General features: G+C 42.3%; 2 protein-coding genes across 2 annotated transcripts in view; both read right to left on the bottom strand.

Annotated features, from left to right (window-relative positions):
• The window catches only part of Hsd17b13 (hydroxysteroid 17-beta dehydrogenase 13), a 12,937-nt gene extending 6,244 nt beyond the window's left edge, over positions 1-6,693 (bottom strand). The window contains exons 1-3 of the mRNA XM_059275285.1: positions 6,338-6,693; positions 3,747-3,854; positions 1,581-1,712 (exon numbers count right to left, since the gene is read on the bottom strand). Of these exons, the coding sequence (XP_059131268.1) occupies positions 1,581-1,712; positions 3,747-3,854; positions 6,338-6,547 (450 nt within the window). The 5' untranslated portion in view covers positions 6,548-6,693. The remainder of the gene's footprint in view (positions 1-1,580; positions 1,713-3,746; positions 3,855-6,337) is intronic.
• Positions 6,694-14,538: 7,845 nt separating this feature from the next.
• Positions 14,539-57,961, bottom strand: Hsd17b11 (hydroxysteroid 17-beta dehydrogenase 11). The gene is made up of 7 exons (XM_059274863.1): positions 57,487-57,961; positions 51,842-51,949; positions 39,141-39,272; positions 37,715-37,821; positions 28,466-28,603; positions 17,582-17,698; positions 14,539-14,708 (listed from the first exon to the last, which is right to left on the bottom strand). The coding sequence occupies exons 1-7, from the start codon at positions 57,694-57,696 to the stop codon at positions 14,624-14,626; spliced, it is 897 nt and encodes a 298-aa protein (XP_059130846.1). The 5' UTR covers positions 57,697-57,961; the 3' UTR covers positions 14,539-14,623.
• Between the last annotated feature and the right edge of the window lie 14,128 nt (positions 57,962-72,089).

Genomic DNA, 72,089 nt, shown 5'->3' on the forward strand with positions numbered 1-72,089 from the left:
TGTGGTCCCTTCCACACAAATGACCGGAAGGAAGGGTAAACCTGCTGGCTTGGGACAGCACCGGGAGCTGGGTCCTTTAGCTCACATGCCGAGGACCTGTGCCAACATGCCCCCTTCTTCTTTTCAGAAGGCGCCAAGTAGCTCCTTCCAGGACATGCCATCTAAGCAACATTATCATCATTTTTTATAGTGCTAGAGATTAACCAGAGGACTTGGTACATGCTAGACAAGCACAGTATTGCTGAGCTCTGGGCAACATCTTCAGGGGATAAATCCACAGATGTCAGACCTCAAGCGTAAGTTGGCATCTACAAGTTCTTGGTTTCAATTAGAAGGATGGGGATCTACTTCTATAAAGGCGACTGAAGAACACAAGCTGAGTTCTGTCCTGGTCCACAGCCACCAGATATAGGTAGCAGACCCAAATCTCTTTCTTGTAACAGTATATATGATACACTATGTTATGGGAAACAAAAGATTTTTTTTTGTTTCCAAAAGAAGCCTCACTATACAGTGAGAAATATAACATCTTATGAGAATTTTATAGACCTACCCTTCAAATTCTATGCATATTCCTGGAGCCCAAACCAAATCCCAAACCAGCTCTTGCCTACAGATCTGTGAGGAGATAATGAACATTCGTGGCTGCTCTAAACCCCTATCTTTTGACATATTTTGTGACATAGCTATGATTTGCTATTAATTATTAGATAACTAATATACGAGGTCTCTGTATAGTGTGAGTGGCATCATGGCCAGATCACATTACCATGCATGAGGGGCTGAGGAAGGATGATCTTCGAATCCATATTTGCTCCAGGAGCTACACTAATATCAAGGCCCCATGCTCTCTCCAAAGGGTTGAGACTCACACTTCATTTTCTAACAAATAACCAATAGTAAGAAATCTCCTGACTCATCTTTCTACACTCCAGCATTCCCTGGACCTAACAGGCTTGTTTGGCCCATTGCCCATAGGCTGCATATGGCTGAGATTAGTTATGAATACAAAATTGTGAACTTATTAAAACATTTTGAGATTTTTTTTTTCTTTTTGGTAACCCAATTGTGAACTCAGCAATGAACTTTATAGATGATAATGTTGTCAAAATGTCAACTTATCTCAGAGCCTCAACCCAAAGTGTCCCCAACTCCTGCACACATCTGTTTAGTTTTTTCCATGTCTTTTCAACTCTAAATTTCTATGAAAGGAGGCCACAAACAGATGTACATGGTATATACTTCCTCTAAAACACTGGAAAGATGTACAGAGACAACTCTTAGCAAACTTTCACAAATATTTTTTTGTTGACCTAGAACATGCCAGGCTCTATGTTGGATTCTGTTTGACAAAACAAACCAGATGGTTTTTACTTGGGTGTACTGTGTCCACGTGAACTCTAAATGCCAGAGACTCTATGGCTCGTCTACTCAAACACATTACACAATTCGTGACTTAAAAAAAACCAAACCAAACAACTTTACATTTTCCCACCCCAAAATACTGTGAACTCAATGAGTTTCCAGGACTGAAGAGGTGCCAGACACACACCAGCCAGAAATGTTTCTGACTTACTCACCCAAAAATGTCCTAGGATGTTGACCTCGAAGGTTTTGGTGATCTCCTCATCCTTGGTGCTAAGAAGGTCAGCTGGATATATCGCCCCGGCATTGTTTACCACGATTTCTACATCACCCACTTCTTTCTTTACCTTATAAGGAAATGCACACACAGGGTGGGTTACTTTCACACGGTCGTGGGATTGATAGTGATAGGGATCGATCGGATGGATAGAGGCATTTTTATGTTCTCTATTATAAGGACATATACTCCACTTTGTAATCAGAACATACACATCATGTATAGCTTGGTAATTGCACACTGTTAATGGGTTGTGTGTTCTGAGCTAACCACTGCACTTCCTACCCCTAGCCCAGAAGCCCCCAAAGGAGTACAAGGTTGATACCAGCAGAAACTAAGTGGATTCAACATTTCAAGAAATGCCTGAGTCCAATAACACACAAAAGGAGGGAATGGGGCAAGGGATGATAAAGAGAGGCACACAGACATCCCAAGTCACAAAACCGTGGCTAATTCTCAAGAGGCGAGACTGAGCTCCAGGGAGACTGCCTTTGTCCACACCCACTGCCCGGATAATCCACGGCTGGGCGTGACAAGGAAGACGGATATCTAGTATCTAGTATCAATCTGCCCCTCTCCTCAGGTTGCCAGCTTTCTGAGTACAGAACAGATTTGAGATGCAATTTCTGTCTGTGCCAAATGGCTTCTGTGACAGCTTGGTCACAGTGCCGTCTAGGGATTAGGGTTTTCTTTTTCTGTTTGTTTGTTTTTTTTATTCCACTGCATGAGGTCTCTCAGAGTTCAGACAGGAAGAAACTGCCTCAAACAGTGACCCGGAAGGAGAACTGTCACTAGGTAGGCTGAATGGGTGAAAACCTGTAACTTTGTGCGCAGCACAGCATGGGTAGCGTGAAAGCTTATGAATTTAAGGTTTTAAGGAAGCAAGCATTAATGTTTGTGCTGGTAAACTAATGCTTAAGTTCTGACAAAATGTTTTATAAGTGTTAAGTAATTAATCTTGGTTCTACTACCCGAGGCCACATGATCTTTGTCTGGGTCAAACCTTTCAAGCATGTGTTTACTTTATCTATAGAGAGGCTGGTGGGGTTTAAAGTTAAATGAGGTTAAAGAAGGTGGTAGCTTTTCAGAGGATTTGGTTCAATGAAGCACCTGACGTTTACTTTTTCTTAAAAAAATGGTTATACTGGGATGGTGAGAGGGCTTAATGGGTCAAGGCATTTTTTCTTATTTTCCAGACCAGACAACCCCAGGACCCACACTGTGGAAGGAGAGAACGCACTTTCAAAAGTTGTCATGTGACTTCCACATACACATTGTGGGGTGTGCACCCCCCCACACACACATGTACATGTATATACACATACACATGTACACACACACACTAAATAAATACAATGTTTAACTTCATTAACTGTATGTTTTCCATAAAAGATTAGATTATACACAAACCAATAAAATCTCAGAGAGGAAATAAGACCTAGTAGAACAAAATGTAATTTTAAAAAATGTTAGAAAGGAAAATTTTCTGTCATAGCTGACTGTGGTGGCACACACCTTTAATCCCAGCACTGGGAGGCAGAGGCAAACAGACCTCTTTGAGTTTGAAGCCAGCCTGGTCTACAGAGTGAGTTCCAGGACAGCCAGGGCTATGCAGAAAATGCCTGTCTTGAAAAATCAACCAACCAACCAAATAAACAAACACATAAATAAACAAACAAAACAGAAAGAAAGGAAGGAAGGAAGGAACGAAGAAACGAAGGGGGGGAGAGAGAGAGAGAGAGAGAGAGAGAGAGAGAGAGAGAGAGAGAGAGAGAGAGAGAGAGAGAGAGAAAGAAAGAAAGAAAGAAAGAAAGAAAGAAAGAAAGAAAGAAAGAAAGAAAGAAAAAAGGGATCTGTCATTTCCTCTGGGCCGTTGCTCAAACTTCTGATGAAAGCAAATTTGATTGATGATATGAAACAGCCACAAAGGCCAGAGCTGAGTAGATTTTAATACCAAGAAAGTCTATGTATGTTCTCCTTCGGTCACACAGCAACTTCACTGAGGGCCTGGTGTCTAGGCAGCCCTAGAAGACCTTTTCATTCCCCAGCCCCGTGTCAGCTGATACATATGGTTATATGCAGACACCTGCACCCTGGTTCTCACCTGATCCACAGAGTTGTAAATCTCCATCCGGTTGCTGCAGTCCACCACAAACACGTGCACAATGGCCCCCAGTTTCCGGCATTCGGCTGCAGTTTCTTCAACACCGCGCTGGGGAGGCCGGAAGGGGGAAATGGAAGGGAGGGAGGGAGGCAAATTCAAGGAAAGATAAGCGCTGGAGGAGAAATACTCTAAAACCCTTGTCCCATAAATCTCCTTAAGCATAAGGGAATTTCATGAACTAATCACAGCGACTTTACCGCCCGACCAGCACCAGCAAGGAAGAGAAGCAAGCCTTTCCATGTAGGGTTTTTGCAGCTTTTCATCCTAGCCTGGGGCTTGTGTGTAGGTGATTCATGTAGAGGGACACCATCATAGCATGGAGGGCATCCTCACAAGGTCAGGGGAGATGTCTGAGCACGGAGGGCAGGAGGAAGGCTGCTCCATCCCTTCAGCTCACACTTGGGGGAGCATCAGCCGTAGCAGGCAGTAAGGTGCTGAGCACGCCGCCCAGCAGTGATTCTAGATGGTACGATTCTGACGGGCCTTGACAACTCGAACTCATCCCCCTGGTGCCAGGAGAGGAGAGACTCTTGTCTGAGAGAAGCTTCCACGGAGGAACTGTTACTACACCAGATAATCTACGGGGTGTTCATCCTTCTGGAGCTTTGAATGGAAAGGGCCAAGAGCCAGTGGTTGAAATTGTGCATGAGTCCAGGACATGAAGGCAGCTTATTTTTAGACTAAATTCAGAGGCCTCTTACCTGAGATGAATTGTCCTAACGATGTGTGTGTGTGTGTGTGTGTGTGTGTGTGTGTGTGTGTGTGTGTTTTCTCTGTTGTTTTAGACCAGTCATCACTATCTGTCACTTGCTTACTATGTGTATGTACCCCAAGCAAGTCTCCCACTCTGGCCAGTCTCCAGCCTCATCCTCCTGAGTGTTGCGATTACAGGTGTGAGTCACCACCCTTGGATGTCTTAATTTTTTTTTTACCTCTATTTCGAGAAAATAGGAATTCTTTCCAAGTTTTGACATCTGTTGATTTTACAGGGAATATTATGAGGTTTAAAATAATTTTTTTTTTTAAATTATACTTTTCCCTCTCTGGGCTATCCCCACTTCTCTGTGATGAAGAGTGAGGATGCCTAAGAAGCCCTCTCCTGGGCACACTGGGACAGAAGTGGTGTCACCATCTTGTGAGTTTGGCTGAGGCTGGGTGCCTCGCTTGGGCCCCCTTTGCATTTCATTATCTTAGGCTCAACCGCAGAGCAGTCTCAGAGAACAGACTTTAACCAGGATTAAGAAGTCACTACAAAACCACTGTCCCTGCGGAGAGTCTTGGGGGCTGCAGCACACAGCAGCGGGCTGGGTGGGAGAGTTTTCCACTGTTGTTAGCGGAAGCCTGCTTACTTCAGCTGCCCCCTCACGCCTCAGACCTCTAGATCTGAGGTCTGTAGAGAGTGGCAGTGACCGGAGCTTCAAGCAGGTGCTTTGAAGAAGAAATGATTTATCACTGTTACCTTCTGTAGCAGCACAGCCACTGGCGAGCTGTTCATGCTCCTGTAATGAACCCTCGTCCCAGCGAGCTCATGGTAGCAATCCTAATTAAGCTCGTTAGCTCACACACACACAAGATGTGAAAGCAGAGGGGAGCAGCTAGAAAGGGGGTCAGCAGGAGTGGGAGGGGGCAGGAGATAATAATGGGGGTGAGGTGTGAATACGATCAAAACACACATGTGTATGATGAAACCCATTGTTATGTATGGCTGGTGTTTGCTGGTAAGAGCTTACAAAACCCCTCCGGTGTTACAGTTGATTTGGAGCATGGCAGAATGTAACTCGTTGTCACTTGTGCACATGAAGCACCTTCTGTAGGGTAAGTCCTCTCTGGCCATGCTTCGCTCATCTCGGTGTTCTGCTTTTATTAGTGTACAAAATAGTAGGGTTTTGCGATGGCATTTCCACAGACACACACGAGACACTCTGACAGTCCCATGATGGCTGTCCTCTCCTAGTCCCTGGCAGACCCCCCTCTCCTGTCTATCTGTAGCCAAGGCTGGCTTCACTTCCTCTTGCTTGGCTCCTCCAGGGCTGGGACCACAGCAGAGAGACCATGCCCGGCAGAGCCTTCCCTTTGTGAGCCCGGCTTGTTGGGACCACAGCAGAGAGACCATGCCCGGCAGAGCCTTCCCTTTGTGAGCCCGGCTTGTTTCACCTGACATCATGACCTCCGGTTTCACCCTCTTTAGTTTTATCCCAATTGTAGAGATTTAAAAAAAAAAAAATATGAAGTTGGGATAAGTTATGTGGCTCGCCTAATTTCAGCAGCTTGGAAGCTTCCTAGCTCCTACAGCTCTTGTTATCAAGTTGTACATCATAGTAGGAACAAACAAAACAAAACAAAACCCCCACGACAGTCCTCCAGCTTATTAGTTCCATCTGGTCAACCTGTCGCACAAATCTAGCAAGGCTCCCGGAGATTTATTAAAACTTCGAAAGAGGAAAACAAACAAGAAAAGCTAAATCAAATAACTAAAGAAATACATGCCTTGTTATTTGGTGACTTTAAAGGTTGGCAGGAACATGCATTACCTTATTGATATCCCACAGGACCAATCTGCTTTTCCGCTTTGCAAATTCATACGCAGTCAGTCTGCCTATTCCGTGTCCAGCCCCAGTGATGAGAACAGTCTGTCCTGCCACAGATTTTCTTCTCCGGGGAATGAAAAACTTTACCAGTGACTCCAAGTAGGAGTAGATGATGATGCCTACCAGCAGGAGAAGTTCTAGGACAATGTGCATGGCTCCACACCACCCTCTTCCTTCGGCTCTGTTCTCAAAACAGACACCTCTGCACAGAGCTCCACAGAGAGTCCTGTCAGGTATTAGCGGGCTGCAGGAGGTGAGGCAAGCTTTGCCTTCTGCCCCTGACAAATCAGATACACCTTTGGGTTTTGAAATGATGCCAGTTTCTAACGAAGGCTCAGCATAGGTCAGGGAACCCAGCAGTATGTGCCCTTTGGACCAGCTTATCGGAGAAGCAGTGTACCCTGTTTCAACACGAAACTTCACCTTTCAGAGTTATTCTGGAAATATTGCATCAGCTAATGGTCTATTATCATGGAAAGAACCGACGGTTTCATATAACCTAAAATTCTCCTCAACCTCAGGGTTGCCATGTAAGCTTCATCACCTGAGTCTGAGCCCCAGAGTCCACAGTGGAGGTGGAGAACCAACTCTACACGCCCCCCCAACACGCCATAAAATAAAAATGAGGAACCTAAAATATGGTTCAACAAAGCTTAGCTGTTCAACTCACATGTTCACAGAAGTTCAGCATTAAAGTTGTAACCGTCCTCTGCAAAGCCCCCCGAGGCTGAGAAGAATGTTAGCTTGTAGGCAACAGTTCTCTCCATGATAACACTGGGAACATCAGGAGACCAGGTGTCACAAATCTCCACGTAAAAGTGCCGGGACCTCTGTCTTGGCCCAGGCCGTGGTAACCAATCCTGTGGGCTAGGTGGCTTATTGCTCCGAGTCCTAGAGGCTGGGTAGGCCAGGGTGTAAGTGTGTTGTGTGTTGAGTGGGAACCGGCTTCTTGGCTTACAGACAGTGTCGCCTCACTGTCAGTACATAACAGAATGAGGAAGGGGTTCTCTGTGGTCACATTTGTAAAGGCCAGAGGTGGTCATCGTGACTTAATCACCTTCCAAAGTCCCTACATCCTAATGCAATCATAGGAGGAACTAGATTTCAGCATATAAAATTAAGGGGGACTCACTCAGGCTAGAGTCATTTCTACTAATCAAAAAAAAAAAATGAAAAGAAACCCTGTCCATCAATGGGTGGGTACATAAATAAAATGTATTGGGCATATATACAATGGAATGATATTCTTCCTTTTAAGGAAGAAATTCAGATATATACTACAACATGATGATCCTCAGTGATAACATACAGAATGAATACACCAGACACAAAAGCACAGATGTTTTATGACTCCTAAGAGAGTCACACATAGAGACAGAAGGCAGGAGGACGGCTGATAGAGACAAGGTGTGAGGGGAATGGGGTGTTACCATTTAATGAGTACCGGTCTCAGCCCCGGCTGATGAGCGTTCTGAAACGGACCGTGATGACGGCTGCAGCAGTGGGAATGCACTGATTGCCCCTTAACTGCACATTATAGTATGGTCAAAGTGGTAAACTTCAGGTCACGCATGTGGGACTCCAGCCATCCCATTTATTTTCTCTGTGTTGCATTTCCCTTTTCTAGACCACACAGGTTAAGAATAAAGCATGCTTTATCAACCATGAACTTTTAGCACATACCATGGACTCAACTGTCTTCCAGCCACCCACACACATCCATACCAGAGCTGTAGGAAGCCGGGTGCATGGCACTTCCTGTAATTCCAGCCTTCAGGATGTAGAGACAGGATTGAAAGTTCTAGACAAGCTGAGGATAACAACGAGATTCTATACCTCGATCCACAAAGCTCCCCAACAGAGCCGAAAAGCAGAAAAGAATGAAATAAAAAGCGAGCACGCAGACATGCAGATGCTCTTATCGTATATAGTTTTTCTTATGTTAGTTATAACCTTTTTATTAAAACAGAAAAGGGGAAATATGGTGGTATTTTATTTGTACTGAAATGTGATTCCATGTAGCATGCAAGGAATTTTACAAGTAGTAAATGGTTATAGAAATCAAATAAATAGTAATGGTTTGAATTTATCAAGCACATTTTTAGGCATTGTCTGCAATATATTTTCATTGCAAGTTTAGTCTGGCCATGGTTTAGATCAATTGTTTGCTTCTGACTTGAATCTGGAAGCTTAAACACTAATTTTCTTCACAGCACATCCCAGGACAAGTTACTCTGTAAAAATTTCCCAACTAAACTGGAACCATTTCTGCTGTGGGATGGTCTGTATGTCAAGTGTGTTGCTGATTGGTCAGTAAATAAATCACTGATTGGCCATTGGCTAGGCAGGAAGTATAGGCAGAACAAGGAAAAGAATTCTGGGAAGTGGAAGGCTGAGAGAGAGACACTGCCAGCCGCCATCAGGACAAGGAAGATGTAAGGTACCAGTAAGCCATGAGCCATGTGGCAAAGTAAAGATTAATAGAAATGGGCTAAATATAAGAGTAAGAGCTAGACAGTGACAGGCCTGAGCTAATGGCCAAGCAGTTTAAATAATGTAAGAGTTTGTGTGTTTATTTTATAAGTGGGCTCTGGGACTGGCGGGACTTGGTGGCGGGAGCTGGAGAGAAATTCTCCAGCTACACATTTCCATTATTTAGAGTTTTATTAAACTGAAATACTTCTAAACTCTGTCATTTTCTTCTCTTGGTTAAAGGTCCCTGTTGGCAGACCTATAGAGACATCAAGAAGTCACTTGGATGTGTCCCTGAAGTTCAGAGGAGGGATCCAGGCTGGAAGCAACCTCGTGGGGATGGTGACTGGCATGGAATGTGTGAAGAGAAACGAAGGAAATTATTCTGTGTTTGGTCTTGGACACATGTCAGAAGTGTCATTCTGGTGGGAAACACCAGTGAGGCTGAGAAAGTGCTACCTCTCGCTTGCTTTGACTCAAAGGCATGTATTTAACAGAGCAAAAGGTCACGGGGAGATTATGTGGGCTGATTTAGTCACTTCATAGACAGGAAATTGAAACTCGTGACCATCTAGCCCAGTGGTTCTCAACCTTCCCAATGCTTTGGCCCTTAAAACAGTTCCTCATGTTGTAGTGACCCTAAACCATACAATTATTTTCATTGTTAGTTCATAACTGTAATTTTGCCACTGTTATGAACTATAATGCAAATATCTGATATGCAGGTGGTCTTAGGTGACCCCTGTGAAACAATTGTTCAATCCCCAAAGGGATCGTGCCCCACAGGTTGAGAATTTCTCAGCTTGTGCTAGATTCTAGCTTGGACTAGGCTGTCCAGTGCTCTCTACACTACCGGGCACCTAGAACTGGACAGAAGACCACGAAGTAAGAGGTTCATCTCCCTCAGTCTTTGACAAAGGATGACGAAGTAAAACAAGCCAAACCCCATTAGTTCTACAGGAAATAAACGCTCTTATCGTATATAGTTTTTCTTATGTTAGTTATAACCTTTTTATTAAAACAGAAAAGGGGAAATATGGTGGTATTTTATTTGTACTGAAATGTGATTTTAATTGTATGTTGATAAATAAAGTTGCCCGGGGGTCAGAGCTACAAAAGCTGGGCGGTGGTGCTGCACACCTTTAATCCCAGCACTTGGTAGGCAGAGCTAGGTAGATCTCTGTGTGGTCAAGGATACAGCCAGCATTGGAGACACACGCCTTTAATCTCAATACCATAGAAGACCTGGAGGGCTGTACAACAGACAGTGACGAGGCAGTCATGTGGTTGGTTTTTACAACCAATGAGAAGGCAGAACAGAAAGTCTATATAAAGACAAACAGACAGGAAGTAGCTCTCTTTCGGAGAGGTCTCTTGGCTTAAGAGGCTAGCTGCAGCAGGTGGGTAAGGCTCTTAGCTCTGACCTCTTGGCTTTCCTCTTTGCATTGGTTCTGTGTTTCCTATTTAATAAGAAGGTTGGTTACATCCACACCTGAGAGGCGTTAGACCACACTCCACTGCTGACCTGTTTGTTTCAGTTTCAGGATAACTTACACTGTGGCGTGCAGAGATGGTCCAGGTCCCACACTTCCAAGTGAAGGAACTCGGTGTCTAAACTGTAGTCTTTGTTCTAGGTTAAGCAGTTTCCCTCCCATCCTGGACATCTATATGCCGATTTTTCAAATATATTTTGAATTCTGAAGAAAGTGTGGGTAAATGGAAGTGGAAGCAGAGGACCTTTAGGGCAATAATCTATTCTTGGGACTTACACTGAGGTTATACGGTCAAAGATCAGCAAACTTGGGCCAAAGAAAAGGGCCTGACTTCCCACCATTTCTGGTCTTTGTTTCCAATAAAATGTTAGATTCTGGCAAGCCAGCAGGGCAGCTGGGATGAGGCAGACACTTAAGTAAGCAACTCAAGGGAGGAAGAAGTGACTTTTACTCATGAGGTTGCAATCCAAGACCAGCTCACCTGGTGATTCTGACCTGTGAGAGAGAGAGAGCAGGCAGAAGAGCTGGTGGGCAGGGCTGGTGGACTGTGGTAGTCAGGGCACAGGGTGCACCTGGGCTCTGGGGTGCCCCTCATTACCCCTCTGTCCCACCCAAAGTCCCAGGCTATAGGACAGTGCTGCCATATCAGGGAGGCATTCCTTTCTTAGTTACTGTCTCTGGAAAGGACCTCCCTGGCACACCCAGTAGTGAGTGTTGCTAATTCCCTAGGCATTCCTTAATCCAAATAAACTGACAATCAGGATTAATCATCACATGAAAAGTGGCCCCAGTGCAGGAACACAATCCTGACAGCTGGCAATCAGCCTCTCAGTTCTTGGATTTGGGTGTGATCCTCAGAGGCAACCCTACTGATGAACAAGGTGGATTTTCTCATCAAACTAGTAAGAGGCAGATTTCAAGTGAGGATTAACTTCAAACAACATTGAATAAGCCTCAGACTCTGAGTCAAGGGAGCCACTGCCTAACGTTGGTGATTTAGAACAAGCTTTTTAAGAAACACAGAGAGGAAAAACTAAGTCAGAAGTCCTTCTCCATCCTGTACACATTTACCATCCCTGCAGAGTGGAGCTTTAGACTCAGAGTTACTCTTCTGGGTTCCTGTGGCTCCTGCTCTGTCCACAGCCAGTTTGGGTCCTAAAGGTCCCATTGCACAGGACTGCTGCGAGATCATATGTAGTTTGACTTTCTTTTGGGACCACCAGCTCACGAATAATGACACGGAGACTTACTAATTATGAAAGCTTGGCCTTTAGCTTAGGCTCATCCTCAATTAGCTCTTATAACTTAATTAATCCATATTTTTAATCTATGTTCTGCCACATGGCTTGGTTACCTCTCCTCTATACAGCACGTCCAACTTGCTCCAAGTCTGCTAGTGAAATTCCTGTGCCTAGATTCCTCCTTCCCCTTTCCTCTCTCTGCCTGGAAGTCCTGCCTATCCTCTCCTGCCTAGCTATTGGTCATTTAGCTCTTTATTAAACCAATCAGAAGGTGCCTTGGCAAAGACATATCTTCACAGTGTACACAAATATTTTACAACAATCATGTGGCAATCTCTGCCTGGTGTGTGTCTTAACATTAAAGAAATGAGTTTCTACAACCTAGATGCCCCTCAACAGAAGAATGAATTAAGAAAATGTGGTACATATACACAATGGAGTACTACTCAGTAGTAAAAAACAATGACATCATGAAATTTGCAGGCAAATGGATGGAACTAGAAAAATATCCTGAGTGAGGTAACCCAGACAGAGAAGGACAAATATGGTATGTACTCACTTATAAGTGGATACTAGATGTAAAGCAAAAAATAACCAGACTGCAACCCACAGCTCCAGAGAAGCTAGCTAACAAGGAGGACCCAAAGAGGGACGCATGGATTGCCCTGAGAAAGGGAAATAGATGAGACCTTTATGGGTAAACTGGGGATGAGGAGGGGAATGGAGAGTAGGGCATGGGGGATGAGAACATAAGTGAACAGGATGGTCGAGCTGGAACAGGGATGGAATGGGAGAGCAAGGAAAGAGATATCATGATAGAGGGAAACATCATGGGGATAGGGAGAAACTGGGTGCTAGGGAAGTTCCCAGGAATCCACAAGGATGACCCCAGCTTAGACGACTAGCAATAGTGGAGAGGGTGCCTGAGCTGGCTTACCCCAGTAATCAGATCAGTGAATACCCTAACTGTTATCATAGAGCCTTTCTCCAGTAACTGATGGAAGCAGATGCAGAGATCCACATCCAAACACCATGCTGAGCTCCAGGAGTCCAGTCAAAGAGAGAGAAGAGGGATTCTATGAGCAAGGGGCATCAAGATCATGATGGGGAAACCTACAGAGACAACCAAACCAAACTAGTGGGAACTCATGAAATTTAGGCTAACACCTGAGGAGCCTCCACAGGACTGGACTAGGCCCTCTGCATAAGCCAGACAGTTGTGTAGCTTGATCTGCTTAAGCCCCCCGCCCCGCTCCGCAGTAGGATCGGGATCCATCCCTGGTGCATGAGCAGGCTTTTTGGAGCCCAGTGCCTATGGTGGAACATCTTACACAGCCTTGATGCAGGGAGAGGGGCTTGGACCTGCCTCCCATAAATGTACCAGGCTCTGCTGACTCACCATGGGAGGCCTTGCCTTGGACGAGGAGGGAATGGGGGGGGGATTTGGGGAGGGGAGGCTGGAGGAGCAGGAGGAGGGTAAAAGGGATCTGTGATTGGTATGTAAGTGAATAAAAACATTTTTCTTAATAAAAAAAATGAAAGTCTACCAAAAGAAATGAGTTTCTATTTTGCCAGCTTCATAGGTAAAGAAGCAGGGTACATGCTGGTCACTGCTAAAATTCATCTTTGTGTTAATTTCTGATGAAAGTTTTGGAAGCTAAAATGTGTTTAGTGGAAATCCTGAAATTCACAGTGAGTTCTCTTACTAAAGTTTCTGGAGGCTTCCACCATGCCCGCTCCACTGGCAGGTAAGGTGGGCAAGCCTATGGTACATGGATATTAGCCCAATGAATAAAGCCATTTCTAAGGGAGGTGGGGGCTACCATACCGTATCAGGTGCTTTCCCTTCAAGTGCCATTCTTTTTAAAACAGGGTCTCAGGTATCCTGACTCCAACTCACAGCATAGCCGAGTGTGACCTTGAACCTCCTCCTGCCTCCGGCTCTAGAACCCCGGGATAAGTGTGTGTGCTACCAGGCCAGATTTGCAGAGTGCTAGGGGTGGAACCCAGTAGTTTGTGCACGTCAGGTTTGTACTCTACCAATAGAGCCACATGCCCAGCCCCACCTGAAGCCTGATCATACAGTTCCACCTCACCGAACTTCACATTCAAGAAATTTCTGGAGACAAAAAGCAAAACAAAACCAAGAGAGAGAGAGAAAGAGAGAGAGAGACTTTATTGCATCATTGATTTTCCTTTAAAGTTCAAGTCATGTTCTATGTGTAGCAGATGGAGACACTGAGAACTGAAATCTGGTCCATTTATTATTAGCATCTGTAAGTGTATTCCCCTGTACTTCAGCCTGAAATCCTACAGATGCTTTTATCCCTGTTACAGCATCTACCTCCAGCTTCCTTGGACTGGTATTTCAGGAAACGGTATTTGATAAATGGGATGGAATGTCCCAGAGCACATGAAAACATTGTGAAATGACACTGGACGCAGTCCTTTATTCAGTCTAGAGACAAAGGTTTCTAATTGTATATGGAATAGAAGAGGAAATGTGAATTATATAAACTGAGAGTGCAATTACAAATATTGTAAATAAAAATTGATAGTACAAGCTCTGAAAACTTGGTGATGAGCTACAAAATCTGGGAAAAGTATTATCATGAAATAGATTGTGGTGCCCCCCCCCATCCCTTTTCAGTAAGAGCAACTCTTTTTTTGTTGTTTTTGTTTTGTTTTTTGTTTTTTTGGTTTTTGAGACAGGGTTTCTCTGTGTAGTTTTGGTGCCTCTCCTGGATCTCGCTCTGTAGACCAGGCTGGCCTCGAACTCACAGAGATCCATCTGGATCTGCCTCCTGAGTGCTGGGATTAAAGGCGTGTGCCACCACCACCTGGCAAGAGCAACTCTTGATGTGAAACTGGCTTTCATGAGCATGGTCACACTTCAAGAGGAGACAGTGAAGAAGCAAGATATCGAGACAAACAAAAGTTAAAAACATTAAAATATTGATTAATATGGGAAGAAATCAACTTGAGATGGTAAATCAGCTTTCAAGAAGACCAGGCAGTCTTCATCATTTATCTTTGTATCCAATAACTGCATCAAACTTAATATTGATCCTGTGTTTTAAAACTGCCAGGAATCGCTCAGGAAGGATCCTAGAAGAGATGTGTAAACACAATTAGGAATGTGATACTAAGTACATTTGTAAAACATAGTCATTCAAAACACTTAATATTTAATTTATGATGTAGTGTGTCAGATTCATTATAGACATGATGAAGAATCTTAACTTGAACTTAGATTTTCCATTTCAATTCACTTCCTTCTTAAATGAGGAACAAGGGTTAACTTTCTCTAGGGCAGGAGTGTCCCAAATATCTTTTGAAATTTACACATATATGTATTTATTTACTTTTGAAATCAACATATTCTTCCCTTTTTGAAAAAAGATCTCAGAGAGGAGGTATACAAAGCTGAATAGTTGAGACACTAAAGGGTTAAAAAGAACCCTGAAGCTGGAAAGTAGGTAAAATCCAGCGCTAATATGATGCTTTCTAATTGAAGACATCACTGAAATGTTGCACTAAAGCCTCGAGAAGGGGACGGCTAAATGAAAATGCGGGCAGTGCCCTGGATTTTGAGCATAATGTTGAGCAAATTTAATTGACTTTTGAGTTTAAATTTCCCATGTGTATATGAAAAAAATTATGCCTAATTGTTCTTGTGAACAATCTCTATGTTAGTATTCAAGGCTACAAATAGTGACAGACATGAAGCTCATCTCATTTTTTTTTTCCTCCCCATAGTGCGCACTAAAGAATATTTTAAAACTTGTCACACAGTCCAGCGGGTCTGAGAGAAAGTAAATGGAATATATAAGTCAGTGTAATGACATACAGTGACCTGCTGGGCAGCATTCAGTGTTTGGAAACCGCACACCCTATACAGTCAATAGCAGTAACAGTAGTAAACAGTGGCTCACAGTGAACTTTAGATTGTTTTAGTAAAAAGATTTCTTTTTTTTTTTTTTTTGGTTTTTCGAGACAGGGTTTCTCTGTGTAGCTTTGCGCCTTTCCTGGAACTCACTTTGTAGACCAGGCTGGCCTCGAACTCACAGAGATCCGCCTGGCTCTGCCTCCTGAGTGCTGGGATTAAAGATGTGCACCACCACCGCCCGGCTTGTCTGTATGTTTCTAAGTGCATGGTGTGTGCCTGGGGTCCTCTCAGGCCAGAAGAGGGCACCAGATCCCCTGGAATGGGAGTTATGGACGGTTGGGAGTCACCATGCTGGGAACTGAACCCTCGTCCCCCTGTAAGGGCAGCAAGTGCTCTTAACTAACAAACCATTTCTTTAGCCCTTCCCATGAGCTTTTCACCTAAACTCGAGGGCATGTTCAACTGGGTTCTGAGTAGAAGGGGATAGAATGCTTGTCATACTTAGTATCTTAAGTTTTTTGTTTTTTTTTTAAATCTTTAGTTCAGTAATCCTTAAAATACTATTTTTTTGGACCAGCTGCTCATAGCAGTTACCTATTAAAATACAGATTTCTGAGTCCAGATTCAAATACCCTATATTAAAATACCTAGAAGGTGGCGGGATCTACTTGTTAAGTAGATTTCTCAAGCAACTCCATGCAGTTGTAGAAGCCTCTATCAGAGGGTAAGGGCGGTTGTTTCTCCCAGCTCTCCTGAGGCTCACTGTTACAGCCTCAAAGGCCACACAGATTTCTCAGGTAGGGAATGAGGGTGTGTGTTTTACAGGCATTCTTAATACAACTACTTTCTAAATTCTGCTGTGCCTCAGGGTCACGGGAAGAGCTGGAGGAGCGGGTCTCAGACATCAGCACTTTCCTTAGCCTCTCTGTGGGATTCCAGGGTGCAAAGAATGCTGCAGACACTTTACCACACATCTTCTGGGGAGTCGGAGGGAATACAAATTCTCATTTTGTGTTCCTAACTCTCAGGGACATGGATGCTCATAATCTAAGGACCACACTGCAAGCAAGGCCAAGATCTCTAAAATTATAGATTATTTAGTGGCTCCTATGCTTCAAAATGACTTTTCTATAGCATGAAAACTCCCATGAGATCTGTGAATGAGTATCTAAAATGTAACTTTGTTACCAACTGAACAGACACAATGACAAATAAGTGAACTGCTTCATTCAAAACTTTTCAAGGCCTCTTGCTAGTATTTCTTCCTGCATTACAGATGCTGAGTTTGTTTGTTTGTTTTTTTAATTTGTCTCTTCTAAACTATCTTTTGTCTATGGTTCTATATGTCACTAAAGGTCTGCAAATCAAAAGGGCATTCGAGATTGCTGGAAGGTAAGCTTTGTGGAGAGAGGACAACCATCCGTTTAGCTGACGCAGGTTACAGCAGACAGAGCAGAACTGCTTCTTGAACAAGAATCAGGAGTGAGACATCCTGGACTCCACAGATGGGTCCCCAAATGGGAAGCTTCTTCATTTGGCATTGTCTCCATTTGGAAGCCAGAGACAATGAGAGCTGGTACTTCCGGGTGGGTCCAGTGACGTCTTTCTCACACCACAGTCTTTATGCTGTCAGTTACAGAATTTAAAACCCAAACCAGTTGTCACTGGTAATGTGAGACCATGTCTCTCAGATTTCCTTGAAATTACAAATTGGGCTAGAACCAAGTATTGATGATAATAAGCATTTTGCTTTACAAATGACAATAAGATTTTTAACAAAATCTAACCTTGGTCTCCTTTCATCCTACTTAATTATTGGACAGTAAACATGCTTTAAACACCCTTGCTCATTGATAAGAGACATAAACTTCTTAAAAAGAACTCTAACAAACCTTAAAAACACATGAAAATGTCTCAGTGACCATTCCAGTCTTCCCTCAGTGATTAGTACCCTCAGTTTTAAAAACCCAGAATCTCTTCACCTGTTATGCGCTCGTCACCTTACTCCCATATAACTGCATTGCATCAACTGATTTTAAATCTAGTAGGAACATGTTGACTTCCAATGCCGACCAACCCAGCTGTCACTCACCTTTCCAATACCATCAAAAACGCTATAGCACCTGGAACAAATATCATTTTCTTCTCAGTGAGGATCCCATACATGAGATGTTCTACCACCTCTTCAGGTTCCAGGGTGGGTCCTAAACTAAAACAGAGGCAGGCTTCAGAAAAAAGACATCTTACTGAAGCTGAAGGTGTTGAACAAGTGGAATTCTACATTCTGGGAAAGGCCATTCTGGAACCCAGAGTTCATAAACACCTGTGTAAATGGCATAGCACATTGGAGGGCTACATTGTGGCCTGGTACCTACCATAGGAAGTTCACACTGTGGCCTATAGACGAATCTTAAAAAGTCTTATTAGTAAAAAACAAACCCAGGAGCCAGGTATTGGGGTGAACACTGAAAGATCAGAGAGACAGAACCAGCTTCAGCTGACCTTACCTTGCCAACTTCTCAGCTGATTCTGTTTCCTCAGACTGGAAGCCTCGAGTCCTCATCCAGAATGAATCTCAGCTGAACTGCTGCCCAAAAGCCTAAAAGCTTAACCAGCTCTAGTTCCTGGTCCTCACGCCTTATATACCTTTCTGCTTCCTGCCATCACTTCCTGGGATTAAAGGTTTGAGTCACCATGCCCGGCTGTTTCCAGTGTGGCTTTAAACTCACAGAGATCCAGAAGGATTTCTGCCTCTGGAATGCTAGGATTAAAGGCGTGTGCTACCACTGCCTAACCTCTATGTTTAATATTATGGCTGTTCTGTTCTCTGACCCCCAGATAAGTTTATTGGGGTGCACAATTTATCAACCACAGTAGCCTGGTACCCACCATCAGGAAGTCCATACTGTGGCCTGGTACCCACCATCAGGAAGTGCTGCCGTGATGGACTGAATGTTGTTTGATGTACCTGCACTACCCAAGGTCAGACAACTTCTGAATGAAGTGCAGTAACTGTCAAGTGTGGTTTTAAAAGGTCAAAAGAAATGATTTTCAGAAAAAAGCTCAATTTCTTCCAACATCCCCGTGTTGATAGGAAATTCAGTCATATTAAATAAATGCTCACAATGGCTTTTTTAGAAGCTATAAATCAAGCTGGATGTGGTGGCGCACACCTTTGATCCCAGCACTCTGGAGGCAGAGGCAGGTGGATCTCTGAGTTCAAGGCCAGCCTGGTCTACAGAGTGAGTCCTAGGACAGCCAGAGCTACACAGAGAAACCCTGTCTTGGAAAACCAAAACCAAAACCAAACAAAAACAACTATACATCAATACTATGAGCCAATCTGTTGGGATGGGAAAGAGAGCATGTTGGACAAACAGGAAGACTGAGGAGGATTTCCAGGCCAAAGAATTGGGTTTGATTGATTTATCACTTAAGTAGCTGAGTAATTGGGTAGGGAAAACAAATTCAATTGCTTACAACAAAAACTCAGGTTTTAATGTTCCTTAATTTTAAAAAAAAAGGGTTCAAGGCAGCAGTGTGGTGGCCAGTTTCAACAAGTGACTCTCCAGCGGACAGATTTCCCAGTTTTGCAGGACTTGCTGATTTCCATGGCATTAACGCTCCCTCCCACGGCAGGTCTCGGCTACTCATGCGGCATCACTAGGTGAGCACAAGCGGGCAGCAGCACTCCCTGGGATGTGACGGTGAAATGGACGGACGCAGCTAGAGCTTTGTGCAGCTCTACTACGCAAGCGCCACCTTGTGCACATCTCCTGCTTGTGGGCTAGCTGAAGTAAAATAAAATCCTCTCTCTCTCTTTCACACACACACACAGATGCACACACACAACTTGAAAATATTTAGAGAAAAAAATAGAGCTATACACAAGAAGAGTAAATGTTTTAAAAGTTGGCTATGAAAGAAAAAGATTATCAATTACACTGTGTCTAATAGTTTAGATTATGCTGCATTGTTTATAATACTAATTGAACAGAAAGAGATAAATTATTTCAAAAAGACATTTAACTAAAAACAGTTTGTTCTTGAAACAACAGGGTCTCTGTGGGGGTCCCTGTGACCACCAGGGCCATCAGAGTGTAGGGAATCCAGTTCAATATGACTCAGTAGCTGGTGTTGGTTCAAACTTCTAGAGTCTGACCCCAATTAGTTTATTGTAAGCATATTTAAGCCCAGTATGATTTGGAGAGAAGTTTCAGGTAGAATGCAATCTCCTGTGCACAAGAAGGCATAATCACATCAAAGCTCAATTTAAAGTACTTGTCACTTCCTCCGAGAAGATGCATTCTGGAGACAGGGTACCTGAATTCGCTTATGGGCCTAGGGGAGGATCTGGCATGGTCTCAGTTATATAGAGAGGCCATAGAGGTCACTTGGGTTATTGGTCACCTCCGGTCCTGGCTGTGGGAGCTTGAGGGAACCCCTGGTCATACAGATAACGCAGATCAGCAGACTATTAGCCACCTCCATTCCCAGCCTTCCGGCTTGAAAAACGGGTTATAAAGCCTTTTCTTTGAAATGACAGCCCTACAGATATAACATTCCTGGTTTCCCTAGTGCTGTCTCTAGGCCCAAGGACCTTTGCTCCCAAAAGGTCTCAAACCACATAAAGCTAAAAGTGTCAGAATTGAGAGGAGAAAATAGAGTTTGGAAATCATAGTTGGAGATTTTACTCCCCACTTTCAACAGTGTATGAAACAATGAGACAAGACTAGCAAGGAACAGAAGACTCAACAACACTAGACGTCAGCTAGGCTGACACAATGTAGATAAAGTCTCCCTCCACAACTGCAGACTACATGCTTTTCAAGAGCATACAGAAACATTTTCTTCAGGGCAGGCCATGCATTAGACCACAAGACAAATCTAGGTAAGTGTAAGAAGATTAAAATTGAACAAAATATGTTCTGACTATAATGGATAAAACCTAAAATGGATTGAAATTAGAAATCAGCAACACAAAGGGAACTGGGAAGTTCGCAGCACACACACACGTGTATATCCAGTGGACTAGAGAAGAAGCTGCAGAAAACTAGATGCTTTGAGATGAAAAGAAGGCACACGACAGCAAAACGTATGAGACACAGTGCTCAGAGGGGAACCCAAGGCTGGGAACCTACTTAAAAAAGAAGAAAGGTATCAAATCAATTGATGTGGAAGTCCATATTGAGAAGCCATCCAGACTTCCAAGGGAAGGAAGCTACCCAGCTATGATGCCTACGAACCAGCACAGCAAGGTAATCCTAAGGGCGCAGTAGCAGTTAGTGCCTTGGTAGTAACCGACAGCTCTCTACTTGGACTTAAGTCTCACTCAACAAGAGGGAAATCACACTGGTACTGGGAACCTGGCCAACTCCCCAGGGCCAGTGAAGTCCCGGATCTTAGAGGAGACCCTACGGCTCTCACTCTACTAAACCAGCATGGTCCCTCACTACCTTCCAAATATTTATCCTTTTGAAGTCCTTACCCCCATCAAGGAAACTTCTCTTTGTAACAGATGGAGACCACTGCAGAATTCACAACCCATCAAAAGGCAGAGTGGAAGAGCCCAGTCCAACAGATACATCGACATCACAACCCCTGAACCCGAGGCTTGGGATCATAGCAGAAGAAGGGCGGGAAGACCGTGAGAGCCAGAGCAACAGACGGTGTCCCCTAGGGATGTCAGAAGCTACACCCACCAAATCTCACAAACGGGAGCTGAACAAGGACCACGGCAGACATGCTAACATGAAAGGGAGAAGGCTCACCGGCCTCAACCTTAGGCGAAGAACTGTAGGTGACTAAGGAAGGCTGAGAGCAGGAGAGAGAGTCTTCCCCAGGGAAGAGCACACCACTTGGTTATCCTACACCAAACGGTCAGCCCTGAACACATACACACACAGGAAACATTATATGGACTGAGCAGGTTGTATTTATACATTAAAGAACACACACACATACCACCACCACCAACAACAACCTCAATTAAAGAAAAAGAGGCCACAAATTTGAGGAGTGGGGAGCGGTACATGGGAGGGTTTGAAGGGAGGGAAGGGAAGGGAGGAAATGATGTAATTATATTATAATATAAAAAAGAAAAACATTTAAAAAAATAAGCTATAAGTCAAAAGTAAACCAAACACAAAGCAAGGCAAATTGAGAAACAGAAAAGATTTAATTATAGGTGTGTGGAGTAGAGGCCAGCAGAGAGAATCCATAAGATCAAAACTGACTCTCTGAAAAAAGCCACGAAATTAACAATGTTTAAAGCTAGAATAACTAAGGAAAATAGAAGACACAGAATATAAAGCGGGAATGAAAGCAGGGCCATCTCTAGGACCTCACAGAAATAAAGGTTCTGAGAGCACCATGAACAACGGTATGCCAGTTAGAGTCCACGTGAAATGCACCGACCCCAGAAATAGCAACCACAGAGACTAGCCCGAGAAGAAACTGAGAAATGCAGCAGAACTTTAAAAAGAAATTCAATCAGTATCCAAGACTGCTTATGGAAGACAGGGTCTGACTATGAAGTTCAGGGAGAACCGACAGAAATCGTTGGGTCTTGGTACTTAAGCCCAAGATGGTCTGTAGCCTGAGATACCCAGCTTAGGAAGCACCAAGATTAGAGGTGTGAGGAGCTACACCTGGTTCACAGGCTGCTGCCTTGATATGCTGCCTTGCTATGTGCCCCAGAGTGTGAGGTCAACCAATCACAGGCGGGAACCTCCAAAACTGTGACTCAAAATAAATGCTTTCTCTGTGTAAGTTGATTATCTCGGGTATTTTGTCTGTCAGAGTGACAGCAAGCTGACCCATCTCACAGAGAGAGGAGTTATAAGAGTTAGAGCAAGATCAGCTGGGTGGAGTGGCTCATGCCTGTAATCCCAGCAATAGCGAGTTTGAATCCAGCTTTGGCTGTATGAGTCAGAGACAGAGAGATTATGAACATATCAAACTATGGCCAGAAATAGGATCAAACCTGGCCATCCAGGATTAGAGCACAGTATAAAGGCAAATATAAAGTATATAGTACAGCTTCTGGCATTCAGCAGGTGAATGTTTTGAAATTATGCTATTGCTATCTGTCTTAGCATTTCAATTGCTGTGACGAAAGACCAGGGCCAAAAGCAAGTTGGGGAGGAAAGAGTTTATTTGGCTTACACTTCCATATTGCTGTTCATTATTGAGGGAAGTCAGGACAGGAATTCAAACAGGGCAGGAACCTGGAGGCAGGAGCTGATGCAGAGGCCACAGAGGGGTGCTGCCTATTGGCTTGCTTCCTCTGGCTTGCTCAACCTGCTTTCTTATAGAACCAGGACCACCAGCCCAGGGGTGACCACCCAGCCTTGGCTGGGCCCTCTCCCATTGATCGCTAATTGAGAAAATGTCCTACAGCTGAATCTCATGGAGGTATTTCCTCACCTGTGTCTCCTTCCTCTCTCTGATTTGTATCAAGTTGACACACATAACCAGCCAGTACACTATCCCAGATTATTTAATAAAAACAATTCTTAGTTCTCAAGGACTTAATTGCAATGCATGATAATATTTAATTCCCACAAATTTAGACTACAGTGACCTCTAGCTGTCATGGAAAGCCTGTTTCTTTGGAGTATGTTACCTATATAAACACAGAAGCAAAAAACTACACCTGAGTGCCCTTTAGAGTGGATTTAAATACCAACATTAATATGAGACGCATCATTTCAAATTCAGCCACTTAGAAGCTGTTCCAGTTTCTTCAGTGAGAAATCTGGCTTTGTGTAACCAGGTCTGAGGTTCCATTCTACTGCTCATGGGTGAGTTGCTAGATTATCGGTAAGCCTCAGTCGACTCATCTACCCGATAACGAGACAGCATCTGCCCCAGCACTCAAGGTGTAAGAAAAAGACAGTGTTAAGTGCTTGGCTGGGGTACGTGCCGCCATTCACGTTTTTAAAATGTCCTGTAATTATTTCTTGTATGGATACAGTTTTGCCAGAAGAGGGCACTCTTGCCTTGTTCAGCCCATCCCAGGGCGAGGTTAAACCAGCAACAGCTTTAAAATGTGGCATCTGATTTTAATAACTGAAAGATAGCTGGGGTTTTTAAGAACACAGATGCCAATATTTTAGTTTAGCATCTAAATCCTGGTAAGAGAGGAAAGTGGCAAGTGTTACTTCGGCACACCTGCTCTTGGATTTAATGAACAAGACTCCCTTCTCAACTGCTCCACAACCCCAACTGATCTGTCCCTTTTCTTCCTTCAGGGTCAAATTAGCGTTTTATAGTTAATTCAGATGGAGTTAAGAACTGGCTTTTTGAACTAGACAGTCTTGCTTTGGGGCTTTTTGTTTGTTTTGTTTGTTTGTTTCTGGGTTTTTGTTTTGTTTTGTTTGTTTTTTTGCTGTTTTTGTTTTGTTTTGTCCTCAGGCAGGGCTTCCCATGTTGCTGAGGTAGAGTGTTGGGACTACAGGAGCCTACTAGAAGATCCCCGGGTTCATTCTTGCTTTTGTTTCCTAACAAAATCGTGTCTTAACATAGATTATTTTGGGGTGAGATCTCATGACACTGAAAAGCTTCTGCACAGAAAACGTAATCACAAGTGAAGACAGACAGACTACAGACTGGGACAGAATCTTAGCTTGCTGAACATCCGACAGAAGATTAATATCTAGATTGTACAAAGAACTAAAAACCTAAATAAATATCAAGACACCAAATCCAGGCAAGAAGTAAAAGGAACAGATAGTGCTCAAAAGATAAAATACAGTCAATAAACATGGAAAAGACGCTCAGCTTCAGCAGCCACCAGAGAAAGACGAACACACCACCATGAGCTTCCACCTCCCCTAGTCAGCATGGCAGCGCTTCCAAAAGCAAACCAGAGCTCAGGTGAGGACATGTCAGCCGTTAAAAATACCAGGACAAGCTCTGTTTCCTCACACACACTGCTGGTGAGGAAGTGAACCAGAAGGGAGATCAGGATGGAGATCTACCATAAGGTCCAGGTATACCATTCCCAGGGTGACGGGAGGGACTCCACACCAGCCTGACACAGAGACACTTGCACACCAGTGTTCACTGCAGCTCTATTCACAGTAGCTAAGTGATGGAGAGGACTTAGGTGTCCAACAACAGGGTAAAGAAAATGTGATGTACACACAGTGAAATTTTCCCAGCTGTAAAGATGAAGTTACGTAGTTTACAGAAAAATGGATGGAGCTGGAGATAATCTTATTAAGTGAATCAAGCCATGCTTTCGCTCATTTGTGATTCCTAGGATGTATAGAGATACATACAACTGTGTATGTACACACGATGTGAACGTACAAGCAGGGGCTGGAGAGCTGGCTCAGCCAGTAAAGTACTTGCTGTGCAGCATGATGATGTGAGTTCCATCCCCAGCACCCAGTAAAAATTCAAAAAGCAGATGTCTGTAGCGGGGGTTGGGGGGAGGGCGCCTGTAAAGTGTTTGTTACAAATTCAAGTTGTAACAATAAATATATTCTTCTTACTCATCTTTGAAGTTAACATCCTGTAAAATGTATCTATACGTAGTACCGACATTATAAATTTACTAAATGTGAATCAGCCTATGGTTTTAGGAAACCTGGTTGATCTGACTAAATGCTATTTTTATCAACCATTTCCCTGCAAAATATATACTTCAAGATTCTTAGCATCACACTTAATGACCATAAGACAGGAGGGGTCTTTGATTGTCAATCAGAACAAGGTTTCATAACTAACTTCTAACCACACTGTAACTCACCATGATGAATTTTACATAACTTTTTTTTTTTTTCTCCTCAAGACAGGATTTCTCTGTGTAACAGTCCTGGCTATCCTGGAACTCACATTGTAGACCAGGCTGGCCTCAAACTCACTGAGATCCACCTGCCTCTGCCTCCCGAGTGCTGGGATTAAAGGCCTACACCACCACCACCTGGTGAATTTTACATTTCTAGCCCCAATCCTAATTGCTGCTGAATCATCTGGCAATCTGTTATTAGTATAAATTGCATCACTGTATAGATCTTCATAAATTGTTACTAGTTTGGTATCACTTGCATATTGCTTTGTAAAACAAATCCTCTTAGTGGTTTCAAAGTAATTAATTAAATAAACAAAACAGACGTTCCCAGGTTAAAAATAAAAAAGAAAAGAAAGAAAATGTCCTTATTTAATAGAACCCCAAGGACAATGAATATGCACGGATGGAAAAACTACAGAGAAAATGATTTTTATACTACAGATGGACTTAGGAGGGCTCATAGCTCAATCATGATCTTTTAGCGTTACAGTGGCTGTACACTCTGTAACACTGTATTTCAAATGTTAACTTCAGCATTTTTCTGACTGGGCAGCCGCAGCTTCCAGCGAGCACAGCAGACCCCCCCCCTGCCCCCACTGTGCTGCTGTGGTGTTAGGTAGGGTGGGTAGGTCACATGCATTTCGGCTCACCAGGCTCTCAGTTGTGATGGCATTACAGGGGCACGATCCTACTGTAGGCGGGAGCATGTGTGTGATGGGCCCTGGGGGATTTTTAAACAGCTCCGTATTTTGGTCCAGTGTTGGCTTTCCACCCATCCCATAAATTTAAGATAGAAGTGCCATCTTCCTAAGTGAATTACCTACATATCTCCTCATTAATCTCAGATACATTTCACAAAGATCAGCCAAATTAGAAGAGAGCAGAACAAAATCTGAGGGGGGGGGTGCGGAATAAGCTAAAAATGTTTATGTTATCCATATAACCAAATAGAGAATCCAAATGCATAGCCAAGTACATACATGAATTTATGATATAAATTTAGGGCAGTGAGGGAAATAATGAGTTATTAAACAATAGAACAGAATAACTCGTTAACTATTTGGGAAAAGCAATTAGGCTGTGTTGTAACCTTAGTTCTTTCTCAAGCCAAAGTAAGTTGAGGTAAAGATTTAAATGTAAAACATACAGCCATAAGAGTCTATCGAAAGGACTGGAAGGTGGTGTTCCTGGCAGAGCACCTGCCTGGCATGTGTGCAGAGCACTGGGCCCAGTCCTTAGCTCTGTCACCGCCATCTCCTCCCACCCAAGCTACTAGAAAGTGCTCTGGGTAGATACAAGTGTGGCATGAGAGGGAAACTTTCCAAATACCTCATGGAGCCTAAAGGCCATGGGAGGAGCAACCAATGTGACATGTAAAGGGATCTCAGATACACGAAGGGCTGTATGCTTGAAAACTCTGCAGCTCCCTAGAAAAGGGAGCAGATACCAAAAAACAGAAAGCAGTTATTAATATAAAGATTACTCGTGTCTGGAGTTGGCAATGATTTAAAAAGAGCAGGAAGGAGGCTGATGAAGGAGTAAGATACCTGCCCTCACTGTGGGTAGAGTGTCAACTAGTGCCTCGCTTCTGGAGGGGCACTATGTAGGAATAATGGCAATTTCTAAGTATTTGATTTGATATACCAATGAACCTTCATGAATCAACCTGAAGGAAATAATTACCCAAATTTGAAAATACCCATACACAAAGATACTCATTACAGTCTTGCTGTTTTAAAGATCTGAACAATTTAGTTAATTCTTAAAATCATCACCAGAAGACCCTATTATTCTGAAAACCAATATCATTTACATTAAAGCTCTGAATTTTATGCTCTGAAAACAGGCTCCAAACAGCATGTGGTAGACTGTTCAATGCACACAGTCAATGGTGCTGGCAGTCCTCTGCGTACACGGTCAAGAAGATACGTTCAGGACGTGATGCTGCTTCCTTATGTGTATAAAGTTCACGAGTGTGACTTAAACTCTGTCAGGAATGGTGTCTAACATCTTTCACCCCAGCCCTGGGGACACGGAGGCAGGTGCATGTGTTCAAGGCCAGCCAGGTCCACCTGGTGAGGTCTTACCTCAGTTAAAAAATAAAGTTTATACTTTTATTTAACACCTGTAAAGCTGTCTAGAAAGATGTTATCCGATATTAAGAGAGGGTCCTACCAATGAAGGAAAGGGTTTGTTTTTGTTGTTGTTGTTGTTGTTTGTTTTTCGAGACAGGGTTTCTCTGTGTAGCTTTGGAGCCTGTCCTGGAACTCACTCTGCAGCCCAGGCTGGCCTCGAACTCACAGAGATCCACCTGACTCTGCCTCCTGAGTGCTGGAATTAAAAGCGTGCACCACCACCGCCCAGCCAATGAAGGAAATTTGAAAGAGGATCTTTCCATTAGTATTTCCTATAATGTTTGAATCTTAAAAATATGCATTATGGGCCAGGTATGGTGGTATAAATCTTTAATCCCAGCACTTGGGGTAGGGGTGGGGTAGGCGGTGAATATCTGTGAACTAAGCCCAGCCTGGTCTACATAGTAAGTTCCAGGCTAGTCAGATCTACGTAATTAGACCTGCATTATAATCCCTAAGACATAAAGCTAATGCTGAAGAGATGAAAGATGAAAAATGATCCCCAGCGCTGATTCTCTGGGATTGTTTTTTTAACCAAAGAAACAATTGGTCTGGAACTCATTTTGGAAGATAATCTCTAAATGCACCAAGAGAAGAACTTTTCACACCGTAGCACCAGAGTCACCTATGTGGCTTTTGACCAGGGATCCAGGCAGCATCCTCACCACTACCCTACCTCAACCAAACAACGAAAGTCATCTCTGGGGTTGGAGAGAGCAGCGTTTGTCCCAATCACTCAGGACACAGGAACGAACGTCCGTGTGAGTCTGAATAGCGCTGATCCAGGTGGCAGAAAGAAAAGATTAGGCAGTTCACCTGCGTCATTCAGATCTGCCTTACAGTCACGCTCTCCCCACTCCTTTGTTTCCGCACCTGTTTTCCCACCACCTACAAGATCTGAAAGCAAGGTGAACTGACAGCATCGGATGTCAGCTATTTCAGGGATTAATCTGTTCAGGAGCCCCCCCCCCCCCCCACGCCCCAGAATGAGATCCATAGCAACCGCCCGCACTGCGCTCTCGCTCCGGTCCCAGCTTACTTGGTACTCGGGTTCTTGATGAAGCCTGTGTTGATGAAGTTAGGGCAGAGACATGATGTTTTGACGCCGGTTTTTCCCAGGGCAGCCAGCTCGTCAGTCAAGGCTCTGTGGAAGCCAACAGCAGCAAACTTGCTGGAACTAAAAGAAGGGAGTTTTCAAGTACATTCAAGAACACTGTGGTCCTGTGGTTAGGCGAGCTCTTCCGACCAGCCGCGGGGGCACCCCTCCTCACAGGCCGGGGGCAGATTTAGTGGCCCAGAGCAGCACAAAGGTAAATTCCTAGACACGTGAAAGCCTCAGGCACACGGCACACAGCATTTCCTACATGTTACATCCCTAATCGGCTGGATTTCAGTGCATCAAGGCAGCTGACAGGAGCTGGACTGTTTGCTTTCACTATCGCTGTTTCCATAAGCTCCAGGTCACTATAAATCTGTTCATTATTTATTCTAAAGCAGTCATGGGATTCAGTGGGAAGCTCTTCTGTACACACCCATTCTTCCTTTAAGTCACAGCTTAGCTTCCTCAGAGTCTTCCCCCCACCCCCCATTATACAACACTCTTAAGCTTTCTATGACAGAATGTTTCAGATTTGTAATGAAACATTGACTGTGTTTAATTTTTTTGTATATATAAGTTTTAAAAATTATCTGTTCCTGCAACTGTATGCATGCATGTGTGTGCATGTGTGCCATGTGTATATATTTGTGTAAAGGCAAGATTTTAACATTGATTTTATTATTATTATTATTATCATTATTAATGCACTTCACCTTATTTTTTGAGACAGGGTCTCTCTCTGAACCTGAAGTTTGCCCACTGGCTACACTGGCTGATCAGCAAGCCCTAGAGATCCTCCTCTCTCTGCCTGTCCAGTGCTGGGATGTAGGCGTAGGCGTGTGCTGCTGGGCTGGCTTATCAGGGAGGCGGGGGATCTGAACTCCGTTCCTGAGTTTGTGTGGTCAGCCCAGCACTTGACTGACAGAGGCATCACCCAAGCCTCTCTTCTCTTACACTTTTACCATACTCTCCGTGACTATATTGGTGACAAATGAGTCACCAGGGCCTCACCTAGGACTGGCTTCTTAAGAGGTCCTCAGTAAATATTTGTCAAGTAAATGAATCATACATAGTGCAAAGCAATTCTTACAAAAACATCTTCATTTGGAAATATTGCGAAACCACTCTAAATGGAATTTTATTTTTCCAGGTAGCTTTAAAAAGAGCTTTATTGAAATATAAACTATATAATACTTTAAATTTTATATTAAAGCATATAATACTTTATATTTTATATTAAAGTATATAAAGTTATATAATTCAATCATTTTTTGGTATCTTACATTACTAATTTAAAAACTGTCATAAGAGACACGTAACATAAAATCTGTCACCTCAAATGTCTAGTTCAGTGATATTAATTACCATATGGTTTATGCTTTTAAATCTCTATGAATAAGAAATTAGATAAGGTCTCCATACAAGCTTGTTAACTAAGTTGTACTTTGAAAAACAGAAAGCTGTAGGGAGTTTTCTTTTTTTTTAAAGCCTAGAAACACACTGCACTGTAAATGAAATACTGTTGGTTTCAATAATGAGTTGGAAAGCCTTGGTACACTGAAAAACGTCACAAATCAAGGTGATGACATCTAAGATTAATTAATGTAGGGCAGGAGCTGCTCCCGTTAATCAGATGCTTTCTTTCATTTAAACTTCACAACAACTCCGTGATGTAGGTGTTTTCATGAGTGTGGTTTACCAGAGCGGAAGTCAAGGTTCGAGACGCAAACTACAGTGGTAGAACCAAACTGGAAATGGGAGCGAGAGCGGCTGAGAGGCAGCTTGGCAGCTGAGAGCACTTGCTGTTCTTACAGAGGCCCGGGGTTCAGTTCTCAGCACCCACATGGCTGCTCACAGTTGTCTGTAAGTCCAGTTGCAAGGGATCGAACACTCTCTCCTGGCCTCCACAGGCACCAGGCTCACATGTGGTGCACATACAAACAGGCAGGCAAAACATTCACAAGCAAAAAATAAAAATAAAAAAACCTTTTAAAAAAAGTAATCAATAAATCAGACCCAAATATCCTACAACCTAAAGGTGATATGCTTCTGACCAAATCATCAAGTAAAAAACAAAAAACATGGGGCTGGAAAGATGACGTAGCGGTTAAGAGCACTGACTGCTCTTCCAGAGGACCTGAGTTCAGTTCCCAGCACCCACAAATGGCAGCTCACAACTGTCTGTAACTCCAAGATCTGACACCCTCACACAGAGATACATGCACACAAAACACCAATGCACATAAAATTAAAAAAAAAATTAAAAGCAAACAAAAAAACCAAAAAACACAAATGGCTGAACATCTGCAACACATAAACAAGAGAAAAGGTTAAAATGTAGCAGCTTGGGTGAGGGGCCTCGCTTAGTGTGGAGTGCTGGTGTAGCATGTGGGAGGTACTGAGTTTGATCCTCAGCGCTTCAAAACAAAACTCATTGAAAAAAAATGCAAGCTTTAAGAACAAATAAGAGGCTGGGCGGTGGTGGCGCACGCCTTTAATCCCAGCACTTGGGAGGATCTCTGTGAGTTCGAGGCCAGCCTGGTCTACCTAGCAAGTTCCAGGAAAGGCGCAAAGCTACACAGAGAAACCCTGTCTCGAAAAACCAAAAAAAGAAAAAGAAAAGAAAGAAAGAAAAAAGAATTAATAAGAGGCTTGTTCCAATAGAAAAAGACTCAAGGAAATTAGAAGAAAAGCCACGAAATAAAATATCAGCAGAAACAGACATATAAACATGCTCATTTCGGTCATAACCCACAGAGTATACACACTAGCATTTTTCTCTAATAAGTAATGGTCAAATAACGTGAAAGTTCACATTTTTTCAGTTTGTCTTTCGACATACAGGTGGATTTCCTCATATTGAGCCTAATAATCTTTTAAACTCTGGATCCTAGCTTTTAAAATAAATTGAGATTAAAACAAACCTATCAGAGCTTTCTGTTTTCTGAAGCACAGGTTAAACCAGCCCTATCTGAAAGGCAGTTTGACAAGGGCGTCGAATTCATTGAAGTTGAACAAATTCATGGTGCCCTCCTCCTTGATTCAGAGTCACGGCCAAGAGCTAACACCACAGAAACCATCAACTGTGTTTCTAAAGGTTAATGCTGGGGTAAAGCTCATGAAAGTGAACAGCCGAAAACAATTTAAATTGTCTGTGATGGGCAGCATTGGATCCTGTGTTCTGGTCACACCAGTTATCAAGCAGTCAAATCTATATGATTGGATCCAAGTTGGTGTAGACACTGGAGCCTAGAACTCACTTGTCTGAAGGCACTTTGGGGACGTAATGGTCTTGCTGAGCTTGAGGTTTATAGGGGTCGGTTGACCTGCTGGTAGCTAATCCTCAAGAGGGAGGAAGCCTGCCAGAGATTGCCTCTGGCTCCTCCCTGGGTCTGGAGTTTTGTTATTTCTAGTAACTGAAAGAATCCTGAGAAAGTCTTGACAATAATGAATAATTGAGTAGTGACGCACATAGTATCATGTCACAGAAAATGAAAATGATGTTGGCAGTCTGGGTATGGTGGTACATGCCTTAATCCCAGCACTTGGGAGGCAGAGGCAGGTGGATCGCTGTGAGTTTGAGGCCAGCCTGGTTTACAAAGTGAGTTCTAGGACAGCTAGGGCTACACAGAGAAACCCTGTCTCAAAAAAAGAAAAAGAAAGAAAGAAAGAAAGAAAGAAAGAAAGAAAGAAAGAAAGAAAGAAAGAAAGAAAGAAAGAAAGGAAGGAAGGAAGGAAATGATGCTGGCATATATTATGTACAACCTAATAATTTTAAATTAAAAATGCAAGACTATATTGCAGTTGAGTTTTTTTGTAGCTCATTTGTTTGTTTTGAGACAAAGTCTCACTATGTCCCACAGGTTGGCTTTGAACTTTCTATACAGCCCAGGCTGGTCTTGAACTTGTGATCTTTCTGCCTCAGTGACACTAGACAGGGCTAACTATAGATTTCCTTTCTCTCCTTCATTCTCCCCGCTCTTCCCCCTCTCCTTCTCTTTAAACTCAGGACTGAGTACAGACTAGGCTAGTACTCTCCCGCTCCAGCCCTTGTTTTTTGAAAGTGTCTCTCTATACAGTCCCCACTGGCCCTGAGCTCACAGACCCCTGATGCTCTTGCATCTACCTCCAATACCGAGATTGCAGGTGCATACCACCACAGCCACAACTAAAGGCAGGTGTTTTTCTTACATGTGTGACTGTGTTTAAAGTGTCCAAAAAGTTGTACCAAATGATTAACTTGGTTATCTGAGTTTGGTGAAATTATCAACAAATTTTCTTTTACTAAAATCTGTTTTCTGAGTTTTTTTCCTTAAGTGAATCAAAAATGCAAAAACAGCTCAGAATTAACAGTCTCAAGTGTTGTCTAAAAAGAAGGGTATGCATGGATTACAAGCATCAGTGATTAACTCTGAGCCACCAATAATGCATCAGTGTGGCTTTAAGACACGGTACTTCCCCTTGGAGTCTGTCAGCCAGGATCAAGCTCAGGTTTGGATTTTCTACTTCCTGTTCCTCCTGTCTCCTGTCCGACTGTTGTATGAGTCTGCATCCACCTGAAGGCTGTGAACTGTCCCTGGGTCTACATCTTCTGCCTTTGAGTGATTGTGTGTGTCTGTATCTAACAGAGGGTCTGCTCTGCATCCATTGAACAGCACAGAAAGCTGTTCACATAGGGAAGGGATCAGATACTCTACAGAAACCTTTAACATACATTTACAAGGGATTAGGTCACTGGCTCCGACTGATCCCGATTGACCCTGACTGACCCAGATAACAAACATCATTGATAATCAACCATGTTCATAAATGGTTGTTTTCAGCCTTTAGGATAGATTTTAGGAAGCTGCTTTCCACTTCTGTATTTGTTGCTTTCAGCAAATGATTCATAAGCACTGCTCTGGATCAGGGACATGGAAGAGTGAGTTAAGATTGCAGCTATGCATTAGCTTAGGTTGTACAAGTTGATTACATGGAAAATCCAAGGATACTAAGGTTGGTTGTACACTGTTCTCTTAAAGGCAGTGTACCCGGTAGTTTTATGTCAACCTGACACCGGCTAGAGTCATTGAAGGAGGGAGCCTCAGCTGAGAAAAATGTCTCCATAAGATTGGGCTGTAGGCAAGTCTGTAAGGCATTTTCTTAATTAGTGATTGATGGGGGAGGACCAGCCTAGAGTTAGTGGTGTCATCCCTGGGCAGGTAGTCCTGGGTTCTACACCACAGCAAGATGAGTAAGCCACAGGGAGCAAGCCAGTAAGCAGCACCCCTCCACAGCCTCTGCATCAGCTCCTGCCTCCAGGTTCCTGCCTGTTTGAGTTCCTGCCTTGACTTCTTTCAGTGATGAACAGTGATGTGGAAGTGTAAGTCAAACAAACCCTTTCCTCCCCATGTTGCTTTGGTCATGGTGTTTCATCACAGTGAATAGTAACCCCAACGAAGACAGGGAGGTTAAACAGGCTGAGTCCACAGAAGGATGACAGACTCAAGTGACTTCAAGGTGTGTTGTTCACTCTGGCTGTGAGGTCCTCCCTAAGTTCCAGTCACTGAGGATGTAAGAGAGATTTTCGGAATGTTGCATCAACATAGAGTAGGTTTGAACTTCAGGGTGAACCTAGATATGAATATAGGAAACCTAAAAGTGAGTAGACTACCCCCTACCCTTTGCAACATTACCTCTATTCTTCACTATAGTCAGGATTATTATTTCTGACTTCCAGTCATGTTTTAAGCAACATTTCATTGTAAGCTAATGTTCAGTCAGTTTTACTGAGTATTCCAATACTGGCTATGTGTGTTGACAAAATATATTTCCAAGTTAATTGTTTTCTTTTAAAAATCAACTCTGATTAAACACAGGACAAACAGCTTAGGTGCCTATTTAACATATCAGAACTTGGTTGCCAAGTTCTCCCAGCATACCTCAGTCCTACCTGTTATAGGGTATGGCTGGCATACCTCGCCCCTACCCTAAACTTCTCCAGCCCAGGGGCGGGGCTGCCCTTCCCCCAGCTGTCCTTCCCTACATAATCCCGCCACTTTGGCTATGCCAGTCTCTCGGCCAGTCTCTCGGCCCAGGCTGCCCCTCTTGATCAGCCATCCTCTCCCTTCACCCTTTCCCTTCACCTTCTCCTAACACAGCAAAGGGTCATGTCTGCTGTGGGATGGTCATTCTGTATGCTGTGGATATATGTTGCTACCATTGGTTAACAAAGACGCTGCTTTGACCTATTGGCAACACAGGAGACAGCCAGGCAGGAAATCCAAGACAGGAGGAAGAAGAAAGGCGGGGTGAGAGGAGACACTGTGAGCCACCACCTGAGAAGCAAGATGTAGTGGAACTCAGGTAAAGCCACGAGACATGTGGCGATACATAGATTAATAGAAATGGGTTCATTTAAGATGTAATAGCTAGCTAGCAATAAGCCTGAGCCATAGACCAAACAGTTTGTAATTAATATAAGCCTCTGTGTGTTTATTTGGGACCCAGCGGCCATTGGACACAGGAAAACTTCTGACTACACATGTCCACTCTGGACTTTCCCAGATGTCTCTGCCTCTGGCTATGCTCTCCCACATCTATAATAAACTTTCTCCTCCACTATACCTAGGAGCTGTCATATCCTTTCATTTTTATTTTATTATTTTCACTTAAGGAAGGGGGTGGATCAGGGAGAAGTTAGAGGGAGAAATGGGAGGCTGTGAATATGATCAAAATACAATGCGTGAAATTCTCAAAGACTTAATAAAATATTATATTAAAAAATCAAGATACCATAAAAAACCATTTAACAAATATCAAAAATCATCTTAGGGAAGAATCAAAAAAGCTTTGTTCTTCCTCACTATAAATTCAGTTTTGTCACTATGTAATTTCATGTTAATCATTGGAACTGTTCAGCTATAACTTCTCAAGTATGACTAATTTTCTCCCGAGAAAGACGGTCAGAGAGTTATAAGAAATTCTGTTGCTGTGACAACCAACTACAGTGACAGGTGAGGGCCCGGTTACAGAGAAAAGAACCAGTAATTCTGTCTTTCCTTCGTTCATCCCAAAAAGAGCAACTAGAGAACACAGAATCAGTTTCCAGTGGCCATATTCTGGGAGCCATGAGGTGGGGCCCTATTGTCTTTTGTGAATATATGGAAGTGGAAGTGACATTACAGCAGGTACCCCCCAGTTACTGAGCAATCTCAGGATCCCAGAGTCAGTGCTAAGTTCATTGTGTTGTGGGTACATTAGATACTGTTATTAAACTATGTTATGGATGAGGAAAATTCAGCACAGAAGAGGTGAGCAACTTAGCCTAAGGTCCTAAGCCAGTCAATGCGTAGTCAATGCTCACATCATTACCCATAAGAATCCTATCCTAGAAACATCCCAGATGTTCATAACGTTAGAACAGGCAGACATGTTGCCGTATAGTCACGTGATACAAAACTATGTATGATCAAACAATAGCCACTAATGGCATTGTGGGCACATCTCACCAATACAGTTAGATTCCACTTACATAAAGATCAAAAACAGGCAAATTTAACCTGTGTTGTTACAGGTGGTTTGTGGTTGTCTGTGGTGGTAACTAGGAAGAGCACTAAGAGGCTCCAGGGGTGGTGGCTTTTTTAAAAAAATTGTTATTTCTTAATGGATGCATCTACTTGGAAGTAATTCATTTTTCATTATTATTATGCTATTAAAAAGCTTTACAATTAAAAGGCCGTGTCAGGGCCTGGTTGTAGCTCAGTGTAGAGTGCTTACCTGGCATGCACAGGGCCCTGGGTGTGATCCAGCACTGCAGAGACTAGGCACACTGGCACACACCTGTAAGCCCAGGACTTGGGAGGTCAACACAAGATCAGGAGTTCAAGACCATCCCTGGCTTGGCCACATGAGACCCTGTCTCAAGAAATAAAAAAAGAGGGAGGAAGGGAGGGAAAGAAGGAGAAAGAGAGGGAGGGAGGGAGGGAGGGAGGAAGGGAGAGAGAGAGAGAGAGAGAGAGAGAGAGAGAGAGAGAGAGAGAGAGAGAGAGAGAGAGGCAGGCACAAAGAAAGAAGGAAAAAGAAAGTAGTGTGTTCACTTAGAAGCATCCAGGCTCAGTCAACCGCTTGTTACCAACATCTGATGACCTGGCTTTCTGCTGGTGGAGGTCTTCAGTGTCTACGAAAATTCCAGCCCTGAGCAGATGCTCAGCAAAACTGAAACAATGTTGCAGATATCCCTTTACATTGTGTGAAGATGTGTCACGGTGATTGGTTTAATAGAGAGCTGAATAGCCAATAGCTAGGCAGGAAGAGGGACTTCTGGGGACAGAGAAGACCCGGAGAGGAAGGAAAGGTGGGGATGCCAGTTGGATGCAGAAGAAGCAGGACATGTAAGAAGAGAGGTAAAAGCCACGAGCCATGTGGTAGCACATAGCTTAATTTAAGTTACAAGAGCTAGTGGGGCAAGCCTAAGGTAAGGCCAAGCTTCATAATTAATATTAAGTCTCTGGGTCACGATTTGGGGGCTGGCAGTCCAGGGAAAGACTGACTCCAAACGGGTGAAGGTTGTGACTGGCTCACAGACGAAGCTGACAGCTGAGACTCCAGTAGGGGTCTGAAAGGCTCAGAAACCACAGAGCTTTAGCTCAGACAGAGGTCTACCCACTGCTCTGTGGTTACAGTTATCACAGATGACACCTCGTCACTTGTAAACATGGCCATTCCTCTTTGTAAGCTATTTTACTGCCATCTCCATGGTGCAAAAGCATTACTCTGTTGTTTCTTATTGCTAGAAGGCATGGGAAATGTTTTAAGTGACTGTCTCGTAGATGGACCACTGACTCCAGAGACCTCCAGAACAGCTTTTGAGGTGAACTGAAAAGGGGCTTAACAGCTGATGATACTGTTAATCCCAAGACTTTTCGTAGCTCTTCCTCTTTGGGCAACTTGAGTCTATTATCATGATGATGATAGTCCTCATTAGATAGGGTAAGAAAGATTAAGTGCCTAAACAATAATATGTATCCATACATGTACCTATAGATGTGTGGAAACATGCAGATATAAGTATAAATAGGTAGGTGGGTAATTTGTTTTTATATATGTGTGCATCTTACATAAAAGTTTCCAAGGATATAACCAAAATAATAAGACGTAAGAACATACAAGTCAAGCACAGAAGTCAGTGGAGGAAAAGTACTCACATACCAGTAAGCCAGCAAGAAGGGAACCACCGTGTGCCCAGCTGCTGACGCCACGGTGACAATATGGCCGTGATTGTTCTTCATCATCTCTGGAAGAAATGCCTTTGTGGTCTAGAAATAATTTTTATTTAAAAAAATATATATTATTTCTGGTTCACAGGCTCATAGAGAATACTTTGAAACAAAGATATGCTCTCCAAACACTGTTCCTGTTATAAATGAAAGCACCTTACTGCCAAGCACAACAGCCCAGACAATGGACAGGACATCACATCAGAATAACTACAAGAGAAGCTCAGAATGTTGAGAACCCATCTCACTTAAACTGCTCACTGCTCATATTTCTAACCTCTTTACCTCTTGTCATTGATGTTTTCTACCATCTCAGACATTGACTAGGAATGATATACTGGAGTACGAGAAGGTTAACACTTAATATTAAATTACTAGACAATAATTTGATCATGATCTCAAAATACCACAAAGACCAACCTTCTAATGGTTACTAATTGATTTGTATACCAAACACTTACTGAGCACCTGTGTGCTGGGGATATACAAACAAATAAGATAACGCACTATATTTTACCAAACATAAACACAGAAAAACAGACATCAGTGGTTTGGGAAAAGCAGTGTTAAGAGCACACTGCACTTCCACCAGCACCAGTCACTCCAAGCTCACATTCAAGAAATTACCAAGAGCTCTTTTATGAACTGGCTGTCTGGAACTATTTGAAGTCCTCAGAAACACACACTAGTATCCTTGGATGGTGAGTTCCATGATAAAGTCTGCAGCTTTTGAGGCCAGGAAATAATATAGGGCCTGAGTCTCACAAGAATTTGAAAGCACACCACACTCACCCTTGTTACAGAATCATAGACAAAGACTTGGGTGGCCTCTGTTTCCTTTCCATATGTCTATACTATTACAGAGATGATGTGTGCAAATATAGAATCAAAACCTACGAGCATGGCATGATGATGCATGCCTGCAAACTCAACACTTTGAAGATAGGGGCAGGAGGATCAGGAGTTCAAACCAGCCTCAGCTATATATTGAGTTTATGGTCAGCCTGTGCTACCTGAGACCTTGATACTAAACAGCCAGAAGACTCAAAACATACACAATACCTGAAACTTACAATGACTTACTTCATTATTAATTTTGGAAGGTGCAACTGTTGGTAAATGTAGTCATATCATTAGAAATGAACTCCTTTTTTTTTTTTTTTTTCCGAGACGGGGTTTCTCTGTGTAGTTTTGATGCCTGTCCTGGCTCTTGCTCTGTAGACCAAGCTGGCCTCGAACTCACAGAGATCCGCTTGGCTCTGCCTCCTGAGAGCTGGAATTAAAGGCGTGCGCCACCACCGCCTGGCTAGAAATGAACTCTTAATCTTTGAGTATTTTGTAAAAGAAATCACACTCACCCAAAAGTGTGCAAGCACATTGACTTCGAAAGTCTTCTCAATTTGAGCGTCTTGCGTAGCAAACAGATCTGAAGTGTAGACAACGCCCGCGTTATTTACCAGAATGCTAACATCTCCAACTTCTTCCTTTACCTTAAACATCAAAAGAAAAACTCTATTCATAAAAAAGAAAATTATATTCATTAAGTGGTTTGACTGTAGATTTGCATATACTGACTATTAAAAGAGCATATGTTTTTATCTACGAGGCATGGAAAAAAAAGTAGTTTTGTTACCTATGTGCCAACATGGGGTAAAAGATCCTTCTCATATTATATACTTACATCCAAAGCAGCTCTATTTAGAATTCTTTCGAAATTTAGTCTATTGGCTTTACTCTGTTGATTATGGCTAAAGAGATATTTGGATAAATAGCATTGATTTTGAAATGCTTCTTCTAAAGGTAAGCAGAAATCAGTTAAGTTTATTAGCAGATTCTAGGACAGGTTACAGGAAATTATGTAAAACTGGCTACACTGTTAACACATCTGTTTCCTTCTTGTCATGATTATTTTGTTCTGTTGCCCACCAGCCATTCTCTGGTGGGTGGCAAAGGCGTAGGAGTGTGGAGTAGGGGTTTTGGTTAGCCTTGAGGTGAGTTTGACTCTGCCACTGTCTAGACTTTAAATAAATTTCCATTGCTGCTCTTAGAATAGAGTTAAGAATGTAGCTCGTTATATTACTGTGGGGACAATGAAACAGCATGTAAATGAGCAGCTATCTGGTACAAATTATAATGTACTATTACTATTATTATTATATCATCAATACATATCCATTTATACCTATGTCCAAGGGATATGTTTATAGATTCTTTTCTTGATCTTATGAGGAGTCTGAGAAGATCTCAATAGGGAAATATATGAGGTATGCTGTGGGATGGTCTGTATGTCAAGTGTGTTGCTGATTGCTCAGTAAATAAATCACTGATTGGCCAGTAGCCAGGCAGGAAGTGTAGGCGGGACAAGGAGGAGAATAAAGCTGGGAAGTGGAAGGCTGAGTCAGAGACACTGCCAGCCGCTAAGATGACAACCAGCATGTGAAGATGCCGGTAAGCCACGAGCCATGTGGCAAGGTATAGATTAATGGAAATGGATTAATTTAAGCTGTAAGAACAGTTAGCAAGAAGCCTGCCACGGCCATACAGTTTGTAACCAATATAAGTCTCTGTGTTTACTTGGTCGGGTCTGAGGCTGTGGGACTGGCAGGTGAGAGAGATTTGCCCTGACCGTGGGCCAGGCAGGAAAACTTTAGCTACAAGTGGTGTCCAACGTGGTGGCCAGAGTTTCCACCTAATAACTGAGAAAAAAGATTCTAAAACGGAGCTAAAAACAGCTTCCTAATTGTCTCTCTCAAATGAGCGGCAGCTGCCGGTTTGAGGTACTGGCAGGAATGAGGCCTCTGCAAGTGGCACATTAAGCTGCGTGGTGGATTTAGCCTTTGCTAGTACAAAACAAAACAAGAGGTTTCTGGGCTACACGCTGCTTGGATAAAAGCATAGACCCACGATAGTTCCCAGAGCTGGTGGAAAATGTAGCCATGTTGGGAAGCTGAGGTGGGCAGAGCCAGCAGCCACAGCTGCTTCAGTTTAAGGCAATAGATTCACAATAAGACAGATTCAGATGTAATAGTTTACAATGTGTGTAAAATATACGTAGGCTTGAAAGAGACAAAAAAGGTGATATATACAGTTATAGAAACAAATACATAGTTTTAAAAAATAAAGTCTTTAAAGAGACAGTAAAATTAATATAAAAAATAAGCCACGTGAAGATGAATATTACACAGAGAATCTGGATTGTGTTGTCTTTGGGATTTGTAACTGCAGAAAAACATTTGATCGCAAAAGATGTTGAGTTATGCCAAAATGTATATTTTAAAAATACCTTGACTTCAAAATTTGTATGTAAGGATGTGTTGCCTTGGAAAGGAATCTCTGCTTTTGTTCTCACAGAAAGCCAAAGGCTATGGATTTGTTCCAGATTAAGATACATCAGGTTTGACCAGCCAAGACCCCCTGAAAGGTCTCCGATGACACCATGGCCCAGATGATCCAACATCCAGAACCGTTTCAAGGCGACTGGCTCAGACAATACAACCTCACGGACTATTCCATAATCCTAAAATTTTCTTTGTGTCCCCATAAGATACATCGCCACCCTCCAGCAGGAAGTAGTAAGAGAAGCTACGCCCAAATTCCCAAATTATATGTAATTTTACTTTAAGGTTAAAACCTTCCTTTTTGAAAAAAAAAAAAAAGGGGGGGGGAGAAGTGCTGTGGGATGTTCTGTATGTCAAGTGTGTTGCTGATTAGTCAATTAATAAAACACTGATTGGCCATTGGCTAGGCAGGAAGTATAGGCGGGACAAGGAGGAGAATAAAGCTGGGAAGTGGAAGGCTGAGTCAGAGACACTGCCAGCCGCTAAGATGACAACCAGCATGTGAAGATGCCGGTAAGCCACGAGCCATGTGGCAAGGTATAGATTTATAGAAATGGATTAATTTAAGCTGTAACAAAAGTTAGCAAGAAGCCTACCACGGCCATACAGTTTGTAAGCAATATAAGTCTCTGTGTTTACTTGGTTGGGTCTGAGCGACTGAGGGACTGGCAGGTGAGAGAGATTTGCCCTGACCGTGGGCCAGGCAGGAAAACTCAAGCTACAGAGGTACATAATTTAAATATTATATATAGCTGGGCATGGTAGTATACATCTTTAATTCCAAAACTCTAAAGGCAGAGACAGGTAGATCTCTGTGAGTTTGAGTATAATATGATATACATAAAGAGTTCTAGGCCAGGACTGCATAGTCTGTCTCAAATCAAAACAAAAGCACCAACAAAAAAATTACACATGCATGGTTTCTAACATGTAAGTGTTTCCTCTTGATAATTAGCTTCTCTCTGTGGTATTAGTTCAACAGGAAGAACATTTGAGAAACTAAAGTGATTATAAGAGAGGGCTTATATAAGCCACTGAAGCCAAATTTCAAAGGTTATTGCAGCTATGGGTAAAATGATTTCAGTTGAGAAAGTACAACCCTAATAACAGGGCTGGCTGCCAAGGGCTGTACAAGGCTCCCTTTGAGCAGTGAAGGCTGAACCTCTGGTGATACGTTTTTCCGTGGGATTGCTACATCTTCTGGGTTCTGCTGTAATCACTGATAGCACCTGTAAACAGACGCTCACAGACTCTTGGAGTTGAAACTCCTTTTCATAGCATGGGAGCACCATGGCTCTAGCAGGCCTAGCAGGGCAAGGGTCATAGAACAGCTTTTGTTTCAGCCTGTGAGTAGTTAAGCTTCCTGACTGCACAGACCCTAGAGTCGGACAGCTCTGTGCTGCACGTTAGGCTCTAAGCAAGAGCCGACTTCTCCGAACCAAGTTGCCATTATCGGGGTAGTGCCAAGGTGATGCTGGGGGACTGAAAAGTGGCAAAGAGCCTGTTGGAAGCCTTTGCTCGGTTGTGCATTTAGGATTAGTTCATTCTTCTTTGTATTTAATGTTCTCCGTAATACTTCAAGGCAAGGACTCTTGTTGGCCTATTTTTAAAGTTAAGAAACAGGAACCAATAGAATGGTTTAGGCTATTAAAGGGTAGAACCCGGACTCTTCCAGATCTCCACAAAGAACCTCACACAGAAAGGCTGCTAGGGAATAAAGGTTCAGCACTGCCCAGGGAAGCTTCTGTGGACATGCCAAAGTCTCATGGTCAGGACTGAATCATATCAGGGTGCGATTAAGGCAGTAAGGGCTGAGTAACAGTATTTGGTCCTTCATCTACGATATCAACACTCCTGTCCCTAGAGCACAGTATGAAAATTATTAGCAATGCCATAAAATTATTGTTTTCTCAAACACTATCAACTTTTCCTTCTTTAAAAATATTTATTTGGAGCATATATGTTTAGTGTATTTATCTAGTAAAACATGACAATTTTGTGTCGCTACAAATAGTTTTTTTTTCTCCTGTTAAATAACCCAATTAATTATCTAGGACATTGTGGGTTTGAATCTATAATCTTACATCTTAGGCCCAGCAAATGGAGTAGTTTCTTTCTTTCTTCCTTTCCTTCTTTCTTTTTAAGATTTACTAATTAGGTATACAGTGTTCTGCCTGCATGAATGTCTGCAGGCCAGAAGAGGGCGCCAGATCTCATTACAGATGGATGTGAGCCACTATGTGGGTGCTGGGAATTGAACTCAGGACCTCTGGAAGAGCAGTCAGTACTCTTAACCTCTGAGCCATCTCTCCAGCCCGAGTAGTTTCTTAAATGTAACAGTTCTAGTAATTTTTTCTACAGATGCTTTAAAAAAACAAAAGATGTTTTTATTTTTCACTGTCTTTTTTCCACAGGATGGGAATGCTGCCAAATTTGCAAATGTCTTAGTAAAGAAAGCAAGCTGACGGTTCAGTTGGCTAGGTGGTCACATGGCTAACTCATTTGGTCATAACCACCAGCTCCATGGCATAGCATCCTAGTCTACAGTCCACTGGACTCAGTAGGTAGAGAGGTTATCCTATTATCTGACAAAACAGACTTCAAACTAAAACTAACTGGAAGAGAGAAGGAGGGACACATCACTTTAATCAAAGGAACAGTTTACCAAGGAGACATTAGTATCTTAAACATACAGGCACCAAACTCTGGGGCACCCAATTTCATAACAAACAAACAGAACTACTACTACTAGATTTAAAGACACAGATTAATATCAGTCCAATAATAGTAAAGGATTTCAATACCCCACTTTCTCTAATAGGTCATCTGAACAAAAACTAAACAGAGAAACACCAGAATTAATTATATCATACATCAAATGGACCTAACAAATACCTACAGAACATTCCAACTAAACACCAAAGAATATACATTCTACTCGGCAGCAAATGGAAACTTGTCTAAATTGGACCACATCCTGGGGCACAAAATAAATCTTTAAAAATTCAAAAAGAGAAATCACTCCTTGTATCCCATCTGACCAAAAAGAAACAAAACTTAAAATTTACAGCCAAAAATCTTTAGTAAATACACAAACTCACGGAGGTTAAACAGCACATTACTGAGTGATGAATGAGCCTCAGAAAAATAAAAAATTTCCTAGAACTAAATGAAATGAAAACACAACACAACAAAACCTCAGGTACAAATTGAAAGTAGTCCTATGAGGGGAAATGTATAGCTCTAAGTGACTAAATTAAAAAATCAGAAAGAGCATAAATAAATGACTTAATGATACAACTCAAAAATTTGGAAAAACAAGAACAAACCAAATCCAAACCCAGTCAATGGGAAGAAAAACAAATCACAGTGGGAATCAAAGAAACAGAAACGATAACAACAACACGTAATACAAAGAACCAACAAATCTAAGAGCGGCTTTTTTTTTTGAGACAATAAACAAGATTGATAGACCCTTGGCTCAACAAACCAAAAGAAAGAAAGAGAAGACCCAAATTAACAAAATCAGAAATAATTACAACAGATACCAAAGAAAGTCAGAATATTATAAGGGAATATTTTTAGAAACCTGTATACCATTAAGCTGTTTTTGAAAATCTGAAAAAAAAAAAGATGAATTTCTAGATTCAGCCAAATTAAATCAAGAAATCAACAACCTAAACAGACACACAACAAATGAGGAGATTGAAATAATAAAAATCCTTTCAACTAAAAATCAAAACAAAACAAAAACACAAAACAAAACAAAAACAAACAAACAAACAAAAAAAACATGCCAGGGCCAAATGGATTCACAGCAGAATTCTACCAATCTGTCAAAGAAGATCAGCAGCCAATCCTTCTTAAACTATTCAAAAGAACAGAAACATTAAGGAGCACTCCCAAGCTTTCTATGAAATCAGTATCACTTGAAGACCAAACCAAGGGAAAGACAGAGAGAGAGAGAGAGAGAGAGAGGGAGAGAGAGAGAGAGAGAGAGAGAGAGAGAGAGAGAGAGAGAGAGAGAACTACAGTCCAACATCCCTGATGAGCATAAACTTAAAAATGCTCAGTTAAAAATAAAAGGAATACAGAAAGATTACCCACCATGACTAAGTTGGCTTTCTCCCTGAAACGTATATACTTCACTAAATGTAATAAACTCATAAATTGACAACAACAAAAACCATATGATCATCTCAACATATGAAGAAAAAAGCCTTTGACAAGATCCAACATACCTTCATGATAAAAGTCCTGGAGAATGTAGGGCTGAAGGGTTCATACCTCAACATAACAAAAACCATACATGAGAAACCCACAGCCGATGTCATCATAAATGGAGAAAAGCTCGAAGCAATCCCTCTAAAGTCAGGAATGAGACAGGGCTGTCTACTAATCTGATTTCTTCTCAATAATGTGCTTGAAGCACTAGCTGAACAGTAAGGCAAGAGAAGAAAACTAAAGGGACACAAACAGGGAAAGAAGTCACACTGTCCCTAGTTCCTAGTTGACATGATAGTACGCGTTACAAAACTGTACCAGAAAACGTCTAGAGATGATAAATTCAGCCATGTGGCAGGGTACAGAGTCAACCTGCACAAATCAATAACTTTTCTATACACTAACAACAAACACACAGAGGGAAGATCATGGACACACTCCCATTCACACACTCCCATTCACAATAGCCTCAAAGAAAATAAAATATCTATGATTAAACTTAGCCAAAGAAGTGAAGGTTCTCTACAAGGAAAACTGTAAACCACTGAAGAAAGACATGGAAAAGATATTAGAACATGAAAAGACATCAGACATGCCATGCTCATGGGTTGGTAGAATTAATATTGTGAAAACGATCATGCTAGCAAAAGCTATTTATAAATTCAATACAATCCCAATCAAAATCCCCATCTCATTCTTCACAGGGGAAAAAAAAACCTATCCTAAAATTCACATGGAACCAAAAAAGGCCCCTGATAGTCAAAATAATTCTGAACAAAGAGAACAACGCTAGAAGGATTCCAGATATTAAGTTTATAGTACAGGGCCATGGTAATAAAAACAATGCAGTATGGGCATAGAAACAGACATCCAGAGTAGTCAAATAAAATCTAAGACCCGAGCCTGAGTACACATACCTTCAGCCACACAATATTTGGCAAAGAAGCCAAAAAACAAAAGCTGGAAAAAGAAAGTATCTCCAACAGATGGAGCCTGGAAAACTGGATTCCATATGCAGAAGAATGAAATTAGACCCATATCTATCACCTTGCACAAAAACTAACTCCACATGGATCAAAGATCTAAACCTGGAACACTGAAACTGCTAGGAAAAAAATCATAGGTGGAACCCTACATGATTTTCTAAATAGGATTCTGTCTGCCCAAGAACTAAGGCTAATATTTGACAAGCGGAACTTCATAAAACTAAAAAGCTTCTGCACAGCTGAAGAAATAACCAGCTGAGTGAAGAGGAGGCCCACAGAGTGGGAGAGAACCTTTGCCAGTTACACATCTGACAGAGGATTAATATGCAAAATATATAAAGAACTCAACAAACAAAGAATCAAGAGACAAACTGTCTTCGTCACGGTTCTACTGCTGTGAGGAGACACCATGATGAAGGCAACTCTTACGAAGGAGAGCATTGAATTATTATCTGTTTTATTAATTTATTTTTTCATTTTACATACTAATCCCTGTTCCCCTTCCCTCCCCTTCTTCCACTAACCCCCACCTCCCCCCATCCCACCCTCAAAAAAGCCAGTTCATGTACCTGGGATAAGTCCTGGTCTCGTTGCCAGGGGACCCCCAAACACATCAAGCCACGCTACTGTCACCCACATTCAGAGGGCCTAATGCAGTCCCATGCAGGCTCCCCAGCTGTCAGTCCAGAGTCCATGAGCTCCCAATAGCTTGGATCAGTTATCTCAGTGGTTTTTCCCATCATGATCCTGACGCAACCCCCCCCCCCCCTTAAACTAAAGTCCAGGATCTTGGCCAAGTGCTTGGCTGTGGGTCTCTGCATCTGCTTCCATCAATCACTGGATATAGGTTCTATGATGACAATTAGGGTAGACACCAATCTGAGAACAGTGGAAGGCTAGTTCAATCACCCTGTCCACCACTGCTATGAGTCTCAGCTGGGTACATTCTTGTGAGTTCCTGGGGATTTCTCTAGTTTCAGATTTCTCCCTAACCCCTTAATGGTTCACTCTGTCAAGATATCTCTTGAAAGAAAGCATTTAATTGGGGTCTTACCTACAGTTTCATAGGTTTAGTCCATTAGCATCACGGTTGGAGCATGGCAGCATGCATGTAGGTGGCAGGGCAGTAGCTGAGAGCTACATCCTGATCCACAGGCAAGAGAGAGAGACTCTGGGTGTGGCATGGGCTTTTGAAACCTCAGAGCTCACCCTATTGGCACACTTCTTCCAATAAGCCCACTCTTCTTAATCCCTCTAATCCTTTCAAAGAGTGCCACTCCCTGGTGACTTAGCAATCAAATACATGAGCCTATGGGGGCCATTCTTATTCAAACCACCGCACAAATGACCCATTCAAAAAAAATGGGCCTGAGACCTGAACAGAGAGGTTCCAAATGAAGAAAATTTGGCTAAGAAATACTTTTAAGAAATGCTCATCATTCCTAGCAATTAGGGAAACGCAAATCAAAACAACGTTAAGATTCCATCTTACTCCAGTCAGAACAGCAATGGCCAACAAAACAAAGCTGGAGGGGATGCAGGGGAAAAGGAATCCTCACTCACTATTGGTCGGAATGTAACTGAGGCAGCCACTACGGAAACTGGAGTAGAGAATTCACAACAGCTAAAACAAACCTACCACATGACCCAGCTACACCACTCCTTGGTATGTGCCCGAAGGACTTGACATCCTACTTCACAGGTACTTGAGCAGCCATGTTTATTGGCACTCTGTTCACAATAGCTGGGAAATGGAAATAACCAGCCAATGTGTAATGAAAATGGGGTACATATACACCGTGGAATACCATTCAACTGTAAAGAAAGATGACATCATGAAATCTGCAGGTAAATGGATGGAACTAGAAAGGATCATAATGAATGAGGTAACCTGCTATGAGATGTCTTTCTGTACGCTGTGAATATGCGTTGCTCCCATTGGTTAATAAAGCCACAGTGGCCTATGGCAGGTCAGGATAGAGCCAGGTGGGAAATCCAAGAGCGATAGAGAGAGGAGAAAGGTGGAGTTAGAGCAGATGCTGCAAGCCGCCACCAGGAGAAGCAAGATGTAAAAGAACAGGTAATGTCATGAAGCCATGTGGCAAAACATAGATTAATAGGAACGGGGTGAGTTAAGGTGTAAGAGCTGGGTAGCAAGAAGCCTGAGCCATAGGCCATACAGTTTGTAATTGATATAAGCCTCTGTATGTTTACTTGGGACCGAGTGGCTGCTGGACCGGGTGAGACACAGAGAAACTTCCATCTGCAGTAACCCAGACCCAGAAAGAAAAATGTCGATTGTTCTCTCTCATTGGGGCTCCTAGCTCCAAATCTTCAGATTGAGTACATATCCTTTAGTAACTGAAAAACCCAGGAAAGTAAAAAGGGACAGTTGCCAGGGTAGGTGTGTTGGGGATCAATCAAGAAGGGAATAGTAGGGTATAACTGATCTGGTCGGAGAAGTGGGAAGAGGAGCTCAAATTAGGGAGGGAGATAAATACCTAAGGAAGAGGGCAAAGTAACAATAAAGATGTCTGCAAAAGTCACAAGGAATCACATCCATCATCAACTATTTACTTAAAACAAACAAACAAAAAACCAAAAAAGCCAGGAGTTGTAGCACACACCTTTAATCCCAGCACTCGGGAGGCAGAGGCAGGCAGATCTCTGAGCTCAAGGCCAGCCTGATCTACAGAGTTCCAGCACAACCAGGGCTACAGAAAGAAACTCTGTCTCAAAAAACCCAACCCAAACCAAATCAAACAAACAAAAATCGAGAACAACAACAAACAAAGAAACCTTTAATACATGTAAGCCTGTGTATAAATACATAGTTTAAATGGATTTTGTTCATCTGTGCTGACAATGTGCCAAAGACTACCTAACAAAATCTCCAACAACAGACATGAGAAGTCCTCTTGTGAGTTGGTCAGGTTCTCCAAGAGACTCCAAAAACATATAGCCTATTGTTATTGCTCATGGTTGCCCTGTGGAGGTGGAAGGCAAGTCCTTTTTGCTGAAGACACTATGGACTTCAGATACATGGCCAGAGACCCCTGAACTGGAACTGACTTGAATGACTCCTCCCTGAAGACTATCGTCCATGGTACCAGAAGGTGCCATACAAGCTAGAGTTATCAGAGAGAGGGGAACTTCAAATGAGAAAATGTCTCCAGAAGAATGGGCTGTGAGGCATTTTCTTTATTAGTGATCAATGGGCAAGGGCCCAGTCCATTGTGGTGCCATCCCTGGGCTGGTGGTCCTGGGTTCTATAAGAAAGCAGACTGAGCAAGCCATGATAAGCACCCCTCCATGGCCTCTGCATCAACTCCTGCCTCCAGGTTCCTGTCCTGTGTGAGTTCCTGTCCTGACTGCTTTTCGTGATGAACTGTTACGTGTAAGTGTGAGTGAAATAAACCCTTTCCTCCCCAAGTTGTTTTTGGTCATGGTATTTCATCACTGCAACAGCAACCCTAACTAAGACAGTAACCAACACCTCTCTAATTGGACTAAAGACCTGCTCAGCAAGAGGGAAATCATGCCTTGTACTGGAAACTGAGCCAACTACTCAGGGGTAGTAAAGTCATGGATCTTAGAGGACCTACAACCACCATTCTACTGAACCAGCACAGTCCCTAACTACATTCTAAACATTTGTCCTTATGCTCACAGGTAAGTAGTTCTCACCACTCATCAAGGAAACTTCTCTTTGCAACAGAGAGAGACCATTGCAGAAACCCACAACTAGTCAAAATGCAGAACTGTAGAGCCTAGTCATAACAGACACATCTACAAAACTATCCTGCACCTGACACCCAGGGAACACTGGAAGAGGGGGCAGGAAGATTGTAAGTGTCAGAGGATCTGCGAGTTTGCTGTGAGATTGTGTCTCCTAGTGATGTCAGGTGCTACACCAACATGTCTCACCAACACGACTGCCAAACATGATCTGAACAAGGGCAGCAACAATACACAAGCCAAGGTGGATGGGGAACAGCCCATGAGACCTCAGCCCTGCAGAAAAGACACTATAGACAACTGAGGAATGCTGAGAAGGGGAGAAGTGGTCTTCCCCAGGCAAGAACATACCAACTGGTTATTCAATAGCAAATGTTCAGCCCTGAAAACATACATACAAGTAACAGTATTCAGACTGAACAGGTTGTATACATACATATATACATACATACAACAATTAGTGAAAAAGGAGGCCATGAATTTGAAAGAGACCAAAGAGGGGTGTATGGGGGGCGGGTATGGAAGGAGGAAAGGGAAGGGAGAAATGATGTACTTATATTATGATGTCAAAATTTTTTTTAAAAAATCAAAAAAACTAAACTATTTAAAAATAGAAGGAAAAATTTAACCATATCTAAATCTAAATGAAGATGCTCTCAGCCTGGTTGAGTCAGGATCTTTGTGTCCACCAAACCAGATTAGCTGAGGGAGAGGCCTAGTAAGGCATATTTTAAAGAATTTGCCTGTTTTTCTCATGACCTTTCTTCACTGGTACAAATGGGAACACATTTCATACAAAGAACATTTCAGTTGTAGGGAGAGGAGGGCAGCAGCCCTTGTAGGAATAGATCAACCTACAATGCAAACAAAACCCAATACAGAGTAAGTTTCACTCCCACGTCTTTGACTAGAGGCAGAAGACACTGTCAATGTCGGCAAGAGTCAGTCAGGGACATTCAACTGCATCAGACCGTGGGGGAGGGAAGGGCGTACAGGGTGCTGAATGTTAAGTTCCTGGACTCTGCTCTACAACTTCTGAAAGAAAACCACTGGGGGTGAAGCTGACAAAGCGTACGTGTGTATGTCTATTTCTATGTGTAAAATACACACACACACACACACACACACACACACACACCTTGCTTTTTCTTTTCTGGAGATTGATACCTAGGCCTCGTACTTGCTGAGCAAGTACTTCGCCACACAGTACCCCTCAAAGCTCCCTCAAATATATATGCATAATATACACACAGACATGTATGTGTGTGTGTGTGTGTGTGTGTGTGTGTGTGTAGTGTATGTGATGTGTGTAGTATACACGTAGGTGCATGCTCCTACGTACACACACTGAGGCCAGAGGAGGACTCTGGGTGTCCTGCTCTATCGTCCTCTGCTTTCTTCCCAAGCTAGGCTGGCGGTCAGAAAGCCTTAGGCACATGCGGCTGTTTTGCACATGGATGCTTGTCACCCTCGTGCAGCAAGCATGCCTACCCACTGAGCCACCTGCCTTACCTACCGAGGCATCTCTCCTTCCCCAGGCGTGTGTATTTTCAGTAAGCTCTGTAGCAGGCTGCAGAGCACACGGATGTCTGAGCCTCTCAGTCGCGTGGTGTAACTGCAGGTCTGTCACTAGGCAGACACACAGTCTTGGGAAGTACAAACCACAGTGTTTCTCAGTTACTTTGTGTAAGGAGTAAATGTGGTCATCTCCAGCACAGTTCCTCGCCTTCCCCACCCCGCCCGACGTACTTCTAACTACAGGTAGAATTTCACCTTTTTCGCAGCGCTGTAAATCTCTTCCCGCTTGCTGCAGTCCACCACGAAGGGATGGGCCTGGGCACCCAGTTCCCGGCACTTCGCAGCTGTCTCCTCGATGCCGTTCTAGAAAAAGCCCAAAGAGAGGAAGAGAACAGCGTGGACGATGGGAACACATCACTCAAAAGCTGAGGATCAAGTAAGAAGACGTCACGCTAAAATACAAGGTGGGTTGCTTAAATAACTAACCTCGTAAGCTCACTGGTCTTCAGTGTTGGGCACAACCTCTGTGACCACAGCTGGTCACTGAAACTCCAGTCTTACCTGAGTGCTCACAACCTCTGTGACCACAGCTGGTCACTGAAACTCCAGTCTTACCTGAGTGCTCACAACCTCTGTCACCACAGCCTGCCTCCTTCACTCCTCCTTCCACGCCTCCTCTCCAGTCTCCTTGACCCCAAGTTATCTCCAAACTCTCCACTGCCTTCAGGGGTCAAAACCAAAGTATACACAATAAAAAGCTCCCCAGACACCATGAACTGGGTGGGGCTCCTGGCCTTAGGTCTCCAAAAATATCATGAGTCACGTTCCTCTTTTTAATTTTTTAGTAGCATATTACAAAAATAAAATTTAAACTAGCAGAATTTTTTTTTTTTGGTTAGTGGAAGAATTTGTTTCTCTGATGACTTCAATTAGTGTTTTTCCCTAAATATTTGTACTAAAATATACCATAGCCCAATGTCAAAACAGGACAGTATTTGGACAAGATCAGTAAAAACATCAGATCAGTTACATCATAGGGATACGAACAGTAAAGGAAATTAGAAACATCATTTTCCAATCAACTGCACCCCACACTTCAGCCAACATACAAAGACAAGCTCCTCTGTGTGTGTGTCTGTGTGCACATGCATTGTACGAATGTGTATGCATTCATGTGTGTGGTATATGTATGTGTACATATTCACATGTGCACACTTGTATGAGCAATATACATGCACATAGAAGCCAGAGGTCAACAATTTATTTTAATCATTTTCCATCTTAGTTTTTTGAAACAGGGTTTCTCACTGAGCCTGGCCTTCACCAAGTCCACTAGGCTGGCTTGCCAGCAGGTCCCTAGGTCCTCCAGGCTCCCCACTCAGGGACGGTCCTTATAGGCCCCGGCCCTTGCACTTGGATTTTTAAATGGGCACTGGTGTTCCAAACTTGGGTCCTCATGCACTTTATCAACCAAGTTGTCTCCCCAGGGTTTCTCTCTCAAAGTCTTGCACTTATCTGTGCATTTGTTACCACAGATTCCGTGTTTTGGTTGTATTGTTACAATTAACCTAAGTATGTTAGAAGGCATGGAGAGGCCGAACTAAAACATTGTGTGCAGCCCACAAGTCAGAGTGAGAAGTTGAAGCAGATAAAACAGGCAACGAAGCGTGGGCACAGCCGTTGCTCACCATTGCTAAACAACCAACAGCCGTCTGAAGTTCCTCCGACTGTGTGCATTGGACTCACAGAGAGACACTGTTCACTCCACCCTTTTATTTAACCCAGTTCGCCCACCAAACTATGACCATCTAAACAGCACCAACATAATATTCTACATTTCTGTTTCCATACTAAATGTTTGGAATCAAGTGGGTTAGCCACCCAGAGCACTTCTTGATTCAGACCAGGAATAGTTTAAAAGCTGAACAGCTATGAGGGATGAGAGCTTTCTATCTCCATTACCAGCTCAGACCTTGATCCAGATCCTACACTCTTCTTCTCTTCACTCTGTTCCAGGCTTCACATTTGCTGAGCCCTGTCAAGGCAGCTGTCTCCATGCGTTTGTGTGTGTTGGTGCTGGGGACTGAGCCAGGACCTTGTGCATGCTAGGAAAGTACTGTCGAAACCAAGCGACAACCTCGGTCTCTCATGTCTCCATCTACTGAGGCCTTCCTTCCATGGCCACCTATATGTAATTGGCAATCTGTCGTCCCCACTAGCTCCTTTCACATTTATTGTTTTCTTTCTATTTAATGCCACCCAATTGTATATTTTATTGTACAGTTTGTCTATAGTTCTATATTAGACCACTGTCTGGTAGACAGAGTATGTCAATAAACACTCATTGGATAAACACACTTCTGAGAAAATGCTGCTCACCAGTGCTAGAAGTTGGAAGTCATCAGCCCAAGTCACTCTTTGTTAAAGAATAAAATTTTGTACTCGTTTGCTTACCATCTGCTAGACACACGGCTGAATTATCTCACACACTGGCTTCTCATCTCCCTGGCCTTCTAAGCCTGATACTGCTATTTCATAGATTTGTGCAGAAAACTGAAGGTCTGGGAAGTCAAGTCTCTCAACCCAACGGGCAAAGAGCCCATTATGTGTCTGACCATACAGTCATGCGGGCCTCAGCTAGCTGGCCTATGCTGGCCCAGTTTGTAGCTTTCTTTCATTGTGTAAATACCTAATGTCTGTTTTCTCCACCACACTGAGGGACCCTGCTAGGGGATGTCTTTCTGTATGCTGTGAGTATGTGTTGTTCCTTTCTCATTAGCACTGAGAAAAATCAAAGTTAATAGAGCATTATGTAATCTATTTCTGGGGTGTTTTGTTATCCCTTTCTGTTTATTTAGCATATCCTTTAGAGTTCTGTTTGATCTTTCTATGACTGCTTGGCCTGTAGGATTATGTGGTATACCTGTAATATGCTTTATATTGTAATAAGCAAAAAACTGTTTCATTTTAACAGAGACATATGCTGGAGCATTGTCAGTTTTAATTTGTGCAGGTATAGCCATGATGGCCATAACTTCTAGCAAATGCATGATTACAGAATCAGCCTTTTTGGAACTCAGAGCAGTTGCCCACTGAAATCCTGAATAGGTATCAATGATGTGGTGTACATATTTCAGTTTTCCAAATTCTGTAAAATGAAACACATCCATCTGCCAGATTTGATTCTTCTGGGTGCCCTTTGAGTTACATCCTGCTGGTATTGGAGTTTGATTGTAAAAAGAACAAGTAGGACATTTTTTCTTGGCTTGTTGCCAGGTTATGGAAAAATCCTTTTTAAACCCTTACTATTGACACAATGTTTTTTATGAAATTCTGAGGTCTTCAGCACATTTCCTAATAATAGTTTACCAATCTTGCCATTACCTTGTGCTAGAGGGCCTGGCAGACCCGTATGGGATTGGATGTGAGTTATACATAAGGGATGATTCCTATTCCTGATTATATCTTATAACTGAATAAATAGTAAAGTTAATTCTGACTCATCAGGGATAAATTCTGCAGTCTCAATATGTAATACTACTCTTTCAGCATACTGAGAGTCAGTAACTATGTTGAGAGGTTCTGAAAAATCCATTAATACCATCAGAATAGCATATAATTCTGATTTTTGAACTGAATTATAAGGACTTTGAACCACTTTACTTAAATTTTCTGATTTGTAGCCTGCCTTTCCTTGTTTGTTTGCATCTGTATAAGATATACAAGCTCCAGATATGGGTGTTTCCCATATAATGCGAGGCAGAATCCAATCAGTTCTCTTTATAAGTTGAATTCTATTGCTTTTGGGATATTTGCTGTTAATCTCTCCAAAAAATTACTGCAAGCTCTTTGCCAAGGTTCACTTTCTGCCTATAATTTGTCAATGTCATCCTTAGTTAAAGGTACTACAATTTCTGCTGGGTCTATTCCTGCTAATTGACAAAGTCTCAATTTTCCTTTTAAAACCTACTCAGAGATATTTTCCACATATGTTTTTAATTTTTTACTCTGTTTATATAGTAGAAATATCTATTCCAATATAATATCTTCCCTCTGCATTAAAATTCCTGTAGGAGAATGCCTAGAGCGTAAAATAACCAAAATGCAATCAAGCTTTGGATCCATACCATCCACATGCCCTTCATGCACTTTCTTTTCTACCAAGGCCAATTCTCTCTCAGCTTCAGCTGATAATTCTCTTGGACTATTTAAGTCCTTGTCACCTTCTAAGGTTTTGAACAAATTACTCAGTTCATCATTTTTTACCCCAACAACAGTCCATAGATGGGAAATGTCCCTGAATAATCTTTGAAAGTCATTAAGAGTCCATAATCGGCCGGGTGGTAGTGGTGCACACCTTTAATCCCAGTACTCGGGAGGCATAGCCAGGCAGATCTCTGTGAGTTTGAGGCCAGCCTGGTATACAGAGTGGGATCCAGGACAGGCACCAAAAACTACACAGAGAAACCCCGTCAGGGGAAAAAAAAAAAAAAAAGAGTCCATAATTTGTACCTTTTGGGGTCTAAATTTTTGTGGACCTATTTTATATCCTAAATAATTAATAGAATCTCCTCTTTGTATCTTTTCAAGAGTAATTTGTAATCCCCAACAAGGCAAAATTTTCTTTACTTCTTCAAACATTCTTCCTAAAGTATCTGCATTTGAATCGGCTAGTAAAATATCCTCCATGTAATGATAAATTATAGATTTAGGGAATTGTTTACATATTAATTCCAATGGCTGTTATACAAAATATTGGCACAGGGTCGGGCTATTTAATATTTCCCTGTGGGAGAACCCTCCATTGATATCTCTTAACCAGCTGAGAATTATTATAAGTAGGCATCGTGAAGGCAAATCTTTCTCTATCTTTTTCTTGTAAGGGTATTGAAAAGAAACAGTCTTTTAAATCGATAACTTTAAGAGGCCATCCTTTAGGTAACAGAGTAGGCAGAGGAATTCCAGATTGTAGAGGGCCCATTGGCTGAATTAATTACCTTGTCAATTACTCTTAGTTCTGTTACCATTCTCTATTTACCAGATTTCTTTCTAATAACAAACACAGGAGAATTCCAAGGCCTGGTTGATTCTTCACTATGCTGAGCATTTAACTGCTCTAGTACCAGCTCTTCTAAACAGCCTGCAGTTTCTCTGTTGTTAAAGGCCATTGCTGAACTCATACTCTTGTTTACCATGTGGTCTTAACATCTAGGCAGTAGATACCCAGGGAGAATTTGTTGCTTGCTATCTCAACCACTCCTGAGTGAGCTCTCATTTGACCTCATGAACCTTGGCTTCTCGTTTGCATAACTGGATGTACACACTGTGTGATGAGTGGCAGGTTAGGCCACTGGGTGCCTTCAAATACTAAAATTAAATCTTCACTGCCATGTCCTGCCAACTTCCCTCACACACCTCTACCTGCAGGTCCAGGGGAACCACACCGAAATCTTTCTCTTTTTATTATTTTTTCTACAAAGTGACTTAAGTCAGTAACTATGGCCGCGAAACGGTGATTTCTATAGGGTATCATTTCAGGATTCATCTCAGTAACTGTGAAAGAGACTTAACAGATACACAGATCTGACTTTTAGAATACAACCTAAAACTGCTGCATTTTTAAAAAAGCTTATGAGGGTCAGTAGGGCGAGATTACAGGCAATTTACAGAGTTAATGTAGCGATGGGAGGTAACCAAGATTCTTATCAGCCCATAGGTCCATTCATGGTGTGGTCTTACAGATACCAATTCATGCCTCTCCCGAAATCTGAGAAATATCAGTAACATCTAAAAGCTCCACATTCTTTACCGAGAGCTGTCGAGGGTGGTTGTTTGCGAAGTGTAGACCTGTCCCCAGAGTGAAACTCCACAAAGAAAGGGCACCGAGGGAGCGCTGTTACCTTATTGATATCCCAGAGAACCAATTTGGTTTTAAGTTTGGCAAATTCGTAGGCAGTCAGTCTTCCAATTCCATGACCAGCTCCAGTGATCAGGACAATCTCTCCGGAGACTGATTTTTTCTTCTTGGGAACAAAAAGCTTGATGAAAGACTCTATGCAGAAGACGATGAGCAAGGGCAGCATCAGAATAAAGTCAAGCAGATACTTCATCCTTCTGGCTGCCCGGTGTTCTCGTTCCTCGCCTTAAACAGCTTCTGGAGGTTGTCTGGTCACGCACAGAGTAAAAGCCAGAACAAGGCAGAGTCCCTCTATCAAAGAGAAACAAACAACTCTGAAACCGTTCCTTCCGCGGGGCCGGGCTTCAGGACGGTTTTTGCCATTGGCTCCGGCTGCGGTCAGAGCAATTGCTCGCTGGCTGGGATATCTGGGAGGGACGAAGTCCAGGCGCAAGCCCTAGGGCGGTGCGACCCTGACAGCGTTCACCTACTTCCTCGTAGGAGGGGAAGGTACCGCACGCACGCTCTCCTCAATCGGAAAAATCCCCTCCCTGTCTGCAGCCGACCTTGGAGAAGTAGTTACCCCGTGCAGTAAAGGATGAGCGGCCAGTGCCTGCGCTCGCAGGCTACCGCGGACGACCGCCTGAATCTGCATAAGGGTTGCAAAACATGTGGAACCACATCTCACAGGAAGCAGGGAAGGGGACTCTCGGGAGGAAGGAAGAGAAGTAGCAAGAGGGGGATGGGAGGAGGGCTATGGGGGAGGGGAGAATAAGAACAAATAATGAGATGTCTGTGTCACAAAATCCATTTCCCTGCACGCTAACCAAAAATTAATAACAAAGCAAACAAAACATCTAAACCCTCCAAACAAAACGAAGCACAAAGGGAGAAGCCAGTTGCTGTGCTCCTGATTTAGAAATGACCCTACATCACATTTTAATTTGAATTAAGCACAATTTCTGGAGGGCAGAGGAGACTGTATCCTCCCAAGGCATCATCAAGTTTTAGAAAGGCTTGCAGTAAACTCATTTCCATAGGGAAGAACAGTGTAGACAGCAACCGACTCCCATTTGGACTCAGAGCTTCTGGAAACAAGAAAGAAAGTGAATATTCAAGGAGGGTGATCCTTTCTTTAAATTTATTACTTTTTGTATGTGTATGGGTGGTTTGCCTACATGCACATCACTTTTGCATGCACATCACTTTTGCTTATGCTGCAGGTGGAGGCCAGATGAGGGTGCTGGGTCCCCTAGAACTGGAATTACTGAGAGCTGTGAGCCTGTATGTAGGCACTGGGAATTGAACCCTGGTCCTCTGGAAAAACAGCCAGTGCTCTTAATCATGGAGCCACACCCATCTCTTCAGCATTCCCCTCCCCTATAACACTTTTTGAGACAGGGTATCTCTGTGTAGCTCTGGCTGGCTTGGGGACACACACACACACACACACACACACACACACACACACACACACACCCCGCAAGTTGTTTTGGGTCAATGTTTCATCACAGCAGCAGAAGCGAACCGTCTGTTGAGTGACTGACTCCCTCGCTCTTAATAAAGGTTCCCCACAGCTAGTTCTTGGTTTCTGAACTGTAAACACGAGCAGCTGACTTTTCTCCGGAGACGGTTGAGGATGTGCCTTGCTTGACTTGCATCCTACTCTCCCCTATTATCCCCGTATAATTATCTCTCCCTTTGCTACTTCTGTTAGCTTTTGTTTGCAACTTTAGGGAACAAACTTCTTTTTCTGTCTTGTTCCAGCGACTACAGGCTACCGATGTTGTGGAGGAAGAAAACGCCCCGTTCTTCCCCTGGAGTCCATTTCTAACTCCCAGTTTCTGTCTTCTTTACTTTTCCATCGTCAGGACTGATCATATTTACTTTCTGTCTTGTAGCAGTTACATTTATTCCCTTTGCCTGATGATTCTGAAAACTGAAAGTCGACAAGTAGTGTTTATGTTCTTGTAAATCAAAAGAGGCTTCCCTCAGTGTGGGCCTACTTCGTGGTTGACTGCCCGGGACAGAGCCCAGACAAAAGCAGTGTCATCTGAAAAGATGGCCTCACTGTGGAGACCCTGCTGGCCTCTTTTAGATCTGAGGCAGTCTGGTGTGAGGGTAGAGGAGAATTTGGACTTGAACAGGACACAGTAGCACTTGCATGTGATCCCAGCATCTGGAAGTGGAGGCAGGAGGATCCAAAGTTCCATGCCAGCCTGAGCTGTATACAAAAGATACGATTAGTCAGGCATAGTGGTGCACGTCTTTATGTCCAGCATTTGGGAGGCAGAGGAAGGGAGATGGATCTCTGCGAGGTCAGGGCCAGCCTGGTCTACTGAGTGAGTTCTAGAACAGCCAGACCTATGTAGAGAGACCTGTCTCAAAACAAACAAAAAACAAAAACACCCAAATAAGTAATAAAATAAAATAAAACAAAATAAAATAAAGGATACTGTTTTGTCATTTTCTAGTTGGATGAATTTGAATTTAAAAAATTATGTGTGTCTCTTTTTTTTTTTAACTCTTAAAATAGGTATATTAGGGGGCGGGAGGGGGGAGAACAAGGGAATCCATGGCTGATGTGTAGAACTGAATTGTATTGCAAAATAAAAATAAAAAAATTTAAAAAATAGGGATATTAATAGCTACTACCTTTTAGGGTTGTTAGGAAGATTAAAGGGTATATAAAATCTTTAGAGTAATGACTGATACATTTTAAATGCTTTATAAATGTGAAAAAGGAATCCCTTGGGGGGAAATGAGGAAAGATTAGAAACATTCTTGTTTAAAATACTATTGTGTCTGCTGTCTTCATCACAGGGACAGTCACTGAATGTTGTTGTCTTAAGAGGTTTGATTATGTTAGGACATGAAGATTTGGCTCTTTAGTCTCACTTCCAGTCATACAAAACTTACCTTTAGCCCTAAGACTTTGTTGCGGGGAGGCTGAGGATCAAACCAAGGTCCTTACTAGTGCTTGGCAAGGTTTGCTGCTGAGCCACGCCTGGAGCCCAGATGTCAACCTCAGGCTCTCTTAAAGAGGTGATAAATGCTAAAATACAAGGAAGATAGTCCCGACCTCCACTTCCTCCTATAAAGCCAGGGCTGACTGGACTAGTGACAGCTTTTGACGAAAAACAGGTGTAAGTGATTCACCCCTGGCTCCGGCACACTCAGGCAGGCACACTCACTGAGCTTTAGGTCAAAAGGTTTTCTGGCAGAAGCTTCTGAGAACCGCCCTGCCTAAAGCAAAGAGAAAAGGGACCTCTGGATGCAGGGCAAAGGGCAGAGAGGGAGAGGGGGAGTGCAGGGGAGGATCCCTTATCACATCTCAGGACTAGGAATGGCTTTAGAAGCCACACTTAGGAAAAACCGAAGATGCATCACTGACCTTTGCTTTTCTTGGGACGTCCCTGGCTGTTAGCTGTGGTTTTTAGGGACTCAAATGCAAATGTTCCCATGTCCTCTGGAATTGAACAAAAGACTCTGCTTCTCCAAAATGTGGAATTTTTTTTTTTCAGACCTCTGTTTCCCATCAGGTTCTGAATTTCCAGGCTTTAGAAGGTGGAGCTGAGCTCTGTATTACATAATGCACTGTATATTATGATGCAAACACTTCTACCAGAAAGACCAACGTCACACATGGTTTCATCGACTTATCAAGTTCAGAATTCACTTACTGAAAAATATAATTTTATGGGATTTCCTTGTTTGAATTTATTTTTTTTAACTGAAACACCGAAATGAAAAATGTGGCCATGGAATATGAAAGAAACCCTCCCTGAAACAAAAGAACCAAAGAAAATGTCTTTCTTGTAGGGCTGAAACCTGGGAGGACTCCTCTTCTTCCTTATTCTGAAAACAAACAAATATGTTAGGTGTCTTTATTCTTCTTACATACCCCCAAAGGGGGCAATTGTTTCTATCTAACCCAGTTGTTAAGGGTTAATATAAATTCTTCATGTACAGACAGCAGCTTGAGGAGGACAAAGGAGAGAGAAAGATCTCTCTTTAGGAGCCCATGGTCTAAGAGCCAGGAATCTCATCCTGGAGAAAAGGAGGCTAGAATATTTAAATAGAAATTAAAGCAACTAGAAAAAAAGAGATGGAGAGAGATGAGTGGAGAGAGGAGGTGGGGAGAGAGGGAAGGGGAGAGAGAAGGAGAGAGCCGGAGAGAGGACTATGCTAGTCCAGGTGAGCAGAGGCTTTGTTGTAAAAATAGTCTTATGTTGTTGAAGATCATTAAACACTTTAATCTACTCAATATCATTATAATGGCTTGTTTCGGGGCTGGAGAGACAGACCATTGTTGAGAGCACATAGTTCTTGCAGATGACAAGGATTCGACTCCTAGTACCCACAGGGTAGCTCACAACCATCTGTTACTCCAGTTCCCGGAGATCTGACATCTTCTGGCCTCTGCAGACACTGCACACACATGGTATACAGACATGCATGCCAACAAAACACACAGACTTTTTTTAAAAATTAATTGTTTTAGCTACAACAAAGATAAGCAAAGGAGCTCCAGCCAGTAGGGAATGAAAGGGTACTAATATTCCAATGTAGCACTTTAAAAATTGTGCACCGCCGGGCGGTGGTGGCACACGCCTTTAATCCCAGCACTCGGGAGGCAGAGCCAGGCAGATCTCTGTGAGTTCAAGGCCAGCCTGGGCTACCAAGTGAGTTCCAGGAAAGGCACAAAGCTACACAGAGAAACCCTGTCTCGAAAAGCCAAAAAAAAAAAAATTGTGCACCAACATCTATTATGTTAGAGAATCAATTTTATTGCCAAATCAATTTAGAAGATTATACTAGTATTTTAAAAATCAAATATGTTTATAGGAGACTTACAGCAAATATCCCAGGTTATTGATTGGTAAGCTCTGCTGCAACTTTTCTTTTTGTTTTTTAATGGGGTGTGAGGTATAAGAGTGTTTCTGTGTACACCCATTGTGGCGTTCACTTTGGAAACAAGAGTGCTGTTAAGAATAAATTCTGGGGCTCGATGCTGGAGGCTCAATCTTAGCTCAATTTCCTATGACTTGTGACCCAAGGCAAGTTCTATTACTATTTGGTTTTTCCTCATAAATGAAAGAAAGATATAGTATTAGCTTTATTGTGATGAATAAATGAGATATTTACAAAATGCTCAGAGTAGGGCTTGTTACATGACAAACTGTGTTCATGTGACCGAGAGCCTCAAGCAAAGAATCCTGGGAATCATTCTTCTAGGTGGTTCTGAGTAAACCCCAGTACTTCAGAATTTGAGAAGAACCACTTGGTTGTTCAGTACTCATTTTAGGTTGAAGACATAGTTTATGATATAGCCCTGGCTGTTCAATTCTCCCCTCAAGAAGGGCACAAGGAACAGATATTGAACAAATGAGGGAAAATGTTTCTGAGGGAAGTTAAATAAAACCCAATTCTCAAAGAAACAGTTCTGGGAGAGTAAATGACTTGCCTAAGAAGAGGGTTAGGATTTAGTGCACAGCATTTTCAAAAGCAGCTTCATGAAGTAACAGCTCATATACCATAGCATTGACTTGTAAAGTATATAGCTCAGCGGATTTTAGAATGCCTTTGGAGTTGTGCGATCATTATATATCAGATTAAATTCTCATCTTCCCACAAAGAAACCTTGGACTCATTAACAGGCCCCATTCTCTCCTGTCCCCTCCCCAGGGTAACATGGCCGTCACTGGTCATTCTTTCTCACTATAGATTTGTTCACTCTGAATATTTCATATGATGCAATCACACTGCCAATATAAAAACTACTCATAAGGAAATAAGAAAAGAATTTATTTTGACCTGGGAGCACAGAATCAAGTTATGTTGGTACTATGTTCCAACTTAGAAGAACTAAATAAATTTTGGCAATAGAACAGAACAGATCATAAGTCAATATATTTACCAATTATGTTGGTGGGGCATCAGGCCAGGTGAGCTATGAAAGGGCAAACAATTCTCCTCTATATTTTCCTGATGTTATTACACTCTTGGCTTTAGGGTTGATGGAAGTTAAAAGTCTTAGACTTAGTGATATGATTCAGAAGGTTTATCTAGACTTCAGGAGACATAAGCCAGACAGAGGTTGATCATGTAACGTTGGCTCTTGTTCTGAAATATTCCATTTCTCCATCACTGTGCTGTTCTAGTCAGCCAAGCTTTGGTAGATTGCTCTCAATCAAATGTGACTTCTGTAGACAACTTTGGTTCACAACAAAATAAGTCGTCTTTTGTGACTGATTTCTTCCACTTGCCATAGAGTTCAAGGCTGTTTCGACCCTCTCCTCCACTCTTCTCCCTTCTCTGAATATTATTCCACTGAATAGCTATAGCATATTTTGTTTGTTGGCTCATTGAGGAATATTTAGTACATTTATAATGTCTGGCTATTATTAAGTATTGTTTCTACAGGGACAGCAAGATGGCTCAGTCGATAAAGGCATGTGGTTTATCCCCAGACCTCACAGAAAAGTCAAAGGAGAGAACTGTAGCTGGAGAATTTCTCTCCAGCTCCCACCACCAAGTCCCGCCAGTCTCAGAGCCCACTTATAAAATAAACACATAGACTCTTACATTATTTAAACTGCTTGGCCATTAGCTCAGGCCTGTCATTGTCTAGCTCTTACTCTTATATTTAGCCCATTTCTATTAATCTTTACTTTGCCACATGGCTTGTGGCTTACCGGTACTTTACATCTTCCTTGTCCTGATGGCAGCTGGCAGTCTCTCTCTCTCAGCCTTCCACTTCCCAGAATTCTTTTCCTTGTCCCGCCTATACTTCCTGCCTAGCCAATGGCCAATCAGTGATTTATTTACTGACCAATCAGCAACACACTTGACATACAGACCATCCCACAGCACTTCCCCTTTTCTTTTCTTAAAAAGGAAGGTTTTAACTTTAACATAGTAAAATTACATATAACAAAACAATTATCAAGCAAGAATTACAGTTATAATATTAAAGAAGAGATCCTATCTATCTTATATTTGTAAGTTTAAGGTTTTATATCTAACTTATCTTTTATTATAACTAAGGAAAATTGTAAGTATCTAGTCTTTAACCACATCAAAGACCTCAGAAGGATATACTACTACCTGAGAAATGGAGAAGGATATAAGCAACTTTTAGGAGTCTTGTAGGGTAGACAGAGACAGCTGAGCCTGGACAGTCATCCAAAGTTTTCTTGTAAAGTTAGGGCATCTGTCTTCAGCCCACAGGCCTAGAGTCTCTTATTCACTTTTCTCTGTGTCCTGTAGAATGTCTGGCAGTTTTCTCTGCAAAGCAGGAACCTGAAGGACCATTTTGTCAAGCAAAGTTCAGTGGTCACCTTTGTATGGGTCCTGCATGTCCAGTTGATCAGACAGTCCAGGCAAGAACAGTTTCTTGCCCAAATGGCTATTTTTGTCAAGGTGAAGATAAACTCCATATAGAGTGTCTTCGATGCCCATCCTCCTTTCTGAAGTAAATCGGTGCTGCCAGGAGCAGACATGTCTCACTGTCCAGAAAGTCTAAATTTTTAAAACATTTTAAATGCCATATTCTGTAGGTCTTTGAAGTGTTTGAAGACTACCTATCTATCTGAAATATATCTATGTATACCTAGAAGACTTAACTAACATGGCTACAAATATTATCATAGATGACTAACTATTAATCTATTTTTTAATTATCCATTACAATTTTAAATGAGTTACATAAACATAATACCTCAAACAAGAATAGAAATATATATACAGTATAACAAAATTAAGTTTAAATTTGTATCAATAAACTAAAATCTATAGCGATGTAAAACATTTTAAACAAATTGTTACTCTTTAACAGTAGGTTCATTAATCTACCCTTTCATCCTATCATATCTAAACTATCCCCTTTTTTTCTTTAGAAAGAGATTGTATTTATAATCAACCTGCTTTAAATAAAAATATTGGTTTTTGTCTGTCCCACACCAGAGGGCTCTTCTGATTTGGGACATAAGAATCTCTTAACCATTTTTTTTTTTGAGCAATATATCTGGGTTTAGAGGGGGAGTGAGCCAATTCCATCTCTAAAGCCAGCTTGGTATATTTGGGAATTTGGGCGTAGCTTCTCTTACTACTTCCTGCTGGATGGGGGCGCTGTATCTTATGGAGACAGAAAGAAAATTTTAGGATCATGGAGTAGTCCGTGAGGCTGTATATCTGAGCCAGTTGACTTGAAACCATTCTGGATGTTGAATCATCTGGGCCATGGTGTCATTGGAGACCTTTCAGGGGGTCTTGGCTGGTCAAACCTGATGTATCTTAATCTGGAACAAATCCATAGTCTCTGGCTTTCTGTGGAAACAAAAGAGACTCTTTTCCAAAGCAACATATCCTTATATCCAAATTTTGAAGTCAAGGTATCTTTAAAGTATACATATTGGTTTAACTCAGCTTCCTTTACAATAAAATATTTCTCTGCAGTTAAGAATCCCAAAGACAACACAATCCAGATTCTCTGTGTAATATCCATTTTTACGTGGCTTATTTTTTATACTACCTTTACTGTCTCTTTTATGACTTTATTTTTTAAAACTATGTACTTGTTTCTATAACTCTATATATCACCTTTTTTGTCTCTTTCAAGCCTACGTATCTTTTACACACATTGTAAACTATTACATCTGAATCTGTCTTATTGTGAATCTCTTGCCTTAAACTGCAGCAGCTGTGGCTGCTGGCTCCGCCCACTTTAGCTTCCCAACATGGCGGTAGTCCGCTTTCCGCCAGCTCTGGGAGCCGTAACTCTCAGAAATAGTGGGTCTATGCTTTTACCAAAGTAGCGTGTAGCCCAGAAACCTCTTTTTTTGTTTTGTACTAGCAAAGGCTAAATTCACCACACAGTTTAATGTGCTACTTGCAGAGGCCTCATTCCCACCATACTGCAGGTCAGAGTGCACGCTAGGAACCCGCCAGTAGCTCAAACCAGCAGCTGCCGCTTATTTGAGAGAGACAATTAGGAAGCTGTTTTTAGGTCCGTTTTAGAATCTTTTTTCTAAGTTTTTATGTGGAAACTCTTGCCACCACGTTGGACGCCATTTGTTGCTGGAGAATTTCTCTCCAGCTCCCACCACCAAGTCCCGCCAGTCTCAGAGCCCACTTATAAAATAAACACATAGACTCTTACATTATTTAAACTGCTTGGCCATTAGCTCAGGCCTGTCATTGTCTAGCTCTTACTCTTATATTTAGCCCATTTCTATTAATCTTTACTTTGCCACATGGCTTGTGGCTTACCGGTACTTTACATCTTCCTTGTCCTGATGGCGGCTGGCAGTCTCTCTCTCTCAGCCTTCCACTTCCCAGAATTCTTTTCCTTGTCCCGCCTATACTTCCTGCCTAGCCAATGGCCAATCAGTGATTTATTTACTGACCAATCAGCAACACACTTGACATACAGACCATCCCACAGCAGAGAACTACCTCTACAAGGATGCCTTTTGACCTCTACATATGTGCCATGTCACAAGTGTCCCCACACACAATAATTTTAAAACAATTTTAAGTGATTGTTTAAAAATGCTACTATGAGCCGGGTGGTGGTAGCGCACGCCTTTAATCCCAGCACTCGGGAGGCAGAGCCAGGCAGATCTCTGTGAGTTCGAGGCCAGCCTGGTCTCCAAAGCGAGTTCCAGGAAAGGTGCAAAGCTACACAGAGAAACCCTGTCTCGAAAAACAAAAACAAAAACAAAAAAAAAAAAAGCTATTATGAACAAGCTTTTGTGAGTCTTCAATTTTCTACACATACACACACACACACACACACACACACGCACAGAGGAATAGGAGTGTAGGCAATATGATAATATGACATCTGTTTAACTTTTTTACTATTTTATATCTCTACTGGCAATGTATGAATGCTTCAATTTCTCCACATTCTGACTTACATTTGTGTTTTCTGTTTTAAAAATTATTTTTATATTAATCCTGTGAATATGATGTGGTTTTCCATTGTGGTTCTGATTTGTGTTTCTTTAATAAAAAATGACGTTGAATGTAGCAAGCTTTTTCTTTTATGCCACCAGCCAGCTCCCAAATCATGACATGGAGACTAATTATTAGTTTTGGATGCCTGGCCTTAGTTTAGCTCTTATTTTAATGTTTCTCTTTATCTACCTTTTGCCTGGGCCTTTTTACCTTTCTTTCTGTTTATATCTTACCTTCCTGCTGTCTCCATGGCTGGCTGGTGGCTGGCTGGCTTCTGGCCCTGGGCTGTCCCTTTCTCTCTCCCCTGTTCTCTTCTCCTTCCTTCTCAAGCCTAAATTTCTCCTTCTATTTATTCTCTCTGCCCAGCAGCCCTGCCTAGCCCTCTCATGCCTAGCTATTGGCTTGTCAGCCTTTTATTAGACCAATCAGGTGCCTTAGGCAGGCAAGGTGAAACAAATACAACACATCTTTGCATAATTAAACAAATGTAGTGCAAACAAATGTTGTTGGAGCCCATCTAGGTTTCCCAGTGGCTTTACCCAGCAGGACTGCCTAAGAGGATGATTGGACCACGGGCCTGAGTACCAGGTGTTTGGAAGGGTCTACACATGACTGCATCTAGCAAGGGGGAGGTCCTTTGCCCTGCCCCTTGGTATTGTTATAAAAAGCCCTTTGGAATAAAGTTCTGGGCCGGTGGATAAGGATCCAGGTCCACCGAGTCTATCCTGTGTTTCTCTCTGTTGCTCTCCCTCTTTATTTCTGTGTAAATTTCTTATCCCTCATTCCTCAAGAGTCCCTGGGGTAAATAAATGTGGGAGCTGGTCTCCCACAAAGTGTAACATATCTTTACATCATTAATAAAGGCAGCAGAAACAGATATAACACACCTTCACATAGTTAAATATTCCATAGCATAAACAAATGTAACACATCTTTGTCCAATTGAAATAATATTCCACAACAGTTTAACATGTTTTCAATATGATATTTTAATGAATTCTTTGAGAATTTCATACACTTATTTTGATATATTCACCCCTACTTCTACCCATAAATCCTCTCAGACCCAAGCCTCCTCTTCCCACTGCTCTCAGCTTTGAGTCCTCTTCTGAATGTTTTTATTGGCCATTTGTGTTTCTTCTCTGACAAGTGTTGACTCAAGTCCTTTGTTTATTTTAAAAGGTGGGTAGTCTTTCAGTTGCCGAGTTTCCAAAACTATTTATATATTCTGATACTCATATCTGATATTTACTTTGTGAATATTTTATTCCATTCCATAGATTGATTTTTTTTCCTTTGTCAATAGAGTCCTTGGTAGCACTAAAAGTTTTTAATTTTGGTAAAGTCTAATTTATCTTTTTTTTTTTCCTTTCAATCCTCTACTTTGGGTACAACAGTGGCCTAGTAAGGAAGTCATCTTGGTTTAACTTTTACAGGGAGAGCGACTTCAAAATGATCAGTCTTTTCGTTCTCTTTCTGTTTTGCTCAGCCATTCTATACACCTTCTTCTCATCCTGGGGATGGAACCCAGGAAACCACTATGCTGCTTATGCTGTGCCTCTGTAATAAATCTCAGATTAGTCAGTATTTTTGTCTATAAAAATCAACCACTTTTGCTTAACTCAATAGAACACACTCATAAAATGAGATGTCTCCCAAGCCTAGAATTGCACATGAAAGTCAGTTTTTAAATCTGCTGCTACTTTGTCTTTGATACTGTCTTCACTTTGCAGATGAGAAGGTCAACTATTAAGAAATTAAGCTATTTCTCTGTGTCCCATGGCTCAACGTGGGGACCCCGGACTCAGGTACTCTTAAATGTTATCCTCTTCCCTTTGGCCATGAAGAGACTATCAGGTTTAGCACTCAGGTACTCTTAAATGTTATGTTCTTCCCTTTGGCCATGAAGAGATTATCAGGTTTTTGACAAACTGTTGTAGAGGCTCTTTCCCTGGGGAGACACAAAGAAACAGCTACCTCTTTTGGAGAGCCAATGACAAATTTCCAGAAGAGTCTGTGGAAGTTGACCTTGGGCAACCATTGAGGGTACTTATAGTGCAGGGTGAGATTACCTACAGCAGCCACATCACCAAGACTTGTCACCGCAGCATAGATGACTTCATAGCTGTGTAGGTGGAGTGGCCATTTCAGTTAACCTTCCACACATACACATTTTAGTGCCTTCCAAGACTATAGAATTACTACAGAGATTGGGAGGTGCAGTAGGAGGGACTGGAGCTCAGGTGAGGGGCCTGGACTCTCTGCTTGTACTGGATCCTTCTAGGAAGGAGCATCGTCAGTCAAGAAGCCTGACATCAACAATTTTTTACAAGTAATCACAGCTACTGTGATGAAAATAATGAAATGACTGTTATGCTGGAGGACAACTTCTACAACACACTAGGAAAAGAAGACCCACTTCAAATAGGTAAGTTGGCTCCAGAAGGTCAACTTTGGCAGGTGCCTAGAATGGCCTTAGAATATTAAGAAAGCATTAACAACAAAACATTCCTCTCCCAACTAACTACAAGAGAGTTACAGAGACAACCAACAGACAAACATCTACCAAATGCCTGGGGTAACAGTCCGTCTGCATTGTAAGTTACATCAAGGCTAACAGGTGAAAGACACAACTTTCATGTAGTTTAGCATTAGTGTCAACGGCTGGGAATGGTTCCCAGGGAGGCGTCAAGGAGGCTTCCACAGTGCAGTGTTTTCAGACCTGTATATTTTTGCATCTATGAAATGAGAGAATTCTTCTTGAAACACTGGCATGGATATAATTTTTTTGGTTCATTGAATTAATTTAATGTTTAATTTTTGAGAATTTCATGCATGAGTGCTGTGCACACACACACACACACACACACACACACACACACACACACACGTTTTTTAAGCTAGGTTTCCTGTTGGCCTTTAAATTTCCTTAGTGTTATTTATCTCTTCTGCCTTTCCATCTTTATTGCCTCCCCTCTTTTCTTCCAATTAACCCACCCCCTGCCCCATCTCCCACTCCATATCACCTGTCCTGTTATCCCCCCCTCCCAGTTCCTTCTTCCCACAACAGTCCCTTGCTGTGGGATGGTCTGTATGTCAAATGTGTTGCTGATTGGTCAATAAATAAATCACTGATTGGCCAGTGGCCAGGCAGGAAGTATAGGTGGAACTAACAGAGAGGAGAATTGAGAGAACAGGAAGCTGGGTGAGAGAGACACTGCCAGCCGCCATGATGAGAAACAGCATGTGAAGATGCCGGTAAGCCACGAGCCATGTGGCAAGGTATAGATTAATGGAAATGGATTAATTTAAGCTTGTAAGAACAGTTAGCAAGAAGCCTGCCACAGCCATACAGTTTGTAAGCAATATAAGTCTCTGTGTTTACTTGGTTGGGTCTGAGAGGCTGTGGGACTGGTGGGTGACAGAGATTTGTCCTGACTGTGGGCCAGGTAGGAAAACTCTAGCTACAGTCCCTTTCTATTTTCCTTGCTCCTAAGGTTACGCCAAGTTGTATACTCAAACCTAAAGTTTGGTGGCTAGGAGCCACCAATGGGAGCAAGTGAACATGTGGCACTTTCTGAGTCTGGGCTACCTCACTCAGTATAACAATCTCCAGTTTGGGATATAACTTCAAAAAATTTAAAATTATTTTTATTTTATTACTATTTGTGTTTGTATAACACAAACACAATGGTGTACACATTCTGCATGGGGCGTGTGGAGGTCAGAGGACAGTTTTGGAGAGTCAGGTCTTTCTTTTCACTGTGGGCTCTGGGGAATGAACTCAGGTAATCAAGCCTCCATGGCAAACACTCCTACCTGCTAAGCCATCTTGCCAGCCCAATAGGACTTTTACAAATTTCATGACATATGGTCAAATGATGACTTCCTAGAAAATTAGTAACATATGATCCCATTAAAAAATTAAAAATAGGGCTGGAGAGATGGCTCAGAGGTTAAGAGCACTGCTTGTTCTTCCAAAGGTCCTGAGTTCAATTCCCAGCACCCACATGGTGGCTTACAACCATCTGTAATGAGATCTGACGCCCTCTTCTGGCCTGCAGGGATATGTGCAGGCAGAACACTGTATACATAATAAATAAATAAATCTTAAAAAAAAAATTAAAAATAAAAAGTAAAAAAAGGGGCTAGTAGAGTGTTTGTCCAACATGCATCAGACTCTAGACTCAATTTCCATAAACAAAACAAAATAAACAAAAATAAATAAATGGATAAAAGCTATGGTTTTTTTTTTAATCTTATTGATCATAAGTGATAATGTGCTCAGATCTCTAGAAATGAGATGATCAGGTAAATTACAGTTCATGTTCTCATGTATTATTGTGCTCAACAATTATAATGTGACCATTCTCACAGATATATCTGTGTTAGTTAGGGTATCTTTTGCTGTTATAAAGCCATGACTAAAAGCAACTTGAGGAGGAAAGGTTTATTTCAGTTTACAGTTCTATATCACAGTCCACCACTAGGACAGGCACTCAGCAGGGCAGGATCCTGGAGGTGGGAACTTAGCAGGGCAGGAACCTGGAGGCAGGAGCTGATGCAGGGGCCATGGAGGGGTGCTGCTTACTGGCTTGCTCCTAGTCACTTGCTCAGCCTGCTTTCTCATAGAACCCAGGA

Source organism: Peromyscus eremicus, chromosome 10 (assembly GCF_949786415.1).
Source record: "Peromyscus eremicus chromosome 10, PerEre_H2_v1, whole genome shotgun sequence".
NCBI lineage: Eukaryota > Metazoa > Chordata > Mammalia > Rodentia > Cricetidae > Peromyscus > Peromyscus eremicus.

Excerpts from the sequence above, each read along its gene's own strand:
- Hsd17b11 (XM_059274863.1), bottom strand. The coding sequence starts at position 57,696 with ATGAAGTATCTGCTTGACTTTATTCTGATGCTGCCCTTGCTCATCGTC. Across the intron at positions 39,273-51,841 it reads TTTACAGCGCTGCGAAAAAG|GTAAAGGAAGAAGTTGGAGA; the intron begins GTGAAATTCTAC and ends TTGATGTTTAAG. Across the intron at positions 14,709-17,581 it reads TTTTTGATGGTATTGGAAAG|GATCCTTCCTGAGCGATTCC; the intron begins GTGAGTGACAGC and ends CATCTCTTCTAG.